This window comes from Notolepis coatsorum (assembly GCF_963971535.1).
Source record: "Notolepis coatsorum genome assembly, chromosome: 2".
NCBI lineage: Eukaryota > Metazoa > Chordata > Actinopteri > Aulopiformes > Paralepididae > Notolepis > Notolepis coatsorum.
In genome coordinates, this window is record NC_140166.1 from 148440392 (window position 1) to 148501339 (window position 60948).

The following is a 60948-nucleotide window of genomic DNA, read 5'->3' on the forward strand; positions in this document are numbered from 1 at the left end:
CGCCTTCGCGGCCTCGTCCGCCGCGTTGTTTCCCGTCGTCACAAAGGACAGGTCTTTTCTGTGTGCCTGGCACTTTACGATAGCAATGCTTTTGGGCAACTTTACAGCCTGAATAAGCGCCACAACCTGCTTGTGGTGAAGGATCGGTGAGCCGTCCGATTTCTTAAAGCCTCTTGCCTTCCAAATGGCCGCGAATAGGTGGCATACGCCATGCGCATACGCAGAGTCTGTAAAGATGTTAACCGTGCGATCTTTAGCTATTATGCATGCTTCTGTTAGTGCTATTAGTTCTGCAAGCTGGGCCGAACATGGTTGCATGCATTGTCCGGCCTTTCTTGTTAGTGTTTCTCCGTTAGGTTTGCATTGTACGACGGCGTATCCTGACCTTAAATTTTCCCCCTCCCGATAGCAGGACCCATCCACAAAAAGTGAGAGTTCTGCTATCGCGAGCGGGTCGACTCCCAAATCAGGACGGAGTTTCACGAAAGCCTGTACCTCCACCTCGCACTCATGCGGTTGACCCTCGCTCGGGAGTGGTACCAGATCCGCCGGGTTACTGCCGTGGCATGTTTTTATCGTAACGTCCGAGTACTGCAGGAGCCTCATGTAAGCCTGTTGCCGTTGGCTGGTCAGAACAAATTTGCCTCTTTCAATCAAGTTTGCCAATTTGTGATGTGTCCAAATGCAAATGTCATATCCCATTGTCACGGCCGTTGCCTTCTCATACATCAAATGTGCTGCGGCCAGGGCCTGATAACAAGGTGGCAGACCCTGCTCTACCGGCGAAAGAGCTCTAGAGTAATATGAAAAGTACCTCCGGAAGGCCATTTTGTGTCCCCGGCCTTTGTACGCCTCTGCCAACGGACACCAACCTTGAGAATTAGGTTCTTTATGAGCGGGTTCCGGTCTAACAGTATGTCCTCTGCTGTATGCATCGTTGTTTAGTGTGTATGTGTGTTTATTGTGTTGTGTGTGTGTGTGTGGTTGTACTTCAGCTACTACTACTCTACAACTACCACTCCAGGACACAGTTAACCTAGATCTACAGCTACTACTACTCTACAACTACCACTCCAGGACACAGTTAACCTAGATCTACAGCTACTACTACTCTACAACTACCACTCCAGGACACAGTTAACCTAGATCTACTACTACTACTACTCTACAACTACCACTCCAGGACACAGTTAACCTAGATCTACAGCTACTACTACTCTACAACTACCACTCCAGGACACAGTTAACCTAGATCTACTACTACTACTACTCTACAACTACCACTCCAGGACACAGTTAACCTGGATCTACTACTCCAGGACACAGTTAACCTAGATCTACAACTACAACGCTACTACAACTCGGTGTGTGTGTGTCTGTGTGTGACTGTGTGTGTGTGTGTGTGTGTGTGTGTGTATGTCGGTGTGTGTGTCTGTGTGTGTGTGTGTGTGTATGTGTGTATGTCGGTGTGTGTGCGTGTTTGTGTGTGATTGTGTGTGTGTGTGTGTGTGACTGTGTGTGTGTGACTGTGTGTGTGTGCGTCACAACCCGCTGTCTACCGGGACACAGGAATGTGTGTGTGTGTGTGTGTGTCGGTGTGTGTGTGTCTGTGTGTGTGTGTGTGTGTGTGTGTGTCTTTGCTGTGTGTGTGTGTGTGTGACTGTGTGTGTGTGTGACTGTGTGTGTGTGTGTGTGTGTGTGACTGTGTGTGTGTGCGTACTGTGTGTGTGTGTGTCACAACCCGCTGTCTACCGGGACACAGAAATGTGTGTGTGTGTGTGTGTGTCGGTGTGTGTGTGTCTGTGTGTGTGTGTGTGTGTGTGTGTGTGTCTGTGTGTGTGTGTGTGTGTGACTGTGTGTGTGTGTGTGTGTGTGTGTGTCTGTGTGTAGTGACTGTGTGTGTGTGTGTGTCTGTGTGTGTGTCGGTGTGTGTGTGTGTTTGTGTGTGATTGTGTGTGTGTGTGTGTGTGACTGTGTGTGTGTGACTGTGTGTGTGTGCGTCACAACCCGCTGTCTACCGGGACACAGGAATGTGTGTGTGTGTGTGTGTGTGTCGGTGTGTGTGTGTCTGTGTGTGTGTGTGTGTGTGTGTGTCTGTGTGTGTGTGTGTGTGACTGTGTGTGTGTGTGTGTGTGTGTGTGTGTGTGTGTGTGTGTGTGTGTGTGTGTGTGTGTGTCTGTGTGTAGTGACTGTGTGTGTGTGTGTGTCTGTGTGTGTGTCGGTGTGTGTGTGTGTTTGTGTGTGATTGTGTGTGTGTGTGTCGGTGTGTGTTTGTCTGTGTGTGTGTGTGTGTGTGTGTGTCTTTGCTGTGTGTGTGTGTGTGTGTGACTGTGTTGTGTGTGTGTGTGTGTGTGTGTCTGTGTGTGTGTGTGTGTGTGTGTGTGTGTGTTTTCTACCACCAGGGGTCAGCAAACCCAAGAGAGAAAGAGATGTGATGAGTCTGTATGCTACACCTTGGCCCACCAACAGGGGTCAGCAAACCCAGGAGAGAGAGAGAGAGAGAGAGAGAGAGAGAGAGAGAGAGAGAGAGAGAGACCAGGGGCCTGATCTCTGATCCAAACCCTACTTTTTTCCCAACCTGGTGCGTCCTATTGGGGTGTAATAGCTAACTTTTTAAGCGATGGGGGGGTGTGTGTGTATTGTATGTGTGTATTGTATGTGTGACTGTGTGTGTGTGTGTGTGTGTGTGTGACTGTGTGTGTATGCGTGTGTGTGACTGTGTGTGTGTGCGTGTGTGTGACTGTGTGTGTGTATTGTATGTGTGACTGTGTGTGTGTGTGTGTGTGTGTGACTGTGTGTGTGTGCGTGTGTGTGACTGTGTGTGTGTACGTGTGTGTGACTGTGTGTGTGTGTGTGTGTGTGTGTGTGTGTGTGTATTGTATGTGTGACTGTGTGTGTGTGTGTGTGTGTGTGTGCCCAATAGTGCAAACAAGCTAGAGTCTCGTCTCACGCTGCCCAAATTTTTTTTTTTTTTTACTCTCTGCTCATATTATCACAGCTAGCCTCTCTGTAGCAACAACTTCACAAGCCAATAAGAAAACGAACAATAGTGTATCCGTAAACGTAATTAGTTTGACACAGAGAATGCCAGCTGTAATAGTGTGTTTTGAATAACAGCAGAGCGGCACCGGTTTTTGTTTTGAAAATTGAGAGTCTTATCTACAGAGGACAGAAGGCACAGTTATGTGTGTATGTGGAGAGTGTCGTAAAGGGATCAGGGAAAGGGGTCAGGGAGAAGTTTGAACAGATGGAGAAAAATTTGACCAGAGGTCGAAAACATGCAATTAAAATTGATTAGTGGCGCACTTATAGCCTGTTAAAAGAGGAATCGCCCTAGTGTAAACACCTCACCACTCGTGTTCGTCTTAGCCGTCCATCCAGACCTCGTCACACAGTCAGCTCAACTTATTCCTCCCTCAGAATCTCTTACGGATATTCTAATCAAAAGCAAAAATGCTCACCTGTGTTTGTTTGTCGACACCGCCAGAATTTCTACGGGAGAGGTCCGGAGCTGGCCGTGTGAGGGGGCCCGGCAGGGCGGTCTACAGGTCAAGGGTCACCAAATGTTGTGGCTGATGGTTGTTTAACACAGCAGGAGACGATATTTCCAATTTTAACAAGTAGGTAATTTATTTAGGAAAAGAAGTTCTTTAACAGCAAAAGCTATGGATCGAGCAGAGGATCACCACAGCTTGAACAAAAAACACTCTCCCCCTCAATCCCTCTGCTTGTCCCCTAAATCCCCTCTCAGTCCTGCCCCCACATGACAGATATGATGACGTGTCATATCATGTCAGATATGACATGACGTCCATTAAGATGACACGTAGATTTAACATCGGAGAGAGATAAAAACATTAAGAACATCGAAGAGAGATAAAGACATTAAGAAGAACATAGATTTAGATAAAAACATTAAGAACATCGAAGAGAGATAAACAAGATATGATGTACACACACGATATGATGTAAAACATTAAGAACATCGAAGAGAGAGTGAGATGTGTGTGTGTGTGTGTGTGTTTGTGTGTGTGTGTGTGTGTATGTGTGTGTGTGTCTGTGTGTGTGTGCGTCTGTGTACAGACGTGTGTGTATTGTATGTGTGTATTGTGTGTGTGTGTCTGTGTGTGTGTGTGTGTGTGTCGAAGAGAGAGTGAGATGTGTGTGTGTGTGTGTGTGTTTGTGTGTGTGTGTGTGTGTATGTGTGTGTGTGTCTGTGTGTGTGTGTGTCTGTGTGTCTGTGTGTGTGTGCTGTGTCTGTGTGTGTGTGCTGTGTATGTGTGAAAGAGAGAAAATACACAAGATTAGAGCACACGATATGATGTACTGAAATGTCCATCTGCCTATCTTGAGGTTGTTTTAAGAACATCAGCCAGACTGTCGCCCTAGTGTCTTTGAGCCCTGCTAGTTGACCTATATTAAACTAGTCAAGACTAACCCCTTTCCTACCTCCACCCCCGTATACACATTTTCCACAACAATGCTCTCTACAGCTCCGGAGTAGAAGGACTGGAGTATCTTCCCAGATACTCTGAACTTCCTTAACTGTCTCAGGTGGTAGAGGTGCTGCTTCGCCTTTTTTACGACTGAGTCTATGTGTGTTGTCCATGTCAGGTCCTCTGAGATGTGGACCCCCAGGTACTTGAAGCTGCACCCTGTCCACGGTAGCCCCGTTTATTAGGTTTGTATAGGGTGGTGATGTTAGGGTTGGGTATTTAGTTTGGTTTGTTCTGGGTTTGTTGTTTTTCTTTATTGTTTTCTTTTCTTTGCCGCGTTATTTTTTTCCGTAGCCGCATTTTGCGGAGACGCTCTCTGATTGGCCACTTCATGTGACATGTGCGCCCAATCGTGTGACACCTGTTTCTACACCGGTTAAGCTTAGGCACTTTTTCGAAGTTGGTTAAGGTTAGAGTTTGTCTTAGAGCATGGCGATAGAACACCAGCCCTGATTCCAAACTTTAACATTAACCAACTTCGAAAGAGTCGCCTAACCTAAGCTTAACCAGTGATAAACTAGGCGTTAGGTAGTTTGCAGGCTGTTAGACCCGGAAATGGGCAAAGACACAGCTCGTCACGCGATTGGGTGCACATGTCAGTGGCCAATCAGAGAGCGTCAGTCAGTGGCCAATCAGAGAGCGTCTCCGCAAAATGCGGCTACGGAAAAAATAACGCTTCTTTGTCAGTGCGCCTGATTGCTTTTACCAACGCGTTCGTGTTTCCGCGTCTCTGATTGGCCAGGTCATGTGACATGTACGCCCAATCGTGGGACCGCAAGTTTCTACACTGGTTAAGCTTAGGCGCTCTTTCAAAGTTGGTTAAGGTTAGAGTTTGTCTTAGAGCAGTGTTTCTCAAAGTGGGGGGCATGACAGGGTGGGCCTTGAAATTTATAAAAAATAAATAAAAAATGTTTTTAATATCTTCTTTTTTTTCCTTTTTTTTATTACAGAAAATTATCACTAAAGTGCTATCTGTTGCAGCTGCACTTGAAAATACCATTTCTCAAAATCGCAAAATCATTATTTAATAAAACACAGAAAAGGATCACCAAGTTACTCTGGATAAAAAAAACCTTTACAGACAACATTGAGACAAAGCTTCCTGACACATCTCCATCCAAACTCTTGGAAGAACTCTTTGAAATCTCATCTGATACCACCTGGAGAGCTAGTTTCAGAGTGTGGTGCTGAGTACCAAGTATCTCATAATGCAGCAGTTAAGGTGTTGATACCATTCAGCACCACATACAGTATCTGTGTGAAGCTGGCTTTTCATCCATGACAGCTCTGAAAACAAAATTATAGGGCCAAGTTGAGCCTTGAGGATGACATGTCATGACATGTCAAAGATTGACAGCAATAAAGACTGTTTGCTTATTTACTATGTTCGCTTTGTAAATTCCCTGTCACTGAGTGAAGATCTGCTGTTTTGCAAATATGTCAAAAACAGAGCGACAGCTGATGAGCTCTTCAAAATGATTGACAGTTACCTGACAGAACATGGACTGAAATGGGAGAACTGTGTGGGCTTTTGCTCTGACGGTGCGCAGGCCATGGCAGGGAAAAGGAGGGGGCTACAGGTGTTACGGATCATACTGGGTCTGCGTTGTGTTTGATGTTAAATGAGAATGTCCCGAGGGGGAGTCGAACAGGGGGCTCCCGCGTCCGCGGGCGACGACACAGGCCGCTGCACTAAGAAGTGAATTCACTCCTAACTACCGTACCTATGCGTCTGTTAACCCTGTTATGGGGAAGTGAGTTTAATTTACCAGCCCGCACTGCCACAGTCACTCGTCAACACACCTGTTTCCGTGACTGTGGACATACCCACGGGCTTCCCCGTTACACTCACCTCCCTAAACTCACGCCCCTCAGGACATCCGGGTCACTGGGCACCACTGTGATGGATCATACTGGGTCTGCGTTGTGTTTGATGTTAAATGAGAATGTCCCGAGGGGGAGTCGAACAGGGGGCTCCCGCGTCTGCGGGCGACGACACAGGCCGCTGCACTAAGAAGTGAATTCACTCCTAACTACCGTACCTATGCGTCTGTTAACCCTGTTATGGGGAAGTGAGTTTAATTTACCAGCCCGCACTGCCACAGTCACTCGTCAACACACCTGTTTCCGTGACTGTGGACATACCCACGGGCTTCCCCGTTACACTGGCACTCATCAAGGGGGTCTCGCCAAACGCGCAATGGACGCACTGTAAATTCACAGAGGCGCTAGCGTCAAGACAGCTTAGCCCTGAGCTGAATGACGTTGTGACAGAAGTTATAAACGTGGTAAATTTCATCAAAACCCGACCCCTGAAAGCGCGCCTGTTCTCTGCGCTGTGTGAGGAGATGGGAGCTGACCATTCTGCAGTGCTGTTTCACAGCGAGGCAAGGTGGCTCTCGCGAGGGAAGGTGTTGTCGCGAGTCTTTGAACTACGAGAGGAGATTCGGGTGTTCTAAGAGGAGCAGAGCATGCAAGAAGCTGCAAGCAAGTTCAATTATGAACAATTTCTGATGAAACTGGCCTATCTCAGCGATGTCTTTTGAAAGCTGAATGAATTAAACCTTCAGCTTCAAGGTATGTTGATATTTTTTGTCTTCTAGTATCTGTCAAGTCTACTCTAAACTAGAGTAGACTAGTGTCTGTCTGTTTGTCACTAAATGTAATATGAATTGATTACAAAAGGACCCCAATTGAAACAAGTCATTGGCTTTCTTGGGTTTTTTAATCCTATTTAGTTGACCTTGTACTTACTGTCATGTGATTTTTTTCTGCAAACATCTAAATAAAGTATTCTATTCAATTCAATTCAAGACAAAGATAAATACCTACCTGAGCTGGCAAACAAGATCACTGCATTCAGTGAAAAGCTGGAGATGTGGGGCAGGCGCCTTGATGAACAACAGACTGATGTCTTTGAGAACCTGACTTGCTGAAAGCAGTGTTTCTCAAGTCACCACAGTGATCCCCTGTCTCAGGCAGCACATCTCTTCCCTGAGAGGATTTCCCCCCTAACAACATTGCTCAGTATGACTGGGTGGTGGATCCATTCAATGCAGCAGGTTGGTATTTTATGTTATTGACTGACTAATTATGACATTTGTGCTGTAGGCTACATAAATTTTATTTATGTTGTACATTATATAATAATAATAATAATAATAATAATAATAATAATAATAATAATAATAATAATAATAATAATAATAATAATAATAATAATAATAATAATAATAATAATAATAATAATAATAATAATAATAATAATAATAATAATAATAATAATAATAATAATAATAATATGCTACTATCTAGCTGGAATGGATTGTTGTAAAACTGAAACGTGTTGTGTTTAATTTGCAATTAATTAAAAATCTCTATCTACAGCACCTGCTGATTTCAGCTCTGCTGAAGAGGAGCAACTCATCGAAATGACCTCTGACTCCACCCTGAGGCTGAGGTTTACAGCTCAGACACTGAGTGAATTCTGGCTTGGTGTGGAGAGGGAGCATCCACTCATAGGGCAGAGGGCTGTGGGCATCCTTCTTCCCTTCGCCACATCCTATCTCTGTGAGATTCGATTTTCAGCTGTTGCTTCACTGAAGACAAAGCACAGGTCTAAGCTCAACAGAGTGGCAGTATCAAGCCTGCAACCTCGTTTTGAAAAGATGTGCAGTGCAAAACAGGCTCATTGCAGCCACTAATGCTGTGATGACTCACATAATTTACTTACATTTTCTCTTTTTTTGCACAAATTGCAAAGTTCTTTCACGTTTTTTCACACGTTTTTCACAAAGTTTTCTATCTTTTTTTTTTTTTTTTTAAGCAGTGTCCTTGAATTGTATTGCAATGTTACAAGATGTCTCTATTTTTGAAAAAGCAGTCTTGAGTGTCAATTGAATTGTATTGCAATGTTACAAGATGTCTATATTTTTTTAAAAGCAGTCTTTGAGTGTGTATTGGACTGTGTTGTTATGTTGTTGCACAATTGCACAGTTGTAAAGTGGTTGCACAATTTGAAAGGTCACGATATTGGTGTTATTTCAATAAATTTAAACATGGCCCATTTCATGACTATTTTGTTGGGGCGAGGGGGGGGGGGGGCCCAAAATATTTTGGTCCGCCAAAGGGGGGCCTGACAGAAAAAGTTTGAGAAGCACTGTCTTAGAGCATGGCGATAGAACGCCTGCCCTGATTCCAAAACCTTAACCAACTGCGAAAGAGTCGCCTAAGTTTAACCAGTGATAAACTAGGCGTTAAGTATAGTTTGCAGGATGTTCGACCCGGAAATAGGCGCAGAACTTGCCGTCCCACGATTGGCGCACATGTCACATGACCTGGCCAATCAGAGCGCAAAACGGGAACCCGGAAACACGAACGCGTTGGTAAAAGCATAGACGCTGCCGGGTTCTTGCCTTATGCGCTCCAGTTGCTGGGTTGTACAGTAGGTGGCGGTATGCGCCTTTCTGTGGTTGCAACCCGCCATTAATTCCAAAGAAGAAGAAGAAGAAGAAGACTAAAACGGGAACGCGGAAGCATGGACCGTTTGGGTTAAGAATACAGGCGACCGGGAGGCGTTATGCCGCGTTCACGTTACGTGGGAAGAAGCGGAAGAACCAGAGGACATCTCGTTGCTACAACTAGGAAGCCTTCACGCTTTGACTCTATATATATCTATGGATGAAACGCCCACATCCATACTTCCGCAATTCGTGACGCGAAGTGGGAGATATCGGGGTCTATAAAAAAATCCCATATGTCCTAGTAGGAATTACCACTAGGAGGCTGACGTGAATGGTTTTCCCAGTCGGAAGCTGGTTCTTCCGCTTCTTCCCACGTAACGTGAACGCGCCATTATTGCCAGCGGAAGAGTGCAAGAATGCATCCGCATTAAGGCCTCTGCATGCTACAGCAAATTCAAAGCAACTTCAACACAACATCGGCGCGATTTCAGCGCGCTTGTTGCAGAGAGTCTTGTAGACTGTGTTGCGAGGGCGTTGCGTACCTGTGTCCAAAATCTAATCTAAAGACCCGTTGCGTTGGTATTGCGTAGCAGTGATTGGTTGGTAGTGAATGGGGGCGGGGCTGTCTGTCACTTCTAGTGTTCCTGGCTCGAGACCAAAAGAAAACTTTCTGACAGGAGCTCGAGACCAAAAGAAAACTTTCTGACAGGAGCTCGATAGCTAGTGTATTGTTTCATTACACTTGTTTAATTGTTTGTTTAAAATGAATCAAATGCAGGAACGTATTGCAGAGGAGGTCCGAAAGTACCAACATTTATATAATAGCTGGTCTAAAGACTACAAGGATAGCATTATGACGATGAATTCGTGGAAGGAGATTGGGGAAACAATGGGGATGGACTGGGTTGATGTGGCGATATAACTATATTACACTATATACAAGAACACAAGCGAAAACAAACATAAACAGGGCTATTATTATACTAACGATGTATGGTTGAGAAGGGAAATCCGTTTGTAATTGCTAGAGTGCGCACCTTCGGCTGCCCAAAGTATTCAGGCGGGCTGGGCGCGCTCGAGCCGCACATCCGGGGTACATTTTGTTGCATCATAGGCTGCGCGTTGATTTTGCAGAAGCATAAAGGTAATGTGTCTGCAACACCGTTGCTTTGTCGATGTTGTGTTGAAGTTGCTTTGAAGTTTCTGTAGCATGCAGAGGCCTTTAGTCACTGCACGCCAGTACGGTAATGCGCCTTTCCTTTCGCCCCGCTCACAAATGCATGTAGTACATTGCAACACAACGCAGCATTTCCGCGTACATTGCAACGAATCACTTGGAGTTTGAAAGTGATATCAGAAGAAACTACTCAACCTCGGCTGTCTTTAACTATGAGTGAACAGTAGAGGTTGAGTACTTCATTATCTAAACATGGTAAGTTAGAGTGTTGTGTTCACTCATAGTTAAAGACAGCCGAGGTTGAGTAGTTTCTTCTGATATCACTTTCAAACTCCAAGTGATTTAGTTCCAAAACATTTTCTAACACAGATTCATAATGGTTTGTGGTAATATTGCCTTGGAATTTCATAATTAATATGTGTGAATAAATTGGAGAACCATAAATATAAAGCCAGATGTACCTTTCAATAGCAGAGTGGACTCAGTGGCTAAAACAGTCTCAACTGTCAGTGAGACAGTTGCATCAGATAACAACAGCAACAGTTATTTCAACCCCCACTCAAGCAATGACGAATTTAGAGAACAAACAACACTTGAATTGACAGTATGTAAATGTAGAAGCAGAGACAGCTGGGTTGAACACAGGGCAGACCAGTTTAGACTTGTTGAAGCATGGACACTAACTCACAAACAAAGTAATCTATTAATCAACTGTTTAGTATCAAAAGGTCTCATATGATGTCTGGTATCAGTCTTAGAAAGCACTGACTGTACTTGGATGATATTAGACATCTATAGCCATATAGAAGGAATGTTAAAGTTATATATTATTCATTTAAGAGGAGATTTCTGTTGGGACAGACCCATCCAGGAAGACAGTGACGGGGGCCACTAGCGGCCCCTCTGGGTATTGAGTCAAGATCCACACAGGAGATCAAAGGGGTAACCAGCCCCAACAGGAAGAAAACACCAACCCCCCACAAGAGATCAACCCCCACAAGAAGACGCTGGATTGGACCAGCCATATGTATTATTGGCTAGAAATGATAGGATATAAGGCCCTACATAGGGTTATTCAGGAGCTCTCAGGCCGGACCCAACCAGATCATCTTTTGTATGTAGAAGTCAACCTTTTATTCACCCTTGGCCCTGAATCAAATAAATCAGCTGAGTTGAACTACAATTCTGGTTTGTCTGGCCTACACGTTTTATTCCTCATCTGCTAAGTCAGAATGAGGAGACCAACAATTCTATCAGTATGAATCTTTCCTCCTCCGTCCAGATAATCAATCTCATTGTATTGTACTACAATAACCTCAAATTATTGTAGAAAGTCTGTGGGAATTTACTACAGAAATGGTGCCGTGCTTCCCTACCCTTTGTGTCTCCCCCTGAAAAGGTGCGGTAGGGTCTTGTTATATGTATCATATCTGGACCGGGCTGTATGTTGGGGACACGGGGCAAAGAAGCTGGGGTGTTGCTGCGTTTGAAGTGATTAACGGTGGGCTTGTTGTCTGAATGGAGGAGGGAGAGAGGAACAGAATGAAGGTTGGTTGTGTACGCCACTGTTTGGGGCCCACGGTGAATATGGCTTCGGCATGAGTGGGTTGGGGATTGCGGTGTCTTAGGTAGGATGTCCGGAGGTATGACGATCGCGCTTGTTGTGCAGTGAACATGCAAACGTAGGCTTTTTATGTTTGTATGTTCATTCAGACACAGGAGGCCGGTCTCGGCCCAGCGGGCCACGGGGGTTAGTTAACTCGTATGGAATATACTTTATGAACTATACGGGGGAGTTGCACCAAGAAGGGTGGTGGCGCACAGACTATCTGGTCATGTTGTAAAGGAAGATAGCGTCGCATGACGGCAGGTAAAAGGCTTTTCTTGCTAGGAAGCACGGTTATTCTGTTGTATACGACAGGAGCGCGTTCTGAGTATGTAATTGCCCTAAAATTATTCTCAGGAAGGGGGCGCAGGTAAGACGAGGAGATTTGACTGTTCTGAAATGGAAGGGGAGCTGGGTCCAAGGTGCATTGTGTCCCTGCTTGTAGCCACAGAATAGGCGGGACGGGGACCGTGAGTGGGTCAGTATGGGCATAAATGCGTCGGGCTAAGGGCTCTGTTACTATTTCAGAACATGCAAGTCAAGTATGGTGAAAGGTTGTTAGACCCTGGCATGATCAGCGCAGGGGTCTGTGCGATTGCAGGATTAAAACGTAGTAATTAATGGAAGTGTAGGGTGCCGGCGTGTTCAGGGTGCGTTGTACGTTCTATGGTAGGATTATAGCACAAATTAAATGTAGATATATTTGCCGTCCTTAGGCATAGTATCCTTTTTAAGCTTGAGCGAAACCGGCCTGTTGATTAATTACGTTCGCTGTGATACAAAAACAATTCGGTCGAACTGACTGATAAGTACTTAATGGTTTTGTTGTGATATTTTAATAACCAACGGACATATTATGTTGGAGGCGAGTCCTGCTGTTGGCTGGGGCTAGCTAGGTTAGCTCTGTGGAGAAGTCCGCGGTGAAACTGGGGACGTTACGATGGCGTTATGAGAGAATTGATTAAACACTGTGGCGGCGATTACAAGTAAGAGGCGGTTGAGACGCAGGGTGGCAAAATTGTGGCCGTTTTGAGGGTTATTATTAATGCGGTAACGTGGTGAATGATATTAAGGATTCGCTGCTTGGTGACGTCATGGTGTTGTGGAGAGTATGTAACGTTCGCGGTGCTATGAAGTGAGGCGGAGAAGGTAGGAGAAAGGGTTCGTGTTGAACTATGTGTGCGGCGTTGGTTGGTGTAAATGTTTTAAAAATTATTTTCTATTAGAGTGGTTGGCTATTTGAAGCTTGTGTGAATTGTTTATGCTTTGGATGGTACTGAGCGAATTGCGTGGATGAACGGATCTTGAAAGGCACGGCTCCCGTGAGGGCCTTGAACGTCGCATTAGAGCTGGCTAAAGCTAGTTAGCTTGCATGCCGTTGTTTTGTGGCGTTTGGGGGGCGGCATATGTTACGTTTCGAGTTTTGAGAAAGATGTTGGGGAAGGGGTAGAGAAACGTGATAAATGTCGTGGCAGATTATGAATATCGGGGCATGTTATTATGAATGTCGTGGCAGACCTTGGTTGTCATAGCAACGTTATAACAGCCGCATCGTTTGCCACTGCGCATGCGCGGTACAACGTGGATTGGGTCTATTCGAAGTAGTTCGCTCAGGGGATAGAAACGGGTAAGAGGATGTTCTGCATTATGTAATATGGCGGTATTTGTATATTGTGCATTGTATTTTTGTGTAAGCAGGGGAAGGGATGTAACATGTATAGTGGTTAGGTTAGGGGAGATGGTTTGCTTAGGGTGCAAACAATACAGTGAGCCTATTGGGGAGGAATGAAATAATGGATACATTGCCTATGATAAATCTGGGGTTCGCAATCCGGCTATACTGGGTAGATTTATTATTGTCTTTGATGCACAGGGGTATATTTTTAACCAGGGGGGAAAGACTAGGGATTGATTAAAAATAAGTATAGCTCAATACACACAATTGTTAAGGGGATGCGGACCAAGGAAGACTTTTGTCTTGTTTACATCAGGGTCCCCCATTTTCAATTCATCAGATAGTCAGTACTGCTACAACTATACGTTTATGACATACCAGATTTGCAAATTCAGTCACCCGTGTTAAAATACATCATAACTTTTATTGCATACATGATATAAACGGTAGTTTGAGAGTAGTTATAGGCTGAATTTGGGAAAATGCTCTACACTAAAGTTACATGTTGCTTGCAGTAAAATCAATTTAGGACTAACCACTATAAATGTTATGCTGAGATGAAACATGCTTACATGTAAAATGTTCTATAGTTGATAGCGTATTTCCAGTTTTTTAATTTGTGTAACGTGTACAATGGTAAGCTTGAGGATAATAATGTTGTGTTTTATGTAGCTTGAATTAAGATGCTTGTATAGAATGCATTGATGTTGAAATGTCAGATGTTGATACTTGATATAGCTTTAATGACACCATTGATTTAAATAGGATAATGTTTATATTAATTGCTAAATGTTTTATAGTGAAATTTGATACAAGCCCGGTTGTAAAGCAGGATAATTTACTGATGCTTGTTTTGGATTGGTAAATTTTTAATACACTGTTAATATGGTTAAGACATGTGTTGATGCTTGTTTTAGATTATTAAATCTTTAATACACTGTTGAAATGTTGACACAGGCCTCCGACTTGTAGGATAATTTATTGATGGAGGCTTGCTGAGGATGACACATTTTGATATGGTTGTGTTTACAGTGATCGAAACGATTGTTTTTATTAAATCCTTAATGAGTTTCATTGCTATGTTGAAATACTGTTAGAATGTTATGTCTTTAATGCCATTGATTTACATAAGCTGATGGTTAATATTAGGAATTGATTGCAAAATCCTTGGGTCACAGTGGGATAATTTAGTGACAAGGGGTTTGGTTTATATGCTATTTTGATGACTGAATGATGGTGTACTACGTTTAGACTCTAGGGGACAGCTGCCCCTGGGGGATGAAATGTGTGAGTGTTACCCTTTTTGGTGTTTACAGGAGGGCCCGAGGGGGGTCAGGATGTACAGCTGCTTACGATAGCTGTTCTTTTATGACAGGATGAGAGAGATTAGATGCAACAGGATGAGAGAAGTGAAGATGCAGGAGACAGTTGTAGAGTGAGAGAACAGTTGGCAGTTATTTTTATGACAGGGGAAATGTTGAGACAGGAAGCGTGCTAATACAGAACACAGCTGATGGAGGAGTGAGCACAGTAATTGAATTAGGATAGCCAGCTCAGATGAGGTTAATTACATTGGGGGGCTACCTGTTTGATTAGAAGGATTAGCTTTGGCTCTCAGGACACTGGGTATGTTTTGGGGTCTATCGCTGAGGGGGTTCCCAGACTTCCTCTGGATGTGAGGAGTAGAAGATACAGTGAGAACTGTATGGTGAGAAAGTGTGAATTGTATTAGCCAGAGATGAGTGTAGCCTGGAGACAGCTGAGAGCAGGAAGGAAGGGTAACTAGCGTTGTCTGTGGACCTGAGTGATGATTAATGAGTTAAATGTGTGTGTTGAATGAGAGAGTTTTTGATGCATGAGTGAAACAAGCGTGAATGGCTTTGGTTATGAGTGTTTACCTAGACATGTGAGGATGAGCTGAGTGTCTTTGGATTTCAGTGGGTGCTTGAGCGGGGGATGGGCCCCATGTTCACCTTGGACTACCCATACACACACACACACACACACACACACAGACACACACACACACGCAGACACACACACACACACACACACACAGACACACACACACACAGACACACACAGGCACATTCACACAATTTGATCACACATGCATACACACACACAACTTAGCTTTCACTTAAGGTGAAACTAGTCTTAAAAATAACAAGATGTGTTTAAGTAGGGAGTGTATCGAACCACTTGGGTTATACCATTATCATTTGTTTCATATCATTTGTTTTACTGAAGGAGTTTGTCTTTATTACTTTCATTTTGATTTGATTTCTGTTGAATGTGTTGTAGGGATGAAGTATTGAAGTTAAATTTTTAGATTTCTTTTCTATTTTTGATCTATGATTGTGTGGCCTGAATGGGTGTGAATGGAGACTGTAGAGAGAGAATGTGCTGGCTTAAGAGGTGTCAAAGTCACTGACATGTGTGAATGGGACGGTTGGGTTTTGGAAAAACCTGGTTTTTATTTTATTTCATTGATTGACTGTTATGGTTATGAAAGGTTTAGATGTAGAGTTTTAGATTTCTTTTCTTTTCTTTTTTAATAACCATTGAGGTGGTCTACATGTGAGGTCTGTTGGAATGTTTTTTTTGATTATTTGCCTTTTGTTTCTTATTTCTCATCTGTCATGGTCTGAGTGAGTGGTGAAAGCTGGAGGCTGGAGGAAGTGGCGTCGAAACGTCAACAGAGTGTCGACAAGAGCTAAGTGGTCCCATTACGTTTTGCATAATGATTAACCATTTGGCGTCTCTTGAGAAATATTTGACATATTGTATAAGGAAAATTTGTTCTGTGTTTTTGTTCTCTTGCAGTTCAGTCGGAGAGGGAGGATGGACCATCACAAGTGGGGGGATCAGGGGGAAAATGTGTAGGAATACATTTCATTAGATTATGACACGATGGTGTGAACCGTTCAGTCAGTTCCTGTGGGAGATTGTTGGATTATGAAGAGAGGTCGCTTGGGACGCTACCCCTCCTTCAATATAGCCCCGAATACAAAGGCCGGAGGTTGAGACATACCTCCAGACTGACGGAGTCGTTCGTCTGTAGATCCATGGAGATACAGTCATGGGGCAGAATATGACAAGGTCCAGGCCTACAAACGTTGGCTTCAGCTGAGGCTGGCCGACATGGGGTGGAGGGGGGGGGGCGAAAACGGTCGGAGACTGTGCAGCCAAAGCGTTGAACAAGGGCCTCTGTGTGATTGATTAGGTATGTTGGACGGGAGGTGACTGAACGGTAACAACTGGTATGGATTATGACACAACGCAAGAGTACTAAACTAAACACATACACATAGGTAGAGTAAAAAGTAAGGTGTAGGTTATGGCCGACATGGTGAAAATTTTTTTTCCTTGCGTGATGCTCCTCCCTCCCTGTCCGTCTGTGCGCAGAGGTGGTAAGGTTTATGTCCATAGGGATGTTCATAAAAGGGGGGAGAGGTGAGAAGACCAACTGAGTTGATTGTGCAAAATGTGATTGGGCTGACTTGGAAAAGGAATTAACAGGAGAGGAGAAGCAAAATGTATGAAAGAATGAAGAATAATCTCTGTGTCTCCACAGATCATGTCAACGGATACCATAATTTTAAAAAATTGTGTTTTACTTTAATGTGTAATGTTTAGATTACATTGTTTTAATTGTTTTCAACAAATAAGCCTCTGGCTGTGAGCCCAGAGGAACAAAGCCTGATGATAGTAGGTGGTAAACACTGTTTCATTAAGGCAGAATAGGTTAATTGGGGATCTGGATGAAGGGGTCACCAGGATTCCCCGGGAGGGGGCCATAGTCAGGGGAATGTGGGGGAGAAAAGAAGAAGACAAGAAGAAACTAATTGATGATATGTACCAAAGAATAAGGAAAAAGAAAAATGTGAGAAAAAAGAAAAAATTGAGAAAATTTTGAAAAAATGATTTTTATTAGTATATTGTATGGTTAGTATGAAAATCAAGTCAATATACAGTAGATGACAATATGAATTGCCAAAGTGGGGAATGTGGTAATATTGCCTTGGAATTTCATAATTAATATGTGTGAATAAATTGGAGAACCATAAATATAAAGCCAGATGTACCTTTCAATAGCAGAGTGGACTCAGTGGCTAAAACAGTCTCAACTGTCAGTGAGACAGTTGCATCAGATAACAACAGCAACAGTTATTTCAACCCCCACTCAAGCAATGACGAATTTAGAGAACAAACAACACTTGAATTGACAGTATGTAAATGTAGAAGCAGAGACAGCTGGGTTGAACACAGGGCAGACCAGTTTAGACTTGTTGAAGCATGGACACTAACTCACAAACAAAGTAATCTATTAATCAACTGTTTAGTATCAAAAGGTCTCATATGATGTCTGGTATCAGTCTTAGAAAGCACTGACTGTACTTGGATGATATTAGACATCTATAGCCATATAGAAGGAATGTTAAAGTTATATATTATTCATTTAAGAGGAGATTTCTGTTGGGACAGACCCATCCAGGAAGACAGTGACGGGGGCCACTAGCGGCCCCTCTGGGTATTGAGTCAAGATCCACACAGGAGATCAAAGGGGTAACCAGCCCCAACAGGAAGAAAACACCAACCCCCCACAAGAGATCAACCCCCACAAGAAGACGCTGGATTGGACCAGCCATATGTATTATTGGCTAGAAATGATAGGATATAAGGCCCTACATAGGGTTATTCAGGAGCTCTCAGGCCGGACCCAACCAGGGGTCTGGGGGCTCCCCCACCGCTTCGTCCACCCAGAAACTACTGTGAGCTGATTGCATTTTACGTGAGTAAATCATGGGAAACACCAATGGTTGTTTATAGATTAGAGTAATGTACAGATCCCTGATCTGTAAACCAGATTTACTCATGTATAATGTGTACAGTAAACCATGTATGTTCAAATTATGTTAACCAGGTGACTGTTTGATGTGCAGTATTGAGGTTTGAGATGCAAACCTGATTGTGATATTTCTGTACAACAGACAGCTGTTAAGGTTATCTGATCATCTTTTGTATGTAGAAGTCAACCTTTTATTCACCCTTGGCCCTGAATCAAATAAATCAGCTGAGTTGAACTACAATTCTGGTTTGTCTGGCCTACACGTTTTATTCCTCATCTGCTAAGTCAGAATGAGGAGACCAACAATTCTATCAGTATGAATCTTTCCTCCTCCGTCCAGATAATCAATCTCATTGTATTGTACTACAATAACCTCAAATTATTGTAGAAAGTCTGTGGGAATTTACTACAGTTCTTCAGTGCAAGGGTTCAATTTACAATCAATAATCCATTGTAGGAAAATCCAGAACACTGTTTAGTCTGTGACGACGCGTCGCGATAATAATACATGTATTCCATAGTAAAGTACAGTTGACAGCTGCGTTAACGTTACAATGCGTTGTGTTCACTCATAGTTAAAGACAGCCGAGGTTGAGTAGTTTCTTCTGATATCACTTTCAAACTCCAAGTGATTTAGATCCAAAACATTTTCTAACACAGATTCATAATGGTTCTTCAGTGCTGCAAGGGTTCAATTTACAATCAATAATCCATTGTAGGAAAATCCAAAACACTGTTTAGTCTGTGACGACGCGTCGCGATAATAATACATGTATTCCATAGTAAAGTACAGTTGACAGCTGCGTTAACGTTACAATGCGTTGTGTTCACTCCAGGGGTGTAAAAAGTACCCAGAAATTATACTTAAGTGAAAGTATGGGTACCGTCTCAAAATCTGACTCAAGTAAAAGTCAAAGTATCTGGCTAAAAACACACTTGAGTAAAAGTCAAAAAGTCCTACTTTTAAATGTACTTAAGTACTAAAAAGTAAAAGTACATTTTTTTGAAAGGGATAGACCAGGGGTCTCAAACTTATTCCATCGTGGGCCAAGTTTTCATTTTAACTACACATTGCACCAGGTGAGTTAGTTGAAGAGGTGAGCCAATTAGTGAAATCATCAGCTGGTGTTTAGGCAAGGCTGGAATGAAACCAAGCATACACTCTTCCCACAATGGAATGTGTTCTGCGATAGACAATGCTGAAATGAAAGAACAGGACACTTTTTTTGCATTCGAATTATTTAATGCACTTCTCCATTGAAGGTAAACTAACATGGATGGCATTCACATCACAGCATGAATAATATCACAATATTAAAAACAGAATGGTGTATCCTGAATAATATCACAATATTAACCACAGCATACTGGATTATCCTGAATAATATCACAATATTAAATGCAGAATACTGGAGTACCCTGAATAATATCACAATATTAAAGACAGTATACTGGAGTACCCTGAATAATATCACAATATTAACCACAGCATAATGCAGATCTGACTGTCTATTCTTCTGATAGCAGGTGTTTAATCAAAGATCCCCGCTTTCTAGTGTTGCACAAGGACCAATCAGCATGGGTATGGGCGGGTTCATTTTCCATTGATGGGGATTTGATTGGCTGTTTACCTGCGGTCGCAGGATTAATAACGTTAATGTTAGTTCGGCCAGATAAACAATTAAAATATACCAATTAAAATGGTTGGACCTGTGAGATTTGTACTTTGTACTTTGTAGGTCTGCATTTTAAATGTAAGGAGTAAAAAGTATGTTTTTTTTCTCTGAAATGTAATGGAGTAAAAGTACAAAGTATACAAACCTAATAATACTTGAGTAAAGTACAAATCCCCCAAAACAGTACTTAAGTATTGTAACGAAGTACAATTACTCAAGTACTTTACACCCCTGGTTCACTCATAGTTAAAGACAGCCGAGGTTGAGTAGTTTCTTCTGATATCACTTTCAAACTCCAAGTGATTTAGATCCAAAACATTTTCTAACACAGATTCATAATGGTTCTTCAGTGCTGCAAGGGTTCAATTTACAATCAATAATCCATTGTAGGAAAATCCAGAACACTGTTTAGTCTGTGACGACGCGTCGCGATAATAATACATGTATTCCATAGTAAAGTACAGTTGACAGCTGCGTTAACGTTACAATGCGTTGTGTTCACTCATAGTTAAAGACAGCCGAGGTTGAGTAGTTTCTTCTGATATCACTTTCAAACTCCAAGTGATTAGTTGCAATGTACGCGGAAATGCTGCGTTGTGTTGCAATGTACTACATGCATTTGTCTGAGCGGGGCGAAAGGAAAGGCGCATTACCGTACTGGCGTGCGGTGACTAATGCGGAAGCATTCTTGCACTCTTCCGCTGGCAATAAGCTACACGCGACCGGGAGGCGTCTATACTTTCCGTAGCCGCATTTCTGGCAAGACGCTCTCTGATTGGCCGACGCCTGTTTCTACACTGGTTAAGCTTAGGCACTCTTTCGAAGTTGGTTAAGGTTAGAGTTTGTCTTAGAGTGTGACGGCAAGTTCTTTCGACGGTTAAGCTTAGGCAGTCTTTCGAAGTTGGTTAAGGTTAGAGTTTGTCTTAGAGCATGGCGATAGAACGCCAGGTAGTTTGCAGGCTGTTCGACGCGGAAATGGGCAAAGACACAGCTCGTCACGCGATTGGGCAACAGTGGCCAATCAGAGAGCGTCTGCCAGAAATGCGGCTACGGAAAGTATAGACGCGACCGGTGTTCTGTGAAATTCTACTACTCTGCTGAGAACTGCTGCCATAGCGCGAATCGCCTATATGTTTGGACAGCTGGGTGACGTCACCCTATAGTTCACTCCGAATTCCAACAGGTGTACCGGCATTTTATCATCTACAAATACATTCGGCTGCAAAGCCAATTACATGCAAATATTTACATGCGTATACAGTTCAAAAGGTGCAATGAAAAACATATGTTTAAGATATTGTTTAAGATATATCAACAAGACTCAACAAGACGTTCGTCAGCAAGGTGGCAGAATATTGTAAAGTGAACGATTGTGGGTCATGCGCATGCCGCGTGCGCCATGCGTGCGCAAGCGCAGGAGCGCTGGCAGCAGAATTCAGCAGGTAGTAGAATTTCGCAGAACACCGGCGGTTGTCCTTTTTGTGGGGAGCTGGAATGTGCTGCTTCATTGTGCTCGGTATGAGAGGGGGTCTTGTGGGGTAGGGTGAGGGAGAGGGGTGGGGGGGGGGGGGGGGGGGATTGTTGAGGGATGTGGTGGGCAGTAAAGGGGTGCAGGATTTGGTTTTGGGGTTTGTGTTTTCAATTGGTTTGGGGGGTAGGATTTTTATTGTATTTAATTTCTTTTGTTTGTGTTTAGGTTTTATTTTAATTTTAATTTGTATTATGTTTGTATCGGGTGGTGATGTTAGGGTTGGGTATTTAGTTTGGTTTGTTCTGGGTTTGTTGTTTTTCTTTATTGTTTTCTTTTCTTTGCCGGGTTCTTGCCTTATCCGCTCCAGTTGCTGGGTTGTACAGTAGGTGGCGGTATGCGCCTTTCTGTGGTTGCGACCCGCCATTAACTCCAAAGAAGAAGAAGAAGAAGAAGAAGAAGACGACGACTAAAACACACGTAGTTTCTGGAGTTTCGTCGTTCGGGTAAACAAAGGTACATTAGGTTCATGTCGACCTCTCCGTTTTGTTACAGTAAAATCTGCTTGTATTCATCTACTGACTGCACATCTGATCTGTTGTGTTGGGCGTTTCTGCCACTTTTCCATCCAGACTGGGCCTTGACCAGAGGTAAGTTAGCTGGACCAGCTAACAAGCTAAGCTGCTATGCTAATGCTACTACTGAATATGTGACGTTAGGTCAGAAACTGGTGCGACTCTATGTATAGAGAGAAATGTGCGTTTATTCAACTGTTGAGCATTTCAGCCACTGTTTCGGCTTTACTTGAGAGGCTATGCTAAAATGCTTCTTAGGCCGTGAGCCAGGGCCCCACATTTGGACTACGGGTACCATCTTGGGGGACTAACTTTCATAGTGATTTTTGGGAAGGTATACACCCCTACTGCTAGAAAATATGTGATAGCAATGCAGCAGTTGCCTCCAAATGTGTGCTATCACATCTTTTATAACACTACCAAGCATATTTTTCAGGCCTCCTGTTTCTGGTTTCCTTTGATAGGTAACAAGGTAGGACATATGAATCCAGTGTAAACCCACATCTATTACCATTCCAGAGTAAATGGAGATACAATGAAGGAAAACATCATATTTTTGCCCTCGCCTGGTACATAATCTTAATTTAAAAGGCAATATGACCATTATAACCAATATCCCATGGATAATAATGCAACTGAATGTGTTCTACTCCTTGACTACAAATGTAACTGTAAATGTGATGACAATACATTAAATACAACAATTATGATACAGTTTAAAAAGGTATACTAGTCAGATGATGTAAATGTTTTGGCCATGGTTACCGTTTACATGTTGACTGTTTACTGGTGTTGACAGAGTCTGGCTATGGGGCGACAATAATGTGGTCAAGAGGCATGGTTTCTACCGTCAGCCTTTAATCGGCGTGGTTTATTATTTACATGGCAAGGCAGCAGTACATGAGTTCTCCTCTCCGTGAGAGGCAGGTGGAAAAGAGGTAGAGGGGGAGGAGACATCTCCTTAAATACTCTCCACCTGGTGGTAGCATTAGCGGCTCCGCCTATAGCGCCCTCTATTGGAAACAGTTATGTACAGTCAGTGGAAACAGTTGTGTACAGTTAGACAGTTACTTGCAATCCTGCATAGAACCTCTAACTTTAACAACTGGTAATTTTACTCCAAAACACCATCTTTCAATACAGCCATGTTACAAAAACATAAATCTCCCCAAAACATTGAAATAGTAATAAAAAAACAATGAATATTGATCAATATGCAATGTATATTCACCATTCATATATGGGCCACAGAGCTTCATGCCATGTGGACCATCAATGTTTTCAGTTCAGTTAGACCTATACAATGATTATATTTCTTATTGGTTTTCAGACAAATATTTTGGAAAACTCTATACAAAACCCAGGGATGATGAATGAATGAATGAAAACTTTATTTAACAGATTGCAGAATGGGTACAATACAGTACGGCTCAATACATACAATTGTTAAGGGGATGCAGACCTGAGAAAGACGTTTGTCTTGTTTCCATCAGGGCACATATAATCACATTACTGAATCTTTTCAGGAATTCAAATAACTAATTACTTAAGTTCCGTCAGTACAGACAGTTCTCAGTCTCTATCCGTGGCGCTATATAGGCTATACTTGAGAGGCTATGCTATGCTACTTGTAACTCCTTCAAGCACTGCAGACACAAGTGGTTTCCTTTCAACGGGTTTATTCAAGGCTTGGTCCTCCAATCCACCGTGAAAACTTAAACAGAAACATATACGTTGCGTCAGGTCAACACAAACAATAATATACACGATATGAAAACAATACATCAGAAAAGCAAAATACAAACAAACATTAATTACCTCGTTGGCTGCATGCTACATAACAAAGGGGTCTTGTTCTTCTGTTCTTGGTAACAGTCTTAGTGGTACACTACACATAGTCGTACACTCTTCGAATCTAGAGAGCCTGTACAACTCGTCTCTGTCCTGCTGCTTGCTCGCAGGTGTTTTAATGAGTCCCAGTCTCCCAACATCCCTGCCGCTTGCTCGCAGGTGTCTTAATCAGACCCAAATGTAACAACACAACAGCAGCCTAACGGGACACCACATATGACCAGACGTCAAAATGAATATATTATAAATTGTAGCAAATTAAATAATAAAGAAAATAAGAAATGAAACATAAATACATTCTCAAATATTACACTTAAACTGAAATAACATAAATGATGAAACCATATAATGGCCACAGTTACACTACTACTATGCTATGCTAATGCTTCTAGGATGAGGTTGGGATGGAGGAGATAGCAGCAAACAGGTCTCGCCCACGCAGAGGGGAAAACATTCTATCCTCTGGACTGGACAGGATATTCCTTTAGTGATCCCCTTGGGGAGATCATAGCAGCAGGGGAGGGGGGGGGGTACAGATAATGCTCAGGGTCAGGGGAGGAAACTAACTTTTTGGCTTACCAGCCAACTGGCGAGTAGATGATTTTTTTTACCAGCCAAAAAATAAATCGCTAATTGTGATAATTACTTCTTTGTATGTCTTCGTCTAAATTGATTTTCAATCATAGTAATAATAATCACACCGTGTCTCTACTCTTTAAAATATTTATTAGCATAAAACATTAATAAGTGTCTCTACTCTCCACAATATTAGCATACAACATGTATTAATCACACTGTCTCTACTCTTCAAAATATTAGGATATCACATATTAACATGAAAGAGGGAACTATTCTGGACTGGGTTGGGCTGAACTGGGCCGTGAAAGATGCTGGGCTGGACTGAGTTGGGCTGAACTAGGCAGTGAAAGATGCTGGGCTGGACTGGGTTGGGCTGAACTGGGCTGTGAAAGATGCTGGGCTGGACTGGGTTGGGCTGAACTAGGCAGTGAAAGATGCTGGGCTGGGTTGGGCTGAACTAGGCAGTGAAAGATGCTGGGTTGGGCTGGTCTAGGTTGGGTTGGGCTGGTCTAGGTTGGACTGGTCTAGGTTGGACTGGGTTGGGTTGGTCTAGGTTGGACTGGGTTGGGCTGGGTTGGGACCGTTGGCCTGGTTTGGGCTGGTCTAGGTTGGACTGGGCTGGGCAGTGAAAGAACCAAGCATTTCACTGTAATGTAATAGCTAAATAAAACAACTTGAACTTGACTTGTTACATTTGCACTCTGGTTGGATACCAAACGTATTCTGGTTGTACTGTACTTGTGCTGTATGATGACAATACATTGGAACCGAATCTCATGACAAGTTGACAACGCTAGGGGTTCAGCAGGTGTATTCTGAATGCCAAGTGTATGACAACATCACCGTTGTGAAGGGCATATGGGCGAGTGGTGATATGGGGGGAAACCCGGTAATAATAAAATGTCACTCGGCTGCATTTAAGCAAAGCCGCTCAGTATAGTCCACTATGTTGAATGCGCGTTATGGTAGCTTGATGCTAGGTAGCTAGCCGGCTAATGCTGGTTAGCCTCACGTCCACTTGTCATTCTCATCCGACTCGAAGGAGAACGTCGTGTGCTGTTGTTCGTCCCCATGTCAGACCGCACTGATATCCGAAAGCGACGACTCTACATGCAATTATTTTCATCCACAATGTGTTTTTGTCTAAGTGTGTCTACGTTGTCAAGCCGGTGACAGGAGTTTGTAGGTCTGTGCGCAGTGGTCTGTCCACTTCCCCTAGATGCGCGACATCTTCTAGAAAACGAGTGTTCATTGGAGGAGCTTAGAGCGCATCTGTACAACGATGATGTTCATTGGTTATGGTCGGATTATTATGATGCGCAAATGGGAGGAATCAAGGGGGGAGTCAGATTTCGGCTTGTGCCAGTGAGCGAATCAGCAGATTGCAGAATGATTTTTTTGTTTTGTTTTGTAATTACTAGTACTCGCCAGACTGGCGTGTGCTCTTCATGAATCACTCGCCAAACGTAAAAAATACTCGCATTTGGCGAGTAAAGTGGCCTAATTTCCTCCCCTGCTCAGGGTAATAGGAGAGCAATATCAGGGCTCTACGCTAACCTTTTTCCCAAGGAGCACATGTGCTCCTAAATGAAAAATTTTAGGAGCACACAAAGAAATTTAGGAGCACAGTGAAAATATTTCAAGTAACAGAGTTTATTTATTTATTTTTTAATAAATGTATATTTGTACTGTGCGTGCATGTGCAAACTGGAACGGGACACACATCTGTGCAATAGCACATACCACCAAAGTCACTGGCCCACTGTGTGCGTGTGTGTGTATCTGCATGTGCAAACGGGAATGGGACACAGACATTTGAACTATTAATTAAGTGATTAATGCCTACTGTGGCAAAGTTGTAGGCAGGGAGCGAAATTAACTTTTTGACTCACCGGCCAGTGGTGGGTAGATGGGAAGAGTCTACCCGCCAAGCATATTTCTTACCTGCCAAAATTTTTGATTAAAAAAAATATATATATATATATATATTTTATATACATTTTTTTTTAAATAAAATATATATTATATAATCATACTTGTAGTTGTATTATCTGCGAGACATCGCCACCACGCAATAAGTCAAAATGCTTGCTATCTGCAAACAGCTCCACTGTCTGTGTGTGTATACTTGAGTAGCCTCCAGCTCCAGCAAGGATTCTCCGGCCCTGCAGCTAGACCCTATATTCAGCTAGACCCTACATTCAGCATGCAAGGATTCTCCGGCGATGCAGCTGGACCCATTTATAACGTTACTGTTCTTGTGTCAAATCACATTCAACATGCCCTCAGCTAGAATACGCATTCAATCAATGTTATAAGACATTGATATCAGGAGCTATCTGTAGCTACTGCTAGCCCGGTAGATAACGTTAAGACAATTTAGTTTACTGGGACAGATCGACTAACGTGAGCTAGCTAACGCGAGCTAACGAGGGAACGGAGGTATTACGCACTCGACTATTGCTGGAGCATTTGTTGATATCAGCAGCTATCAGTAGCTAGCCAGCTAGATACCGTTAGACAATGCCTCGTCATGTATTAAACTAAAAGTGAATAGTTGACTGGGTCATTGTTTAAACAGTAACGGAGGTCCGCTCTTCTAGAGCAGACTGCCTGTGTTGACATGAGCACTGCGAGCAGAAGCCCTTAGCCAATAGTATCCCGCTGCAGGGCTGGGCGGATATGACTCGTTGCCACGTTTTTTTTCAAAATAAGAGTATCATACGAACCTAATTGTTGCTAACTGCCAGAGCCATCGATATTATGACTGGAGATGCGCTTGGGGCGGAAATGAGACCCGCACAGATTTTCAAAATAAGAGTATCGTTATGAACTTGATTGATTACACGTCACACGGCGGGCAGCCCTCTAAGTGTCAAGCGCCAACGGTAAAAACTGACCGCCCCTGGCGGGCGGCAGGCTTTAGTTTCGGTCCCTGGTTGTAGGCAACAACAACGTAATTGATTTTTCCGTTTCGCACACACATATTTCTAGGGGCATATGCGAGCAATATGGTTGCACTGTAGAGCCCTGAATATATATAGGCAATAAACAAATTGAATATAAAATAAACCGTATACACAGAGGTGCAGATGATGGTCTGTATACCCTATTGGTCATAATATAAGTTACAATAAATATAGGCAATATAAATATGACAAAGTAAACAGTATACACACAAAGGTGCAGATGATGGTCTGTCATAATATGCGTTATAGTCCATGCAGGGTTTAGTGGTTAAGAGTCAGACATTCCTAATGGTTCTCATGTTCTGCAGCCGTTAGTTCTCCAGCTGCTGGCAGCAGTCTGTGTCCCCGGTTGTGGAGCCTGATGGCCACTGCATGAAGAACTGGCAGACGGGCACACAGACACACACGTTGTTGACCTAGTAACTAGCGATGTTCCGATACCATTTTTTCCTTCCCGATCCGATTCCGATACCTAAGCTTTGGGTATCGGCCGATACCGATACTGATCCGATACCAGTGCATACATAAAAAAAAAAAAAAAGTATATTATATAAATTATAAACATTTTATTTTTTACAGCTACAGATACTGTTTCATATATACCGTTTTTTTGTAATAACTAGAAAGTAATGGTATTTATTCAATTGATTGTATAGATTAGTATTAGTATCATTAATTAATGAGTATGGGGCTGCGGCACTGCAGATATACCCTACTCCAATGATCCGCACGGACGACGTTGCACTTGCTACCCAGTCTGTTGGCTAGTAGCAGATGCTCTGGCTAGTATTAACGTTTATGTTGTGATTTTCGATGCAAAATAAATATTCAACATTCTCTTTTGACACTCTGCCTCAGACTCTTATCCTTTGGCACTTGGAACTTGCTGTACTTTGCTTGCAGGTCTGCAGCCATTATTGCTGAATTATGAATAGCACCAACTTTAGCCAAGGTACCGTTATCAAGCTAAGCTAGCTGACCTAGCTCGTCTTCCCCGCATTGACATTTGATAACGTTAGTCAGCTAACGCTAGTCAGTAGCTACTTGACTTAAATACGATTCACCGTGGGTGCATTATTGTTGATAGACGGACAGTGTCAGGTCCTGGAGAAAGGACAGGCGATCATCTGATTTGATGTAACGTTAAAGCGGATGTTGTTCCAACTAGCTAGCTTTTCAGCTAATGCTATAATAACACCAGCAAGCAAAACACATCCCGTCCGAGCTCCCCGTCACACCGCTCTGTCGGGGACAATGGAATTTAAGAAAGTGTATCTGCTGTTAACTCTTTGGGTGCCGGGAAACGCTTTACAGCGTCTTTCCCGGCCATGCTCAAGGTGCCGAGGACGCTGTACAGCGTCTTTGATCTGTTTACATCTTTTTTCGATTTTCCCCGTCTGAACTTCACCGCCGAGCTTTTGGAAGAAAATTTTAACCGGAAACTGCATTTCCTCTCAAATTTCACTAGGTGGCAGTGTCCCCCTATTTTCTAACACTATCACAATAGGGGGAATATTGTACCCCACAATGAATCTGGCATTTGATTGGCCAGCATACCTGGCCAATGTAACCACAGGTATAAAACGTTAGCGCGATCCCAGAATCTACGAGGTTTTGGAGGAGAGAGAGAGAGAGAGATAGATAGAGCGATAGAGAGAGAGAGAGAGATTGAGAGAGATATTTGAATTGAGATCAGCCTATAGTCTATATTTATAGTGTTATACAGTATAGTGGTAGTATCAGACTAATTGTAAGGTTTCAGCTGTGCTTTAGAAAGTACTTAGTCGTGCTAAGTAGTAGTACTATTCGAGGGATTAGTGTGTAGTCTAGGTAGTATATTTCAGTAGTAGTAATAGTAGTTTGATCAGTTAGTAGTTTCATTTAGATTATTAGATCAGTATGAAGAGACGTAGTGTAGGAAAGCGAGGGGACAATCCGGCGGCGGGTCGCTTTGTTCAGACGAAGCTGGCGTTTGGACCCGCGGTTGTTCAAGCAGCAGCAGCACCAACAGCACCAACGTCTTTGGTAGCTCCGATCGGAGAGAGCCGTGAGACCGTTGCTGGGCCCAGTAACGCGTCTCGCCCCGGGACCGGGAGCGGCTCTACCCGACGCAGTTCGAGGAAGAGGAAGGCTGCCGCTGTGGTCATAGCTTCTTCATGCGAGTCAGGGGACAGCGATTCGACCGCCCACGAATCTGATGGGAGCGCCGATTGGGAACCACCAGGTAATTACACGGTCTTATATATATATATATATATGTGTGTGTGTGAAACGTGTATTTGATGATTTACATACTGTGACTATGTAACGTTAGTTCGACAAACCAACGGCGATATGCATGTGATTGTGTGTGTGTGTGTGAAACGTGTATTTGATGATTTACATACTGTGACTATGTAACGTTAGTTCGACAAACCAACGCCGGCGATATGCATGTGATTGTGTGTGTGTGAAACGTGTATTTGATGATTTACCTACCGCTTATTCTGTGACTATGTAACGTTAGTTTGCCAAACCTAACGCTGATATGCATTTATTATATTCTAGCTCCGGAATCATCTGACGATGATCTCGGCTTGGGTCGGAGGTATGAGTCTGATTCATCGCACGATTCAGACGTGGGAGTCGGACACGGTGGTGGTCGACGGGGCAACGGTACGTCATGTTTACTAATGCAATGTGAATATTGTTTTGTGCATGTTCAAATCGATAGTTGAATGATATAGGATATAGTAGGCATGTAGTACAGGCCACGCGACCATGTGCTACAGTTAGGTTGTCTTGTGTGCGTGTGTGTGCATGTGCACGCCCTTTGAAGTGGCTCTTTGAAGTGTGTAGCTATCATGTAAGTGATAATAGTTGCATGCTGGGCATGATACGACGTGGTGGTGGTGGTCGACGTGGTAATTGGTATGTTGCAATGTGAATATTGTTTTGTGCATGTTCAAATCGATAGTTGAATGATATAGGATATAGTAGGCATGTAGTACAGGCCACGCTACCATGTGCTACAGTTAGGTTGTCTTGTGTGCGTGTGTGTGTGTGTGCATGTGCACGCCCTTTGAAGTGGCTCTTTGAAGTGTGTAGCTATCATGTAAGTGATAATAGTTGCATGCTGGGCATGATACGACGTGGTGGTGGTGGTCGACGTGGTAATTGGTATGTTGCAATGTGAATATTGTTTTGTGCATGTTCAAATCGATAGTTGAATGATATAGGATATAGTAGGCATGTAGTACAGGCCACGCTACCATGTGCTACAGTTAGGTTGTCTTGTGTGCGTGTGTGTGTGTGTGCATGTGCACGCCCTTTGAAGTGGCTCTTTGAAGTGTGTAGCTATCATGTAAGTGATAATAGTTGCATGCTGGGCATGATACGACGTGGTGGTGGTGGTCGACGTGGTAATTGGTATGTTGCAATGTGAATATTGTTTTGTGCATGTTCAAATCGATAGTTGAATGATATAGGATATAGTAGGCATGTACAGGCCACTACATTTAGTTACATGGATGTGTGTGTGTGTGTGTGTGTAGATGCCTCACCCCATGCCATTTGATGTGTGTGTATGTGTGTGTGTGCAGTGTGTGTACACACACACACACACAAGATCAAAAGACATGCATCCTCTCCAACACCTTTGAACTTCGCAGTACATGGTGAGGCCTCTATATGCAAATTCCATTGATTACAGCACACACATACACAATGGCATGGGCACATGGCGAGGCCTATATTTAAATGCATGGTTGTGTAGCATATGTAAAATTCCATTGATTACAACACACACACATGTACATGCTTTGATGGCCGCTGATTTATTTTGTGTTCACACAGCAGAACACTCCGAAACCGAATCCGGGGCCAATACACCAACATGCTTGGGTATGTACTAACTACATTTATGTATGTGTAAATGTATTACTATTGTGTTTTGTGAGACTTACTTACTGAATGAATTTAATCCAATTCAGATTCTGGCGCAGACCCTGCAGATAGTGACGCTGAGACTGGCAACGACATAGGATCACATTCTACTCCTGCAGGTAATTGTACATGGTGGTGACTGGCTGCTGCTAGAGCCTGGGCCTGGTGGTAGCTGGCTGCTGCTAGAGCCTGGGCCTGGTGGTGACTGGCTGCTGCTAGAGCCTGGGCCTGGTGGTGACTGGCTGCTGCAGGGCCTGGGCCTGGTGGTGACTGGCTGCTGCAGGGCCTGGGCCTGGTGGTGACTGGCTGCTGCAGGGCCTGGTCTGGTGGTGATGGTGGTAAATACAATGACAATGCGTTGCCCTAGTGTAATGTATTACATCATGTGATTCTAGAACTGGATGCTAGTCTGGACATGCCGGAACCCGTTGCAGGGCGGAAACGCACATCTAAGAGCGGTAAGTTGGCCTCACTCTGCACACCACTTCCAGCTCTGACCTCTGACCCCCACACCACGTCCAGCTCTGACATCTGAACCCCACACACACTCACTCATTCACTCACACAGTTTGTAACTACGTGGCATATGAATGTCTACAGTAGGGGTGTTATAGTATATTTGTATAATTGACAGGTCGTGGAGGAGCGAAGAGCAGGGCTGCGATCCGCCAGGAAGAGGAGAATGCCTGGTCTCATGAGGGCTGGGTGCCTCAAAGGATCCCCTTCACAGCCCAACCGGGGTTGCTCCAGGACGCCAAGGCACTCAGATCTTACCGGCCTGCGAAATGGATGGATCTGTTCCTGACAGATGCTTTTCTGAACTCTATTGTTGCCCAGTCCAACCTCTACGCTGAGCAGTCCATTGCCCGGCTGGACCCCACGCTAACCAGTAGCAGGGCACTGCTTTGGAAGCCCCTCACATTGAAGGAGCTGAAGAAGTTCCTCGGACTCCATTTCCTTAGCAGTGTCCTGCGGAAGCCTCGCGTGGACCAGATGTGGACCACTGACGACATGATGTACACACCGTACTACTCTGATACCATGCCACGCAACAGGTTCCAATTGATCTGGCGATTCCTCCACTTTGCGGACAATACTTCCCTGGAGGTTAGAGACAAATTGTGCAAAGTACGCCCTGTAGTCGACCATGTAAACGCGAGGTGCAAGGAGCTGTACCAGCCTGAACGCGAGCTCGCCATTGACGAGGGGGTGATGGCATGGCGAGGCCGCCTGACCTTCCGGGTCTACAACCCCAACAAGCCCACCCGCTATGGCATCAAGTCCTACTTCCTGTGCGAATCACGCACAGGATATTGCTTTTCATTTAAGCCATATTGTCGGGAAGGCTCGCTCCTGGGGGACACGGTCGTCGGTCTGCTTGGACGTCTGTCTGGGGCCGGCTATACGCTCTTCATGGACAACTTCTACAACTCGGTACGTATGTCCGCCAGGCTCCGACAGTTGAGGACCGACGTCTGTGGTACCCTCAGGAAGCACCGGGGCGAGCCAGCCATCATCAAGAACATTACCAAACGTGACATCGGTGTGGGGGAGCGCATTGCGGTCAACAACAAGGAGGTCCTGATCGTGGCATGGCGCGATAAGAGAATCGTGAAGACCATCAGCAGCTTCCACGAGGACACCATGGAAAAGGCGATGGTGTGGAAGAAGCAGAAGAAGGGCAAAGCGCTGAGGGTGGAGATGCTCAAGCCATCATCAATCCTGGAGTACAATAAATTCATGAACGGCGTCGATCAGCTGGATCAGAATATATCGTACTATCCGGTTACACGTAAGACTGGAAAGTGGACCAAAAAGTTTGTGATGTATCTGATCCAAATATGTATCTTCAACGCTTTTGTCTTGTACAAAAAAAAGCACCCACAAGGGCATTACTCCAACCTCTTCCGGTTCACCAGGGCTGTGGCGCGGACCTACACAGACGGTAAGGAGAAGAAGATTCCTGGGGTGACAGCGGAGATGGAGATGGAGGCGGAGGCGGAGGCAGGGGAGGAGGCAGGGGAGGAGGCAGGGGGTGGGGATGAGGAGGAGGCAGGGGCTGAGCAGGTGGGGCGTGTCGACCCTAGGGCCCCACTGGGGGACCCGCAGAGCAGATTAGTGGGTGGCTTTGTGAAGCATGTAATGGTTGCATACAAAGCCACCCCGAAGAGAAAGCTACCGTGTAGGAAATGTCGTGTCTGCAGTAGGCGTGGCATCAGGAGTGAGACCAGATATTTTTGCACATCGTGCAAAGTCCCCCTGCATCGTGACAAATGCTTCGCTCTGTACCACACAAAGAGGGATTTCTCTAAATAGTTTCTTTATTAGTTGTCATACAGAAGTACAGACTACTTCTAAATAATCCGGCACACAGAAGTACAGATTACTTCTAAATAATCCATCATTGTGTGATACAGACAGAACCATGTGTACCGGTACATAGTATAGCTAGCTGAGTGTAGTATAGTATAGTGTAGTATAGTATAGTATAGTATATTGTAGTATAGTATAGTGTATGGGTAGTTGCACTGTTTTCTGTACAAGACAAATGCGTTGAACACATGTATTTGGGCCACGGTTGTCGATATTGCATAGGCATGTTTGGACCACTTGCAGATGAGACGTTATGTTAGCGATCTAGCTGTATCGACTCTATTCATAATTTGCATTGTGTGTGTATATAGTTTTTTTTTTATTTATCTTTTTCCCCCCTCATTTTTACCGTTTGCACAGAACCAATGGTTGCTGACAGTCACCCAGTTTAAAAAAGTATATACTGTAGGTAACATACCACACTTTTCTAATGCAGTCCATTGGCCTATTATTTATATACTTTGGAAGCATGTATTGGATATTTTTTGGTCCACAGATCATCTGGCGCTTCATCCATTTATCAATGGACAATGCAGTCATCGATGCGAGAGACCAAGTAAGATATGCCCTGTAGTTCATGTGACGTGAATGTTACCAGCAAACTTCTAAATGCACTGAAACAATGGTTGGTTATCCTCCAGTGTTCACTTTTTATAAGGTATTGTCTTTGTAAATTACCATAATCCTATACTGTGAATGTTACCAACAAACTCCTAAATGCACTGACACAATGGTTGGTTATCATCAGCCAGTGTTCACTTTTTATAAGGTATTGTCTTGGTAAATTACCATAATCCTATACTGTGAATGTTACCAACAAACTCCTAAATGCACTGAAACAATGGTTGATTATCCTCCAGTGTTCACCTTTTATAAAGTATTGTATTGGTAAATTACCATAATCCTATACTGTGAATGTTACCAACAAACTCCTAAATGCACTGAAACAATGGTTGATTATCCTCCAGTGTTCACTTTTTATAAGGTATTGTCTTGGTAAATTACCATAATCCTATACTGTGAATGTTACCAACAAACTCCTAAATGCACTGAAACAATGGTTGATTATCCTCCAGTGTTCACTTTTTATAAGGTATTGTCTTGGTAAATTACCATAATCCTATACTGTGAATGTTACCAACAAACTCCTAAATGCACTGAAACAATGGTTGGTTATCATCACAGTGTTCACTTTTTATAAGGTATTGTCTTGGTAAATTACCATAATCCTATACTGTGAATGTTACCAACAAACTCCTAAATGCACTGAAACAATGGTTGATTATCCTCCAGTGTTCACTTTTTATAAGGTATTGTATTGGTAAATTACCATAATCCTATACTGTGAATGTTACCAACAAACTCCTAAATGCACTGAAACAATGGTTGATTATCCTCCAGTGTTCACTTTTTATAAGGTATTGTCTTGGTAAATTACCATAATCCTATACTGTGAATGTTACCAACAAACTCCTAAATGCACTGAAACAATGGTTGATTATCCTCCAGTGTTCACTTTTTATAAGGTATTGTCTTGGTAAATTACCATAATCCTATACTGTGAATGTTACCAACAAACTCCTAAATGCACTGAAACAATGGTTGATTATCCTCCAGTGTTCACTTTTTATAAGGTATTGTCTTGGTAAATTACCATAATCCTATACTGTGAATGTTACCAACAAACTCCTAAATGCACTGAAACAATGGTTGATTATCCTCCAGTGTTCACTTTTTATAAGGTATTGTCTTGGTAAATTACCATAATCCTATACTGTGAATGTTACCAACAAACTCCTAAATGCACTGAAACAATGGTTGGTTATCCACAGTGTTCACTTTTTATAAGGTATTGTCTTGGTAAATTACCATAATCCTATACTGTGAATGTTACCAACAAACTCCTAAATGCACTGAAACAATGGTTGATTATCCTCCAGTGTTCACTTTTTATAAGGTATTGTATTGGTAAATTACCATAATCCTATACTGTGAATGTTACCAACAAACTCCTAAATGCACTGAAACAATGGTTGATTATCCTCCAGTGTTCACTTTTTATAAGGTATTGTCTTGGTAAATTACCATAATCCTATACTGTGAATGTTACCAGCATATAATGCACAGCAACAATGGTTGGTACTGATGACTTGTCACCCAGTTTATTGAACATATTTTACAATAAAAATGTTCATGGCATCAAAGTTTCAAGTTTTTTGCATTGTAAAGTATTCTGTATTTTATAATAATGTTGTCTGGACCTACACCAGTAGTTATAAAACTTACTTGTTCATTAGCGCCAGGCATATCAATCAAATGACCAACAAAGTAATCAATCAATCAAACAAATCAATCTATGAATCAAACTATCAACAAAACAATCAAACATTCTATCAAGCAAATGACCAACAAAGTAATCAATCAATCAAACAAATCAATCTATGAATCAAACTATCAACAAAACAATCAAACATTCTATCAATCAAATGACCAACAAAGTAATCAATCAATCAAACCAATCAATCTTTGAATCAAACTATCAACAAAACAATAAAACATTCTATCAAGCAAATTACCAACAAAACAATCAAACATTCTATCAATCAAATGACCAACAAAGTAATCAATCAATCAAACAAATCAATCTATGAATCAAACTATCAACAAAACAATCAAACATTCTATCAATCAAATGACCAACAAAGTAATCAATCAATCAAACCAATCAATCTATTAATCAAACTATCAACAAAACAATCAAACATTCTATCAGGCAAACTATCAACAAAACAATCAAACATTCTATCAATCAAATGACCAACAAAGTAATCAATCAATCAAACAAATCAATCTATGAATCAAACTATCAACAAAACAATCAAACATTCTATCAATCAAATGACCAACAAAGTAATCAATCAATCAAACCAATCAATCTATGAATCAAACTATCAACAAAACAATCAAACATTCTATCAATCAAATGACCAACAAAGTAATCAATCAATCAAACCAATCAATCTATGAATCAAACTATCAACAAAACAATCAAACATTCTATCAAGCAAACTATCAACAAAACAATCAAACATTCTATCAATCAAATGACCAACAAAGTAATCAATCAATCAAACAAATCAATCTATGAATCAAACTATCAACAAAACAATAAAACATTCTATCAATCAAACCAATAAAACAATCTGTCAAACAATCAATCAATCAAACCATCCACGTTCAGTACCTATTATCACCCCGCCGGCACACCTTTCATAAAAGTGCCTGTAACTTCTGTTCTAAATAATTTACCTCCACTTTTATCTTTTGTTGACGTTTTTTAACTTGTAATTGTGAACGAACGAAGACATGCAGAAACAAACGGTTTTTTGCATTGTGTACATCAACTTGTCGTCTTCAAATGAGCCCAACCATTTCCCCATAGTTATAATATAAAATATAGAAATAGCTCCGCTAAGATCATGAGATATGCTAGAATCGTCCAGGAATCCTGGCAACCCACAGTCATTTTCCGGATTTTTGGCCGGCACCCAAAGTGTTAAAATGACAAACCGCATCACACTTTAAAACACGTTCATTTTATAATCCTCACTCTCCGCAGAAGATAAATGACATCATGGGATCGGAGGCTACACTTTCGGCGTACTCGCCGATACCAATACCAGCATTTTAGGCAGTATCTGAGGCATTTCCGATACTGGTATCGGTATCGGAACAACTCTACTAGTAACGTTAGTGCCAGCTTGCTTGCTGTTGCTGTGGCCTTGTGTTTTGAAAGCGCTCCAATCCTTACTGAGCGGTGTGGAGGATCTAACGGTGATCCGAGGCTTGTTCAGTAGTGGTAGAAATCTGTTATCCAATTGTTGAATTATCTGTGGTGACCATACATGGCTGTTCTTTTATTTTATTATAATTTTTATTATTATTAGCCGTGACAGCCTCAGATATTAGCCCTTCATTAGCAAAATCCAGAACTAACATTAGTTTAGCAGTGTTTCTCATCTGTTTATATGACGTACATTATCCTAGTTTAGCTTGGCTTAGGAGTCCATGGTAAAGTTGTACAATTTACAGTTTACCAAACAATAATTTTTCGATCTTCTGTAGATGTCCACAATATTGCATTTAGTTGTATTTTCATTTAATTTAGTGTACTTTCTGACGAGGACGTGGTCTTAGTTTGTCCAATGCGACCCTGGAAACACCACTTGGAAGACAAAAACATCTGATCGGCCAAAAACAACAGCTGCCTGCACCAATAACCAATTGGATGTTTTGGATCAAATGCAATTCAATATCATAGGCGTATATTTATAGATCAGAACTATAGCAGTGCATCTGTCTATTAGGGCTGACCTTCGAAGCTTTTTTTGGCAATCGAAGCTTCGGGGCCGAGCTTAGATTTTAATTCGAAGCTTCGATTTTTTTTTTACATTTTTTTTTTTTTATTATAATATATTTTTTAATTTTTTTTTATCTTATGTTGTGGGACTTGTACAGCACTTTGGTAAACTTTGTTGTTTTTAAATTAAATTTAGATGTATCACTTTGGAAGGTGTTCGGCTGTTGTCCGAATACTAGTGAACATTGAAAAATAAAGGCACAACATTTAGAGACGTCCCCGTCGTAGTATTCTGGTGCAGGGACATGTGGCTCCCTGTACGGGGGCGCGACAGGTGGGGTAGGCTGGGCTGTGATATGCATCAAAACGGTTACATTGTTTTTTTTTTTTTTTAACTTCGAGCCCTACTGTCTATATACACCCATGTGTTTTTCAGTTATTTTGAAAATCTTTCATCGTCAGCCTCCAATTTGTTAGCCTTGGAAAAGAGCGCTACCTGTATAGCTGGTTAAGGACTGGTGGTTCTTGCTTGGCTTTCTGTGTTTCGCCGGTTTTATAGCAACACTACTATCACCCACATCTATTTTATAGCAACACTACTATCGCCCACATCTAAGAAAGGAGATCCCCCTTGAACGGCCCTTCTAAGGTTTCTCCCCTCCACATTGCCTGTGGTGCTTTTTTCCTATTGCTAGGCTTTTAGTGAGTTTTTCCCTACCTTCGCGTGGGGTATGTCTGGCCTGTCTGGGTGTTGCATTCATTCATTTATTTATTTTACATTTTAATTTGGATTTCATGGTGTTTTGTTCTTGATAGGGATGCCCCGATCACGTTTTTTGCCACCGATACCGATCACCGATCGTCGTGATCCATATCGGCCGATACCGATCCGATACCGATTGTTTTTGATTAAAAAGAAATTAAAAATTATTTTATATAAAAAGTTTTTTTTTATTTATTTTTTATAAAATATATATATTATATAATTAGACTTGTACTTGTATTATCTGCGACTGCGAGACATCGCCACCACGCAACAAGTCAAAATGCTCACTATCTGCAAACAGCTCCACTGTCTGTGTGTACTCTAGTAGCCCAGCTCAAAAGGATTCTCCGGCGCTGCAGCGGGACCCCATTGGTAACGTTAAGTGCTTTGGTCGTTTCACATTCAGCAAGCCCTCAGCTCGAATACGCATTAAATCAATGTTATAAGACATTGATATCAAGAGCTATCTGTAGCTACTGCTAGCCGGCTAGATGACGTTAAGACAGAACTTTAGTTCAATGGGACATTTCGTTTAAACGAACGTCAGCTAACGCAAGCTAACTGAGGTATGAACATGAACTACTAGACTTTCTGGATAATTTGTTGATATCAGGAGCTATCGGTAGCTAGCCGGCTAAATACCGTTAGACAATGCCTACTAAACGTGAATAGTTGACTGGGTAATTTTGTTTAAACAGTAACGATAGCTAGGTAGCTAACGTTAGCGCAGGTCGAATGCAGTGCACTACAGACTCGAGCAGAGGAGCCGCACCTCTTTGTTTACAAACTCTACACGGGGGCGGGCGGGGCTAGGGAGGAGGAGCAGCGGCAGTTTGCAGGTCGTGTGTGTCTGAGACAGACAGCGAGTGAGAGCTTCGCTTGATCGGTTTCCGCTATCGGCGAATATGACTAATTATCGGAATTCACAGATTGCATATTTATACTGAGTATCGGCCGATAACGATCGGTGGCCGATCGATCGGGGCATCCCTAGTTCTTGATTTATTGTGATGTTTCTTCTTGATTTGTTTAACACAATGGCCGCCAAGAACGAGTTAACTCGTTATAGCCCACCAATCGTTGGCTGCCAACAACGAGTATACTCGTTATTATGATCGTTATTTCTTTTATTCGCTATTTCGATTCATAATTCATCCTGCTATGGTGTAGGACTGTGTTGCACTCTGTCTGAGACCGCAACGGTGCGATACTGCCGCCTAACGCCTTGCGGCAACTATTGCAACCAGGGAGCGAAATTAACTTTTTGACTCACCGGCCAGTGGCGGGTAGATGGGAAGAATCTACCCGCCAAGCAGATTTCTTACCTGCCAACTTTTTTTTGATTAAAAAAAAAAAAGTATTTTATATATTTTTTTTTTTAAATTAAATATATATATTATATAATCATACTTGTAGTTGTATTATCTGCGAGACATCGCCACCTCGCTGTCTGCAAACAGCTCCACTGTCTGTGTGTATACTCGAGTGGCCTCCAGCTCCAGCAAGGATTCTCCGGCGCTACAGCTGGACCCTAAACTCTTACATTCAGCATGAAAGGATTCTCCTGCGCTGCACCTGGACCCTAGTCAGCAGCCCGCATGCTGATGTGATGTAACTGGACACTTGCTGCAACAGTTGTTGATGTCGGGAGCTATCAGCTGGATAACGTTACACAATGCCTCATGTATTAAACTAAAAGTGAATAGTTGACTGGGTCATTTTGTAACAGTAGCTAACATCAGCTCACGGAGGTCTCTCTGACTAGACTAACGTCAGTCACGGTGACTGTGTGTTTACATGCAGCATACAGAAACAGGTAGGGGAGGTTTAGGAGCAGCAATGCGCGAGTGTGCTCAGACAGCGAGTGAGAACTCCGCTCAGAATTGGATCATGATTTTCGGTTTTCACATGACCATTTGATTGGCCGCCACACGGCGGGCAGACCTCATAGTGGGAGGCGCCAAACGTATAAACTGAGCGCAAATGGCGGGTGGCGCTCTCTAGTTTCGCCCCCTGATTGCAACTATTGTTTTCCTGGCCGAGCTGCAGCGTGCAGGCAGGGTCTAAACACTCCAGCAAGGCAAGCGCTCATAATGATGCATCGACGAGGCTCCACCGTTCATTTTCTTTGGTGGTAAACGTGGGACACACTATCGCAACCAGTATTTGGAATGGCGATCAGATAATTGGATTATTCTTTTTGCAGTACATCATAGACAAGGTAAGGACTATATATTATCAATCTTGCGTTGATCCTAGGGGTGTAACGATTCGACCTCACAACGATTCGATTACGATTCTTCAGGCAATGATTCAATGCATCATGAAATCTCATTTGACCACTATTCGATGAATTTTTGATACATTTCCGATACATTTTCTATCAGTTAATTCCCCCAAAAATGTTGAATACACAAATGTGGCTGGGGGAGCATGAATGGACTATAGGTAAATTTTTTTTTAAATTATTTAATATATTTTTGATTATAATCGATTCTAACATATTCAAATCGATGCATCGAATCGAACACATTAGGATCGATGCATTTCGATTAATCGATGCATCGTTACACCCAGGGAACAAAATAAACTTTTTGACTTACCAGCCATTTGGCTGGTCGATTTTAAAAACGACCAGCCAGGCAGATTTTTTACCAGCCAAAAATTATAAATAGCTTTTTAGTATATCGCCATGTGTTATTATTACTATTTAATACTCTCATATGCTATTTTCAATTAATATCATAAAAAACATAAGGAATATTAGCATAATTTTGAGTGGACTGAAGGAATGAGTCAGCGTTAATAGTTTTAAATGCAAATAATTTATTGAAACATAGAAGTGGGGTCGGGACACACACACACACACACACAGTGTTTCAACTCACCACTCCCGCATCATATTGTAGTCTAGTCTGTCTTCAAACTTCCACTCCTCTCGAAACTTTTTTATATTTGAATATCAACATTATCTGTCCATCCTCAGTAATCCTCAGTTTACTATAATATACTCCTGTCCTGAGTCCTGACTCGAGACTTCATCGTCTTTCCAAACGCACGCACACACACAGAGAAAGGGAGCGTGCCCCCATCCCCCCCCCCCCCCCCCCATTTCCCTTTCCCCAGTCCACACTGTCTGCTGTTCTCTATGGCTCTGCGCCTCTGCCTCTGATCAGGATTAGCTTGTTAGCTTACGCTAACGTAACGTTCATTTCGGGCGATGTGGGCATAAAGGAATGGCGACGATGCAACGCATGTTGGATGCATTTGACCCGTTGTGAGAGAAAAAAAACACGGCACAGACTTATTTCAGCTCGCAAAATAGGCGCACTGCTGTATAGCCCTGCTCTGCTTTAATGCGAGCAGAAGCACGGACTGGGCCTGATATGACTTGCGGAGTTGCCACTAGGGATGGGAATTGATAGGATTTTATCGATACGATTCCATTATCGATTCTGCTTATCGATTCGATTCCCTTATCGGTTCCTGATCAATTTATAATTTAAATAAATAAATTGGAAATGCAACAGAACTAAGCTGGTTAGAATAACAACATGCAACTTGACATTTCTGATTGTCATTTATTGTTGAGCCCCCATGTCAGAAAAATACAAAAACTGTAAAAAATAAAACATAGCCTACACTTAAATAAAATTATGTATTTGAGATTCTCTTAAAATGTATTTATTTTTTTATTCTTAAACTAATTTAATCTATTGAATAACGACCTGTTGAATGTAACTACAGTTCAATATCTTAAACTAATTTAATCTATTGAACCGTAGTTGCATTCAACAGGTCGTTATTCCTCTGACTTCTCTGACACACACACACACGCACACACACACCTCCCTCCCTCCCTCCCCGGGCCCCTGTCCTGTAAGCTATGGGCTCGTCACGCTCGTGTTGCTACACAGACCTGTTTTGTATGTTACAATTAGGAACCGGTTGCCACGGGTTTTTTAAAAATAAGAGTATCATATGAACCGAACGTTGCTAGCTGCCGGAGCCATAGATATTATGACTGGAGGGGGGCGGAGCTGAGCGATCATGGAGTAGACGTGTTTCACATGAGCTCCCTTCTACCGTGCTGAATATACGTTTCTCCCCATTAGTCTTTATTTTATTTTTATTTGTTTTTTATCTGTTTGCTAGGTCGTCGTGTTTAGTATACTGTCGTCGACTTTTTTCGACTTTCTGCGATGACGGGAGTGGAAACCAGAGCCATGAGCACCCCATCCAGCAAACCACCACCACCAGGCCTGGCCGCATCGTCGTCCGGTGTCGGGGAAATAAGCGAAGCTGTGCTCTTGGTCATGACCAAGCTACACGCAGACTCTGAGGCACGCGTCGCTGAAACACAGAAGAAAGTGTTGGCGGATTTTTGTGTCAACCTCCGTCGTGAGATATCGGAAGAGATACGGCTGGCGGTGGTCCCGCTGACAGACAAGATGGAGTCGATTCACGCTGCCTCATCGGCTAATGCTAACGAACTAGCCATGCTAACGACGGAGGTATCATTACAGTGCGAGAAGATGGCGGGTCTCGAATCCGCCCTGCTGGCTAGGCAGGCTGAAGTCAACAAACTACAGTCGGCAATGGAGGAGATGCAGTCCCGGGATAGACGCCACAACGTCAGGATTGTTGGAGTACCGGAGGCCAGCGGTGAAGGCCGTCTCTCTGAGACCATGCCCGAACTGCTGCAGAAAATACTAGGGACGGACGTCCTCCCTTCGCCTCCTGTCTGTGAGTCGGCCTACAGAGCGGGCAGGTTTTCTCCCGGCGTGAACAAAGAGCCGAGGCCCATCATAGTCAAGCTGAACAGGCTTCAGCAGAGAGAACTCATCATGCGGTCGGCTCGTACCAGAAGGGGTAATCTGAGGCTAGGCGATCACAAAGTGGCCATTTTCGAGGACTTTACGCCGGAGGTTCAAGCACAGAGAGGCGAATACAAGGTGGTCCTGACTAAGCTATGGAAACTAGGCCTGAGGCCCATGTTATTCGCTCCCGCGAAATTATCTGTATTGGAGAAGGTCGATGGTCAGCGTTCATTTTGGTCGTTGGCTAAAGCGAAGGAATATCTCGCGGGGATACCCGAGACTGTTGCTTGATATCTATGTCGGGTGAGTGACTTGGCGGTGTGGGCCTATACACATTGATTAGGTCGACTATTCACAAATACTTGCTGTCATGCCCAGACATGCTAACTGCCCACTGCCCATCCTACTAGCGGGGCTTCCCAATGACTTACTTGCTAAAGCTGACCTCATGGTCGTACTTGTGTATCGCCTCTTTGGAAGCTAACGAGCTAGCTGAACAATGTACATAATAGGCTAACGTGCTATCCGGATTCATCACTAGCTTACGCGCTAGCCTCGGGCTAGCTAAGCGGGCTTCGTCTATCGTCTGCGCTGAGACATTCGAGACCCGTTAATGGTTACGTATTTTGGTTGCTGTTGCTGTTCAAAGTGACATTGGTTTGCACAATTCAAGAGTGATCGGGTCCTTAACTAACTTCTGGTATGCTTTTATTTTTATATCCAGGTTGTTTTGAGCTTTGGGATCCAATAGTAGAAGCCAAGGTCGGTTGAATATGCATATACAATATATGATAACAGGTTTGGTCGGGTATGGCTTGCACTTTATGGCTATATGGTTATATGGCTTGCACTTTAACCATAACCCTCTTTTCCTTTTTTTTCTTATTGTCGCTGTTTTTATGTCATCTGTATGCGCGATTTAAATGTGATCCGATTCTACCTTGGACTAACTGCTGATATGCCTTAATTTTGTTTTGAATTTTCCGTGATCCATTTGTGCTATAACGTTGCGACATTAATATGCAGACTCCAAGGTAGATGGTTACAGGGTTGATGTTGAGTAATTATATAATAATGGCAAATTTTTCCATTATAGCGGTCATGTTAGGGCCAAGGCTCACGTTGGCTCTCGACCGAATATACATAAAATATGTGATAACAGGCTGGCTTAGGTTTAGCTTTGCTTGCACTTTAGCCATAACCCTCTTTTTCCTTTTCCTATTATTGTCGCTGTTTTAATGGCATTTGAATGAGCAATTTAACTGTGATTTGATCCTACCTTAGACTAACTGCTGATATGCTTTGATTTTGTTTTGAATTTTCCTTTATCCATTTATACTATAACGTTGCAACATTAATATGCAGACTACGAGGTAGATGGTCACAGGGTTGATGTTGAGTAATTATATAATAATGGCAAATTTTTCCATTATAGCTGTCATGTTAGGGCCAAGGTTCACGTTGGCTCTCGAACGAATATACATAAATATGTGATAACAGGCTGGGTCAGGTTTAACTTTGCTTGCACTTTAGCCATAACCCTCTTTTTCCTTTTCCTATTATTGTCGATTCTTACATAGGTTATGTCATTTCAGCCGTTGTGCCTGATCAGAGGGACTGCTTCAGGGGTGCACTTTAACCATAACCCCTTTTTTCCCTTTCTTATTATTGTCATTGTTTAATTGACATTGTTCACACAATTTTGCACAATTAACCTGTGACCCGATCTTGCCTTAGACTATCGGCTGGGATGCTTTAATTTAATTTTGTTTTGAATTTTCCTGTACCCATTTGGGCTATAACATTGCGACGTTGAAGCGCAGATTCGGAAATAGATGGTTGCAGGTTGATGTGGAGTTATTATTTAATAATGGCTATTTTTACCATTATGGTTGTCTTATGTTGGGGCCAGGGCTCAGGTGGTTTTCGACCGATATCTTTATTGAATTTTATTTTTATTATTATTTGTGTTTATTGGACTAGTGGGGGTTTACTCAGGGGTTTATCTAGAGGGGGGTTGGAGTGGGGAGCGTCTTATTGGATCCATGTCTCTAGTGGGAAGTGATAGGAAGATGACCATCCTCAGTGGATGGGGCATAGGGTGGGGATTGGAGAGTGGGTATAGGGGGGCTTATAATAGGACGGGTGGGTTAGGGTTTAGAGTAGAAGGAGGGGGGGTTGTAGCTGGGGTGGTATTTTTATGTGTTTTATGTACTGTTGTCTTATATGTGTGTAATTGTTCCTCCTCTGAACTCCTGGGATTGACCGTCTGGGCCCGCCTGGATCAGCGCCTCTGTACTCAGCCTGGCTGCACTGGTATGTTCTCTACGCATTTAGACGAGCTCGACCATGGCTAAATTGAATATTTTAATTTGGAACGCAGGAGGGCTTAACGCCCCACACAAGCGTGCCAGTGTCCTTTGGCTATTGAAGAGGAGAAATATTGACCTTGCTCTCCTTAGTGAGACGCATTTATTGGTAGGTGACGTGTCAAGACTGGCAAATCGGCAATATCACGTTATCTCCTCATCCTCAGCCGATGATAAGACGAAAGGAGTAGTCATAGTTACAAGACGTAACCTTGATATCAAAGTCTTGGATGTATGGTCGGACACGGAGGGAAGGATTACTATAGCAAAAGTTGAATTCTTGCATAGGAAGATGGCTATAATAGCATTGTATGCTCCTAACACATTTGATTCAGCATTCTATAATACAATCACGAAGAATATGTTGGAACTTAATGGATACGCTCTCATTGTGGGTGGCGATTTTAATGCGTGCTGGGATGCGGAGATGGATAGGTCCGGGCCCTCTGAAACGAGCGACCAAAAACGGGCCTCTAAGGCCCTTAGGATATGGGCCAAGGACACGGGGCTCACAGACCTTTGGCGCTTATCCAACCCCACCCTCAAAGATTACTCACCTGTCAGCCAGACACAAAAGCTTCTCTCGAATTGACTATGCATTCGCGTCCCCTAATATGTTTGATAGTTTCGATGTCTCATTGGTTCCCTTGGCTCTCTCAGACCACAAGGGGATTTTCCTTACGGCAACCTTTGGCAGGCTCTCCGCAAGAGCTCCCAGATGGCGTTTTAATTCGACCTTGCTAAAGAACGATGACTTCTGTTCTGAGTTCAGGAGTAAACTAGCTGAATTTTTGCAGATCAACGTTGGCACAGTAGAAGACCCTAGGGTCCTGTGGAACGCATTGAAAGGATTTATCAGGGGTCATGTCACACTATTTGCCTCCAATTTGCGAAAATCCCGGTCAAAAAAGCTAGAAGGACTGGAATCATTATATGCGGACCTATACGCATCCTTGCAAACTAACTATAATGAACGACTAAACACACAACGTAAGATAGTCAAAAAAGAAATAAACTCCATACTTAAACAACAGTCTGAGTTCTTGATACATAGGACAAGACAAAATTACTATTTTCACGGCTCCAGACCTAGCCATCTATTGGCAATGAAAATACGCTCAAATGATCATTTCTCGGATATCCCCTCGATTAGGACGAGCCAGGGTGCAGTCACTACTGATTCGAAAAAGATCAATGACACTTTTAAAGAGTTTTACTCACAGTTATATAGCTCAGAGGGTAATCTTGATGACTCTAAATTTGAATCGTTCATTGGCGGGCTTGAGATACCCCACATTTCTGAGGAAGAGGCCAAGGAACTGGGGAGACCGATTACTCTCGTGGAATTGAGGGAGACGATTGTTGAAATGCAGAGGGGTAAGGCACCAGGCTGGGATGGTATTCCACCCGAAGTGTATTTAGCTTTCTGGGACCAACTGGGTCCATTGATGCTCGATATGATCAATCACGCTATCGAACAAGGGGAGTTCTCAAGAGATGTCAATATGGCGTTGATTTCTTTACTTCTCAAGAAGGACAAAGATCCCAATGATTGTGGTAGCTATAGACCCTTGAGTCTTCTCGGGGCCGATTTAAAAGTGTTTCGCCAAGGTGCTGGCCCGTCGCCTGCAGAGATTTATGTCTGTATTGGTACACTGCGATCAAACTGGTTTTATCCCGGGGCGTCTGGCTGCAGATAATCTTAGGAGGCTGTTGCATGTAATCGATAACAGTAAAGACAATACAACTCCATCCACAGTTCTGTCTTTGGATGCCATGAAGGCATTTGACAGACTTGAGTGGTCATACCTGTGGAAGGTACTTGAGGTCATGGGTCTTGGGAAGAGTTTTATTCATATGATTAAAGTCCTGTATGCCTCGCCGTCTGCGATGATACTGACAGGCAAAAACTGTTCCACACTCTTTCCAGTCTCCAGATCTTCTAGACAGGGTTGTCCTCTGAGCCCAGGACTGTTCGCGCTTTCCCTCGAACCTTTGGCCCAATTTATTAGGCAATCAGAGGACATCGTCCCCATAATGGTCAATAATACTCCACACAAAATTGCTCTCTATGCGGATGACCTGCTGATTTTCATGGACGACCCCTCCCGGTCGGCCACAAAATTATTGAGGATAATCGACGACTTTGGTAAATTGTCAGGCTTTAAGATTAACAGGAACAAATCAGCCTGCCTACCTCTTAATGAACTGGCCAAGGCGGTACGACTACCAGCTGATATCCTAGTAGAACATTTTAAATACTTGGGCATAGAGATATTCCCCACGCTGAACCAAACTACTAAGTACAACTTCACGGGTACTTATGATAAAATACGCCAGGATCTAGACAGGTGGTCGTCCCTTCCTAACTCCTTACAAGCCCGGGCTTCCATAATCAAAATGAACATCCTGCCTAGGATAAATTTTATTAGCTCAATGCTCCCCCTGCCCCCTCCAATAGACCACTGGCGCAAGGTACAATTGATGGTGTCTAAGTTTATCTGGAATAACAAACGCCCGAGAATCAAAAGGGCTACTACTCAACGTAGAAAACAAGATGGGGGCCTCGCAATCCCTGATTTTAAACTTTATTTTTGGTCCTTTTCACTGAGACCTCTGATGTGCTGGCTAGACCCTGTAGAGGCTGTATCGTGGCGCTCCTTAGAAGCGGCGGCGGTATCTCCGCTAAGATTGCAGGATGTAGTGTACTCCACTGTCTCTATTTCGAAATGCCGGCTGAGGTATGGACCGATCATAACTCACGTGATCCAAACGTGGCGTAATGTACAGAGGTCGTGTGGGGTTAAATGCCCATGGCACCTGGACTCTCCAATTTTTAATAACCAGCAATTACTTGTTGGACACAAGCCGGTTAATATTCCTCAATGGCAAAGGAGGGGAGTGCATACTCTGGAGGATATTTATGATAAGAACGGCCTCCGTGCGTTTCAGGACTTAAGAGAATTTTATGATCTTCCCGGCGAGTCCTTCTTTCTTTACCTTCAACTAAGGTCAGCACTGAGGGCGCATGGCGTACCGTGGGCTCAGGCCTTGCACCCACACCCCTTCCTCAGGCTCATAGTGGACAGGACGACATCCAGAGGGTTTGTCTCCGACTTTTATACGCTCTTAATTCAATCCACGTATAAAAATGTATCATTGGATACAATCTGGCGTGTGGATATCCCGGAGTTGGACCCCGAGTTTGACTGGGATGATGTTTGGGCAAATGTGGCATTATCTTCCCGCAACCCCAATCACCAGCAAATTAATTTTAATTATATTCATAGGACCTATCTTACACCTAGGAAGCTATATGCTATGGGACTGATAACCGACTCTCGGTGCACTTTGTGCTCTCAAAAGGCCACTGGCACTTATATGCATATGTATTGGGATTGCCCACCAGTGGCCCGCTTCTGGAGGTCAATAACGGACAAACTTTCAGATCTGTGTGGCTTAACTATCCCATTCACAGCTGTTACGCTACTCCTGAACGATATAACGACACTACCCGCGCCCGTACAACTGAAAAGGGTTGTCCTAGCGGGCGTCACAGCAGCGAAGAAGCTAATAGCAATGAGATGGAAGGAGCCTGAGAAGCTTACAATGATTAACTGGTCCCTAACTCTATTGGATGTGATTTATCTTGAGATATCCACGGCCCGGGTGATCTGGGTAGGGCAGGCTGGAATTGACCTGTGGTTCGCAGCAGCTGAGAAGGTAAAGACCGCAGTGTGCGGCTGAGCGGGGTTGGGGCGCTTGATCGGGGGGGTCCGGCGGTCTCTGGGGAGGGGGAGGAGGAAATGTCTTGTCTGTCTTGTTTTTTGTCTTGTCCTTCTTAACTTTGACTGGGGGGATTTTAGGGGGGGTTGGCATTTAGCTATTCTGCGCTATATGTCAATTCACATGCCATCTCCCCAAGGGACTAATATTGGCAGACTGATTGACCTGTCAACCAACTTGGAGGAAGAATTTCTTTCTTCTTACACTTTACCTTCTGCGAGTTTGGCAGTCTTGAACATGTGTAAGGGATCTAGGCTATCTACAGTAAATCTGCGGCAACACTCTCTTAAACAATCTTTTAAGTCACTCCACTTTGTAAAGGTGGGGAAAGGTTGCCATGTTTTGAAGACCCTTTTTGTTATTGAAGTAGCCATCTATATTTGATAGGTTGGACGCTGTTTCTTTTTCTTTTTGTCTTTATAATTTATTATTCTGTATTATTATTGTTTGTTATTCTCCTGTGAAGTTATGTTTTTTGTTACTGTGGTTATTGTGTTGTCCTGTTTCATGTAATTAATAATAAAAAAAATTTGATCAAAAAAAAAGATATTATGACTGGAGCTGCGCTTGGGGCGGAAATGAGACCCGCACAGGATTTTCAAAATAACGATTTTATCGATATGAACTACACGCCAGGTGGCGGGCAGACCTCTCATTGTTAGTCGCCAAACCTTAAATCTGCCCGCCATTGGCGGTTGGCGGGTACTTATTTTGTTCCCTGGTTACACCCCTACTTGATCCGATAATTTTTTCACGCGATCGCAGCCTGTGTGTGTGTATGTGCCGTTGGCTGCGATAAAAGCACGGAGGACCGGTTTTCCCCCGTCCCCTTTCGTGCATTCATGATGAAACATAATACCGATAATCTAGCGTTGATTTCAGGATGATTTGATAATCAGGCAAGAAATGGCAACGTAAAGGCTGTTTGACGGAGTTCCCTGGGATTACACAGGATCACTCTACAACTATACTCATATTCACCACGGTATAAAACGGAAATGTATGGATGAAAAAATAATCAGTTTTTTTGCACGTTGACCGTAAAAAACCCACTGACAATCGACCGCGTTATTAGATCCTAGGGCTGGGCGATATGGAAAAAAATCATATCGCGATAACGATATGATAATGTTATCATATTTCTCTATCGATAATTATCGAATTGTTATAAGTATTACATTTTTTATTTTTTTTTAACAACAGATGTATGTTTATTTTGCAGCAATTCTTTGTCATTGCCGCCATCTTTAGTGTTACATCCCCTCACACTCCAGTTCTCAGGCTGCAGCTGGTTTAAAAGCGAAAGTAAACCGGCTTCTCTGCTGGCTGTGGCTCCAGGGGAGTTGAACAGTTCTGGCTCTGCTAGTTTATTTTCGATCTTTTGGCACTTTTTTGGTGGACACATGCTAGCACACATAGCCTACTGTGTACAGACGGTTTCAAACTGTATTTTAAATTAGAAAGCAAACAAAATAAATGGACAAGAGAAAAATAAATCTCAATTTGGTCAGTATTGTCATTTGGACAAGCAAAGCCATTACTTTAAGTTGCAGGCAAGAAAGACAAGTCTGTCCACTGTCTCTGGTTTTAAAACAGCCCTGTTGCAGGTCAAAAAAATAAATAAAAAAATAAAAAAAAACGATTTTTAGATTTTTTTTTTATTTCGATATTCGATATCGATTATTAAAATATATCGCGATATTTATCGTTATATCGCCCAGCCCTATTAGATCCATAGCTATAATATAAAATATAGGTTTAGCTCTACAAACAAGGTGAGTGATTACATGGGGTTAATGGGTGGCATGGCCTATGCACTTCCCGGGACTCGATGTGTTAAAGAAGATGTGTCCGGCCCATGGGGACATTAACGTGTGTTGTCGGGCCTTACAAATAAATTTGATTTGATGAATTTCAACGGAAAAGTTAGATATTTGTTTTGTTAGGATTAATGTAAAATGTACTGATATTTCTTTCCTTACTTTCCCCCAAGATTGGTCTGAATATGACCACCCCTCATAGCCTCTCACACCTTGGTTTGAGAGAACCGTCTGTCTGTTTGGTGGACTGCATGAAACCGTCACAGCTGGACCAAGAGAAGAGCTGTTTGGACTGCATGGAAACAAGTATGGAAATGTTGACTTTAACACTTTCTTCGCCAGGCTTATGTACATCATTATACCATCCTCTGCCAGCTCTATTTGTCTATGGAGAAGTTCCCCTTCTTTGCAGGGCTATAACTTTTTAAATTTTATTGCTAAATTGACATTACTATGGCCCATTCAACATCAAGTATCTATTGTTCAGGGTGTAGCAACGTTATACTTTTTCATTCACATATTCATACTAAAATACGGTCTAAAGTATAAATGTTTTTATCGTTTTCTGCAGCTTTCTGCAGAACGTGATTTATAGCCCTAAATGCATTATATTGATGATTGTATACAGTTTGATAGCGATCGGCGCGAGATAAAAAATTTCAAATGGACGTGCTTCTAGAAGTTACTACTTATCATCTGATGTTGACCGGATGGGGGGGGGGGGGGTCGTTTATAATTCCGTGGCCAACGTTAGATGATTCATCTAGTGTGGGTGATATGATCATTAGAGCAGTTTGTATCGAACACGATAAAAAAAAATGCTGAAACTCACCGTAGCTTCCTCGTAGCGTTGGGCGATGAGCGTGGAGCAAAAATATTCCTATTATGGGATGTTTAATATGCGATCCATCTCCAGGTTGTATAATAGTATATACGTCCAAATCATGTTGTTTATCGAGTTATTGGTAACGGATTGCTATCCCTTGTGTCTAGCTCGAGTCCCGGGACTATTAGCGAGTGATCGGACCGAATTGGAATGAGCACCAGTTTCCGTTTCCGGTTTCCGGTTTGGGCGATCTTCCGATCGGCCACCAGATGGCGCTCTTGAACCGTTGGAGGAAGATATAAATGACCACTAACCTCCTTAAAGTAGTTGGAGGCATTACTTAACCAATTAACATTCAAATCACCAAAGACAATCATCTCAACGTCTGAATAATGGGAGAGTAACTCTGCTAGTTTATCAATGGAGCTGATGTCACGTGATTCAGTTAACACTAAAATATCAGAATCAATCTGAGGGACCAGCATCTTCAGATGATCCATATTTAGTTGTTTTACCAGACTCCTTACATTTAAATTAATTAGTCCCAGGCCTTTCCTATGTTTAAAAGAGTGTGGACTAATGAGGCTGATTCAGGTGATAACACAGTGGCATGAAGGAGGGTGAGGGGTCCGCGAGTAGGGTGTGGGATGTAAACAGTCAATCACGTGTCTGGACAGCGTGCCAGAAGTTAGCTACTAGCATACGGCTGCTGTTGCATTTATCTGATCATCTTCAATAATAAAAGGTAGAATTAATCTTTCAGAGGTTTATTCAAAAGTGAACAACAAACTGGAAAATAATACGTTGCAATGGGCAGTGATGTACCTGAACGCGTTCAATGAACGATCGTTCATGAACGCGTTCGTATTTTGGGCGAACGTGAACTGAACGTACTGATTATCCGCTAAATGAACGTTATTGAGAACGCGTTCATTATCAGCGCTGTATAACGGCGTTCAAACGTGCGTTCATTCTCAGCACTCTATTATAACGGCGTTCAAAGGTGTGCCAGATTTCATATGCATTTCAGCCGAAAACCCAGTTAAAACACACCGTAAACAGGCTACAAAAGTATGCGGAAAACCACCCGATCTGGCAACGCGCCTGTCACCCCCTGGCTACGTCATCAGACTCATCACAACAAACAGACCAGACCGGAACAGCGGAATCTGCGAGCAGAAGCCGAGAGCTACAGCAGCAGGTCGAGAGCAGCACCCGCTCAGAGTCAGATCCTACCTCTACGACGTCGGGGTATGAGCATTTAAAAGAGTTTAACGTTTAAGTCGGTACTGACTCAGACGGACAAAATCTAACGTTTGTCTGTAAACTTTGTCCACCCGGTTTGAAGAAAGCAAGTCCGTACATCGACGACGTCGACAGCCAACCTTAAAGTTTAAACGGGAATAAGCAAACATCCTGTTTTTGTTTTCATAATAAAGACAATTCAAGCAACGTTTTTCCTCATGTTTTTGAAAATATACTGTAGAGATGAAAGCTGCAGCTGCTACTAGTGTGGACTGAATGGGCGACACAAAGCGTTATGGAAATGCATTGATTGATTGATTGATAACTTTATTAACAGATTGCCGAATGGGTACAATATACAGTACAGCTCAATATACACAATTGTTAACACTTTGGCTGCCTAAGGTTAAATTCATGATATACCATAGATTGCCAGCGCTATTTGTCTATGGAGAAAGTCCCCTTCTTTGCAGGGCTATAACTTTTTAAATTCTATTGCTACATTGCCATTATTAGGGCCCATTCAAAGTCCTATATGTATTGTTCATTGTGTAGCAACGTTAAACTTTTTCATTCACATATTCATAGTAAAGTATGGTCTAATGTATAAGTATGTTTTCATCTCTTTCTGCAGCTTTCTCCAGAACGTGATATATAGCCCCAAATGCATTATATTGATGATGAAATACAGTTTGATGGCAATCAGCGCGATATAAAAAATTCCAACTAGACGTACTTCTAGAAGTTACTACACGTCATCTGATGGGCGGATGGGCGAGGGGGCGTTTATAATTCTGTGGGCAGCGTTATACCAATCATCTAATGTGGGTCAAATGTTGATAATAGCAGTTAGTATCGAAGACGGTAACGTTACACGCTCAAACTCACCCCAGTCTCCGCGCGCCGTTGGGCGATCATCGTAGAGTAGAAATTCTATCATTATGGGATGGCGATTTACCCGGTCCATCTCCAGCTTGTATAATGGTATATACGTCCAAATCATGTTGTTTATCGAGTTATTGGCAATCGATCGCTATGTAGCGTGATGAGCCAGAGTCACGGGACATGTACCGAGTGGCCGGAAGCAATACGGACGTCTAGCACAACCTCTATGGCACATCCTGTTTAAAGGGGAACTCCAACATTTTGGGAAATTAGCTTATTTAACATCTTCCCTGGAGTTAGACAAGAAGATACATACCTTTTTTGTCTCTGTGCGTGCATTTTAGCTTTGGGAATAGACGCTCCGTTAGCATAGCTTAGCTTCATCACTGGAAGTGAGGCAGGACAGTAGCCTTACAGTGCCTTACAGTGTATTGCAAGGTCTGACATTGACCAAACTTGATATGCATGACCTTGGTGGGCTCTAGGTCAACTCCTGAAAAGGGGGTCAATGTCAGACTTTGCAATCAAAAGTTAGGGGGCTAATAACCCTTGCCATAATTTCAGTGCGCCCCCTAACTTTTGATTGCAAGGTCTGACATTGACCCCCTTTTCAGGAGTTGACCTAGAGCCCACCAAGGTCATGCATATCAAGTTTGGTCAATGTCAGACCTTGCAATACACTGTAAGGCACTGTAAGGCTACTGTCCTGCCTCACTTCCAGTGATGAAGCTAAGCTATGCTAACGGAGCGTCTATTCCCAAAGCTAAAATGCACGCACAGAGACAAAAAAGGTATGTATCTTCTTGTCTAACTCCAGGGAAGATGTTAAATAAGCTAATTTCCCAAAATGTTGGAGTTCCCCTTTAAGCGATTGCGCCGATCGGCCACCAGATGGCGCTCCTGAACCGCCAGAGAGCTCAGTGGGTCCTGCTGGTGGATCTCAGGCCAGCGGAGGGGACATATGAATCCGATCGCAGATTTTTGAAATATTGATATAAGGACGACGTAAAGCGTCCTCCGGCAACTTGAGCATGGCCGGGAATGACGTCTAAAGACGGTTCCCGGCACCCAAAGTGTTAAGAGGATGCAGACCAGAGAAAGACTTTCGTCTTGTTTACATCAGGGTCCCCCATTTTCAATTCATCAGGACATATATGACAAATGAAAAATGCAAATGCCAGTATTCCGATTGCTGTCTGTGGTTCAATAATTTTTACAAATAATAGCTCGCAGCCAGCAACGTATTGAAAAAAGAACTATAAAAATGTAAAAAAAAGAACTATAAACTATAAATTAGTTCTTTTTTGAAACCATGAACTTTAGTTCAAATTTTTTAATTATGAACTATGAACTGAACTAGTTCGTTTTAAAAATTGTGAACTGTGAACTGAACTAGTTCATGTAGAAAGTGAACTTTCCCAACACTGGCAATGGGAAAATGATACATTGCACCGGGCAGAATATACAGTAGCGTGGAGATGCCAAGACATTCTGCCCAGAACAGAGAAAACAAGCGTCTTATCGTCACTAAGCCAATGAAATGGCTTTTCAGAAAATAGTATCAGACCAAACAAGGATAGGCTTTTTTTTATTTATTTTTTATAGCAGACTTAAAAGAGGGTCTAGAATTTCAACAGTTCTTTGTTTTAGAAGACAGACTTTCATCTCCTGCCACAACAGGTGGCTGTTGTGAGTCCATATGAATTCGATGACATTCCCTATGTGAGCACGAATAGAATTGCCTTGTGTTAGCAAAAATAGCCAAAGTCTCACACTACCCAGTCTGTTTGGATGGACTCTGTCAGTTCTAATAAGCGAGGAACATTCCCAAAACAGATTCAACTTGTCAATGAAAGCCATGTTCTGAGCACTGGAGCCAGGTGTGAAGACTGAGGATTCTACTCAACAGGCCAGTGTGGGAATGGGACCAGAGATAAAAACAGACTTTCCGCGTTAACTTAAAAAGTCAAGAAGGAGAATCTCTGGTCAGCTCAGACTTCTGGCGAGCTAGCATAGACTGTAAACATAACAAGCATAGACTGTAAAAGATGAGATTCTCATGTACATGTCTTACTTTATAGCCTTATGTAATAGAAATGTTAAACCTTTGGCCAATATCTCATCAAGTGGAATCAGATCCATTCTGGAGGAAAGCTGGGAACCTTTTCCTTCTTTTCTGATGTTACTGGAGGAGGAAGCTTTATGACAACTTGGTAATAGATCTGACCAGCTGTAGTCGATACAGATCAATCAAATGTAGCTAGTATCACCCTGATATAGGGCTGGGCGATTAATAAATGTTTCTATTAATTCGAATTAATGATCTAGGACGATTTTGAAAAATTAAAATAAAGAATTTGATTCACCTTTTATTTGACAAAAAAATTATGTTTGGTGAAAGTTAGATTTGCACTTTATTAATCCCAATAGGGCAATTCATTCTTGTTTGATGATCAAGAGGCACGTTTTATTTGTTTTAAGTTAAGTTTGGTGAAAAAGCAATTATTGCACTATTAATCCCAATAGGGACATTCATCTTTGTTTGATCAAGAGTAACCTTATATATATATTTTTTTTTAAGTGAAGATTGGTGAAAGTTAGGTTTGCACTTCAATCCCAATAGGGAAATTCATCTTGGTTTGATAATTTTGTGTCAAATAAAAACAAAGGTTATTTGAATGATCCTAGGCGTTTCTAGTTTAAGAGAAAAAAATAGATTAAAATCTGATAATTTTTTTTTTTTAATCTGAGATTTCATTTTTAGGCCATATCGCCCAGCCGTACCCTGATAGCGATATTGGGTATATGATCTGTGCATCCCTATATAGGCCTATTCGTTCAACATGTTACTTTCCTGGCAAGAGTGTAGTGTTTGTTACTTTCAAAAGTAATGGTTACAACAAATTACATTTAAATTCTTCTTCTTTCTAGACTCCGTTGCCTTACAACTGTTTATCTGTGAAGAGGCGGTTCCCCCTGAGCAGCAGGAGAGGAGCCCCAGTCTGGACCAGGAGGAGTCAGAGCCCCTACAGATTAAAGAGGAACAGGAGGAACTCTGGACCAGTCAGGTGGGAGAGCACCTCCAAGGTCTGCAGGAGGCTGATATCATGAAGGTCACATTCAATCCTGTCTCTGTGAAGAGTGAACATGATGAAGAGAAACCTCAGTCCTTGTGGTTTAACCAAATAAAGGACCCAGAGCCCCTACAGATTAAAGAGGAACAGGAGGAACTATGTCAAGATCTAGAGGAGTCTGATAGGTGCAAGATGATCTTACATCCTGTGAAATATGAAAACTATAGTGAGAATACTCTGTCCTCACAACTCAGCCAAACCCAGGACCCAGAGCTCCTACAGATTAAAGTTGAACTACATCAAGGGCTGGAAGAAGCTGATCGCTCCAAGATCACAGTAGACTCTGTGAAATGTGAAGATGGTGAAAAGAATGATCAGCCTCTTCAAACCCAAAGGGAGAGAAACGGAGAAGCATACTCTTTACCCACCACTTCAACTGAACAGATGAAAACAGAACCTGATGCTGAGGACTGTGGAGTATCAGAACCAGCCAGTAATCTAGATCCAGCTCGTGATTTAGAAATTGTAGAACCAACTAGAGATGGCCAGCTCCTCTCTTCAGACTGTTCGGGAAATGAGACTGAAGACCGCGATGATGACAGTTCTGAAACTGAGACTGATGACAGTGATGACGGTTCTGAAACTGAGACCAATGACGGTGATGAATGGAAGGAGACTGCAGGGCCAGATTTGATGACTCTGAAACCAAAGAAGACACAGAAAATACAAAGTTTGTCTAACAGCAGTCCTGGGTTCAGAAAGAAGGGAAATCTGAAGATACACATAAATAAGCATATTGGAGAGAAACCATTTAGTTGTTCAGTTTGTGGGAAAGGGTTCAGTATGAAGCGAGATCTGAGGAGACACATGATGACTCATACAGGAGAGAAACCAGTTAGTTGTTCAGTTTGTGGGAAAGGGTTCAGTATGAAGCAAGCTCTGAACAGACACATGATGATTCATACAGGAGAGAAACCATTTAGTTGTTCGGTTTGTGGGAAAGGGTTCAGTATGATGGGAGATCTGAATAGACACATGATAACTCATACAGGTAAGAAACCATTTAGTTGTTCAGTTTGTGGAAACGGGTTCAATAGGAAATACCATCTGAAGACACACATGATGACTCATACAGGAGAGAAACCATTTAGTTGTTCAGTTTGTGGAAAAGGGTTCAATAGGAAAGAACATCTTAAGATACACGCAATGAATCATACAGCAGAGAAACCATTTAGTTGTTCAGTTTGTGGAAAAGGGTTCACTAGGAAAGAACATCTTAAGATACACGCAATAATTCATACAGCAGAGAAACCATTTAGTTGTTGTGGAAAAGGGTTCAGTATGAAGGAAGATCTGAAGACACACATGAGAACTCATACTGAAAAAAGAAACATTCTGTTAAATTTAAGCTGGGACTAGACTTGAAAAGAAGAGGGAACAGGTCCCAAAACACAGTTTGCAGTTTACATAATAGTAACCCAATGTACCTATTCTAAGCAGTATACTCAATAGGATCCCCATGTACTTATACTAAACAGTATACTCAATAGGATCCCCATGTACTTATACTAAACAGTATAATGTCACGGTGGCCAAATTCTGCCACATTTTGCTAGGATTCTATCACATATTCACAACAATAGCGAATATAACTTACCCTCCGCCGTTTTTATTGGGGTTTCTTACAAATTAACAATGCTTTATTTGTCCTTTATAAGCAGACTATCATTCAAATCTTAAATTGAAAGGTCTGTTGTCCCCCTTTAGACAACAGACCTAACGCTAGCATCGCACCGCATTTGTTAGCCGATCTCGGCCACTGTATTCAGGTGGCGTCTCCTCACCTTTAATCCGGTGCTGACCCCTGGGCCCTGTTCCTCGTACCTGGCTAACTGAGTTAGCCGGATAATTTTCAGGATAGCTTGACTTAAGCCAGACCTTTCCGTTCCCCGACGTCGGATTGTCTAAATCACTATGGCAACATATCAGAAAGTTTGAACCTGCTCCAGTGCAGGGTTAAGTTCAGTTAGCTGGATAAACCATGGCCACACCCTCGCAAAGAAATGCCAGCTCCCTTCCTGAAATATTTCTCACAGTCTAGATCCCATTATACCATTCTGAATTATGTTTTTGTGCTTTGTTTTTCTAGAGGGGGCTTTTGAAATGTAAAATAATAGACCTAAAATGCTGATAATAAATCATATTCAGCCTATAGATTTACTTTGTCCTAAATAATGCATGTCATAGTTATACGGATACGGCGCTTGCGCGTTGCGACACACTGTGGTTATTTTAATAATGCGGAGCATTGCAAATGTGAATCCTGCAGGGATATTTTTAATGAATGAAACCTATCGGGCGTTTGGCTCTGATTAATTTCATATTCTTCGCTGTTGATTTATTTGCTTAACGGAGCGCCCGGATTGTGTTTCATTCAAGCATAAATTGAAGCGTCTTTATGCGTGGACTGTGGATATTAATTACGAGGAATCTGAATCTGTGGATTGTTGAATTGTATCACTGTCACTCACACGTTATTGTGATATTGTAACTGGGATTAAAATGTCTGAGATGCGCTGTTTGACGGATTTGAGAAATTGAATGAGCCTTTGACGTTTTGATGAATTAATTTGAGAATGCATTTATCTGTTCAATCACTGTTATCTGATGATGAACATGAGGTGTCACTGGTATAAACCAAAGGTTAATCAATTCAATGCATGTATGGATGATGTCCGAAACAGATTCAAACCTGATTACTAGTGAAACTGTATAGCCTCCCTCCAAGCCTCTCTGACACGTTATTTCGGGGGTCGTGCCGAACCATGTATTTATATATAAAGTGCATGATACCTAAGCCGAGCACATACAGTACAGATAAGTATCTATTATTTCGTATCAATTAGATACTCTTTGGGCTTGTTTGTATCTACTTATTCTGAAAGAGTTTAACAAATTATTTTCGCTAGCAAGATCTCATTTGATTATTCATTCCATTAAAGTGGAGATGAAGCAGTGAGCATAAATACATATTCATAGCATCACATTAGTATTTAGATAAGCCACAGAAGAAGTCACGTTATAAAAATAAGCAGTTTCTAAGAAAAAACGATTTGTTGTGTACATTTCTGAAGCATTTAGCATTATGGGCGCGGCCATTTTGTTGCTGACGTCATACCGTGGCTTGGGTGTATACACTCTGGTTAGCTGCCTATATTGAATGGGTCGGTCAGCAAATAAAATGTTGCCTACAAAACAACGGGACCGCGGTGGTTCTGTTTGTATTGCTCCTGGCTGTTCAAACTAATTTTAC

General features: G+C 42.6%; 1 long non-coding RNA gene across 1 annotated transcript; it reads left to right on the top strand.

Annotated features, from left to right (window-relative positions):
* The first annotated feature begins 21849 nt into the window (after positions 1 to 21849).
* Positions 21850 to 60216, top strand: LOC311224386. The gene is made up of 3 exons (XR_014619437.1): positions 21850 to 21929; positions 51779 to 51911; positions 57493 to 60216. It is a non-coding gene; the product is annotated as an uncharacterized lncRNA (long non-coding RNA).
* Positions 60217 to 60948: the final 732 nt, after the last annotated feature.